This window comes from Corvus cornix, chromosome 1 (genome assembly GCF_000738735.6).
Source record: "Corvus cornix cornix isolate S_Up_H32 chromosome 1, ASM73873v5, whole genome shotgun sequence".
NCBI lineage: Eukaryota > Metazoa > Chordata > Aves > Passeriformes > Corvidae > Corvus > Corvus cornix.
In genome coordinates, this window is record NC_046332.1 from 83,890,146 (window position 1) to 83,951,093 (window position 60,948).

The window sequence follows — 60,948 nt, forward strand, 5'->3', positions numbered from 1 at the left end:
ATGGCAAATATAGATATAAATATATGTATATATATATGTGAGGTACAATTAGATGTATTAACCTTTTATGCCTCAGCTAATAGCAAAAACAAAAATGTGAAGAATGTTAAACACCACTAAAAGATAGATAGCAGAGGAATGATGTGCCTGCAAAGGCTATAGCACTATAGCATCAAATTAAAGGAAAAGAATGATTTTCTCTTAAATGAATTAAAGAAGTTACAAATGTACTTGCTACATGAACTTGCAGATATTTATCATTATTATTCACTAACATCTTACATCTAGCTATTTCAAATACACTGTGTCAAAAAGAACATAATCTCCACACTTTTTAGCAGGTTCTTATTCCAGCAATCTGGGAAAAATGAGGAAGAATCATTGCTTCCCTCCAGCTGTGCTCTGAGCCTCAAGTCTGTGCACAATGGACATACACAGTACAGCTGCTTTATCACCCTAAATCAGGCTGTGGTGATAATATGAATGAACCAAGGAGTTGTTTCATCAGAAACTTCCATTTCAGGGAAGAATTTAAACTTATACTCAAGGTTGAACCAGTGCATAGCTCCAGAAATGCTGCTCTTCTACTCACATGTAGTCATATGCTTAAGCAGTTTGCTGGATTAGGACCAAGGACTCAGATGGAGGTGCCTGAGGAAGAAGCTGGCAGATTTGTTAGTGCTAACACCCTTAACAGCTTTAAAAATTCATGATGCTGATCAAAAATCCAGGATGATCACTTGATCCTCTTCAAAACTCACTGAATTCTGGATCTGAGATGACGTTTCACCTGCATCCAGGCAGAAGATATTTCACAAGAACAAGGGTCTTTTCACCTACTGATGTCCCCAGAAATGTATCACTGATAAGCTCTTCTCTTTTCCCCATGAGGAAGCCCCATCAGAAAAGAGACAAGGATGTTGGGAAAGTCTGAGGGGAGACCGAAATGGAGGGCTGAGCCCTCAATATTTTTTTACAGTGAGCAAAACTACAAAAGCAAGAGAAAAATCTACCCTTCCAGTTCAGCCATCCTGGGGTGCCACAGTGGGACAGAGGACTCCAGAGAGAATGTGACAAGGAGTTGAGGAGCATCATTATTCTTGGCACATCATCTGCATGAATGTCCTCAGCTGCTGCCTGTTGCTTGGAATCGTTAATTAATGAACTGTAATTCAAAGCTCATTGAATTTTACAAAAATTCCAAGATGTTCATTAATAAGCTAGAAAGAAAAAAATGTTTGTCATTATAATTAAATTGATACACAAGCAACTTTTTTTTTAGGTCAAGAAATATGAGTGCTTGGACATGGAAGAAAAGAGGTCTAACCTCTCTTCAAAGTGATGCTCCTGTAAATCCTGAGAAAGATTTTGAATGTGCCCTGGCAATGGAATTGGAGATAAACTGAGAATAGGATGATATAATGCTCTAACATTTTATCTTCTCCTACCTGAAGGCCTGTCTGAACTGGCCAGAAATCTGTTTTAAAATTTGTAAAGTGCTTCATATTCCTAAGGAGAAATCGCTGGGAAAATCATAGGCTTATCTGCAATTTCAAATGTTGGAAAAGATACCAAACTACAAGTACTGAAGGTAGAATAGAGACACTGTAACCATATTCACATGTTTTCATATCTGTATTCTAAATCTGGATTATGTTCCGTTACTGCACATATTCTTAAAAGCTCTACTAAAAATGCTCAATACTTTTGCAAATCCAAATTCTATTTAGAGAGGATCTTCTAACATAAATAGATCTAACCAAAACATTTATTTTTTACAAACAAAATCTAAGGTTTCCCTCAAAAGAGAGAGGGTATTTTGCAGAAGATGTAATTAGAGATGAAACCACGAATTTTCAAAAAGCTCTTCAACCATTGTGGTCAAAGTGGTTATAAATCTCCTAAGGTCTGTACTACAGCTGGCCTTTGTATTAGTACTCAGGGATAAGTGGAACAGGCTAGGGAGAAACGGCTTCCTTCTCTTGGGTAACTTGCTCTCAAAGACTTAACAAAACAAAACAAAAACAAAACAGTAGAAGTGCTATAAAAATAATGGAGTTCGTGGAGAATTTGACAGTGGCCATAATTTTTTTACAATAGCCTTCAGCCAGAAAGCTTCTAAAATAAAACAAACCAAGGCTTAAGACTGGATCAGCTAGAATGCATTAATATAATAGGCAAACCCACATCATTCAAAGTTCTTGAGAAATCTGTCAGGTATTTTAAACTTTAAACTAGATAGGCTTTGTAATTGCAAAGAGTCTTTCTTAGTTAAATTCTTGTAATAATTAGAAACCTTTCTCTAATTTCTCTGCGGACACTTTCTAAACAAATGTTCTGTTTCTTGCTTTGTCCTTCAGCATAAATAACTCTCTTGTCATTACCGTTTGGATATACTTTAGGATAGCTGTCCTATTTTCTCATAGTTTTGCTTTTGCCAAATTCAGTTAGTCTGTTCCTCTTTCTTTGCCTGAAATAAATATTCAAATCACTTAACCTACATCATCTCTCTCCTCTCATATATATCCTGATATAATTTCATATATATATAAATAACTGTCTACACATACATTGGTGGTGAGGGGCTGGACATGAGCCAGCAACACCTACTTGCAGCCCAGAAAGCCAAACATATCCTGGGCTGCATCAAAAGCAGCATGGCCAGCAGGGCAAGGGAGGTGATTCTGCCCCTCTGCTCTGCTCTCACGAGAGCCCACCTGGAGTGCTGTATCCAGTTCTGGCAACCTCAGCAAAGGAAAGACATGGACCTATTGGAGCAAGTCCAGAGGAGGATCACCAAGATGATTAGCAGGATGAAGCACCCCTCCTATGAGGAAAGGCTGAGAGAATTGGAATTATTCAGCCTAGAAAAGTGGAGGCTACTGGGTGACCTAATTGTGGCCCTCCAGTACCCAAAGTGAACCTACAAGAGAGATGGAAAGATACATTTTAGAAGGGAATATAGAGAGAGGACAAAGGAGAATGGCTTCAAACTGAAAGAGAGTAAATTTAGGTTAGATATTAGGAAGAAATAATTCTTTACTGTGAGGATGGTGAGGTACTGGAACAGGTTGCCTGTAGAAGTGGTGATTGCCCCATCACTGGAAGTATTCAAAGCCACACTGGATGCTGTTTTGAGCAACCTGGTCTAGTGGAAGGTCTCCCTGCCCATGGCAGGGGGCTGAAACTAGATGAACATTGGTCTCTTCCAACCCAAGCCATTCTATGATTCTATGATAACTAAAGGCCTTTTTCTTTTCCCTTAACACCTCCTTTTTCTAGTTCTACTCAATCTGATCATTTTTATTTAATCTCTTTTACCACAAATCTCAATTTAATTGAGATGTCTACAGTGTCATTTAATACATATGAACTAGTTATCCTAAACTGATTTTTTATGATGTGGTTCTTCTGACTTCTCCCACACTTTTATGTGAGTAATAGAGATGCATAACTGAAAAAAATGTTTGTTTCTCTCTTACTGTAAAAAGAGTAGAGTGTGACTAACCCAGGAATAAACACACATTGTAGGCATATGTCTTTGGCTAGAAACATCCAACCCAATAACTTCCTGGCCTTTCAGTCACAGCCTTCTTCAGGAATAATGCTTTGGGAGTCTTAAGCTCTCCACTTACTTATTCCCAATGCCTATTGGGGATAGATATTCACCCAATTCTCTTTTCAGCTGTTTCTCACAGTTGTTCTCATTTGGATCTTATTTCCTCAAAGTAAACCTACCTTTTAACATGAAGGAAGAAAATAAGGGTACTTTTCCCCACTTAGCCTAGAATGGGAGCAAGGTATTCACTAAGGTGCTAGTTTCCTCTTCCTGCTTAGAAAAAGTGAGAAGCTTTTCTTAGAAGCCTTTAAATAGATGCTTGTTAGAAGTCCCTAGGTCACAGACCCATGTTACTATTCCCTTGTCAGCATAAAAAATAAGGATGCATATGTAAGAGAATCCACATATATGCACATGTCGGTAGTATCGTGCATTCAGGTATGATTTCCAGGAGAAAGTACTTTTCTGAAATTCTATGCTTTCTTGTACCCAGCTTCTGACAACTGACTAGTGAGAGATGGGGAAGTCAGTTCATATCATAAAGCTGTAGATACAGGTAAACAGGTAAACAACATCCACAGCCTTTCTCTCATCCTCTGTGTGGGTTACTCATGAGCTCCAAATCAGGCAAATCACTCGTGGGACAATTTTATAGAAATGCATGTGTTTCTGAGTGGGCTAAGCAAGATTGTGAAGTGTTACAGTGCGGATACTGCAACACGTGTATCAAACAACGAGGCCCGTGGAAAAGAAATAGATATGGACTGATTCTTGATAGATGTTTCAGAGATGTTTATTTCTCCAGCCACATGGCCGGGATCTGCCGAGGAACTGCTCAATCATGGACCCGAGGGTCCTTCTGCCCGCGCAGGGAAACACAAAACAACCAATGGGAACGAGGCTGACCAGGGGCAGGGAAACCCCGTGTCTGTGCCCTCAGGGCCCCTCTCCCAGGGCCACATGGCAGGGGGAGGGCCCCAACAATGAAGAAAGGCTATCCACATCCAAATCCAAATCCACCAGCTGGAGGCTTCTGAGTGAGACCAGTTTATTCTATCAAAGTGAATAATAAGTGCATGTACATTCCTATTGGTAGGATTGACACCCACTTTTGTGCCACATCTGCTCATCAGTTATTTTACCCACCTGTTTCATCATGTCTTCAGCTCTTGGCCTACTATTATATTGTACACAGGATCTATCACTTCAGAAGTTTAAATTTCTTAGGGCCTCTAGTCAAGCATTGATGTAAAAAATATGTGTTGTGGTTTAACCCCAGCTAGCAGCTAAGCCCCACCCAGCTGCTCACTCACTCCACCCACAGTGAGATGGGGAGAGAATTGGAAAAGCTAGAAAACTCATGAGTTGAGATAAAGACAGTTTAATAAGTAAAGCAAAAGCTGTGCACACAAGCAAAGCAAATGAAGGAATTCCCTCACTGCTTCCCTTGGGCAGGCAGGTGTTCAGCCATTTCCAGGAGACCAGGTCCCCACCTCACACAACAGTGACTTGGGTAGACAAACACCATCACTCCAAACATCCCCCCTTCCTCCAGTTTTACATGCCAAGCATGAGGCCACATTGTCTGGCATATGCCCGTGGCCAGACGGTGTTCATCTGTCCTGGCTGTGTACCCTCCCAACTCCTTGTTCACCCCCAGCCTGCTTACTGCTGGGGTGAGAAGCAGAAACGGACTTGACTCTGTGCAAGCACTGCTCAGCTCCCTGTGCTTTCTCCATCCCTGGAAATGTATAAGGCCAGGTTGGACAGAATTCTGAGCAATCTAGTCTAGTGAAAGGTGTCCCTGCCTATGGCAGGGGGGTTGGAATTAGATAATCTTTAAGGTCTCTTCCAAACCAGGCCATTCTATGAGTCGATGATTCTGATACGATTGACTCTATGGTTCTACCTACACTGTTTCAAGCACAAATGCAAAACACTTCCCCACCAGCTACCATGAAGAAAATTAACTTCACCCTAGTCATAAACACCATAATGAGAAAGATGTTCATTTCTACTGAAGAATCCTAACAAAAATGTGATCAGATTCAATTTCAACTGAGTCTGCAGTTAGCTCTTCTGCTTAATTTTTCTCATATAAAATTACATCACGGCATTCTGTGGTGGAGATAAGGAAGGACAGGTTCAGTGGCCATTTAAAGAAAATTACTTAAAAATATACAGAACTTACATCCACTTCAGGTCTGTGATCTTGCCCTTACTATGGTTGTGGCATACAAGTCACCTTACCTAATCTTCTTGTAAGAATTGTTTCCACTTTCATCATGTGAGGGATTTGTTTGTCTCCTGAGCTCTGTATACAAACTTTATTCTCTATATGAGAACATAGGAAAATAATGGTCCTTTCAAGAAAAGAAAAGGTAAAAAGCCTGGCCAACACAAATAACAATAACTCCAACTGCAAAGGCTAATGAAGATTAACAAAAAGACCTTTCTCTGGGTTTCTTCAATGAGAATTTGAGTGCCTACATTGCTGTTACTTGAAGACACTGTAGGGCGAAGTCCCTTCTCTAATGAAGATACTTAAAGGGAATGCAATCAATCCTAATAGACATTTCATTTCTGTCATGAGAAGGAAGACTGTAGCAGTTAAATTCTCTGAATCACACAAGTTATTCTGGAATAAATCACCCACAGCTCCAGAACATGTTAGCTGTGTAAACCTGTCAGTCATGATCAGCAAATTGTTAAACATTATAATACAGAAGAGGATGGCTTTGATACTCAAGCCCTTGATATAGGTGCTGCAACTTCAACACCAAAGATGTATGTTTCTGCAAGCATGTGAGATGAAATTTTATACCAAAAAGCCTCCACTATTATTCCTTGAAGACTTCTCAGTAAGGATTAGAATATACATATTTCATGCAAAAATCAGACATAAAACCCAAAATGGCTCTTATTTATGAGTAGGGAAATTCAAAACCTAGAGCTGCAACCTTTACTTAATGCCAAGGCCATGAAAATGCAATGATCTACAGAAATTCACACTTTCCTCTCTGGGGGCATTGTTACAGGCTCAAAAAAGTCAAATTGCTGTTACTTGAGCTTGCAAATAATTTATATCTATCATTTGTCTCATAGTCCTAGCGTTTTCCTGCTGCGCTGACCACCCACTCATGGATGTATGTTGTAGCAATCTTGTTCTTGACACAGTTACCAGAAGAGAAGAATGTGTTATTTTAGAGTATTTGAAATGTCTGGGACTAATCTACCAAGCAAAAACTACAAGGTCATACATGGCAAAAAAAGGTATTTTTCCAAAGTATTATATCGTGAGTTATCAAGTAATTTTTTAAAAGGTAACAATTGACTGCGCAAGCCACCAAGGAATCACTGTTCTGAGTGTCACTTATTTAATTCCTCATAGGAGTTAAATATGTATACAAAAATTTTAAGAGAGAATTTGCCAACACCAGTACTCCACATTCAATGTAAACATGAAAGTACACATTTTATAAATATTATCTTTGTTATTGCTATTTTTTATATTTTAATGCTTTAAATATTAATCTTTCACATCCTGTTCAATCATAAATAACAGAATATTATTAGTCAGCAAGAACTGAAATATATTCGCAACCTAGCCTTACCATTATCCCCTATACTGCAAAACATTTTTCTGATGCCCTTTATATAATTTCCCAGCGTTTGTGAGTAGGGAAGATTTAAATTAAATATTTTTATATCAAGCAGTGAAATCTACACTTTTTGGTGCCAATGATTTTCCTTTTCATTGCAGAAAAATTGCTGCAAAATCCATGCTGAAATCCAAACTGGAATTATCTCTGTTAAACAGAGGTTGTGTGTAATCACTCCAGCATTTTCAATCCTTTGGCCAAGGGGACAAATGTGTCAGTATCTTTCTTCTTTAAATTTATTTAATAGACCTTAGACAGAAAAAAAGAAAAACTCATTAGATCATCTAGTTCATCCTGCCAATCTCTGTATCTATCATCTCATCTTGGGAAAGTATATAGACAGCCTCTGGGTGTTCTCTACACATAATATTGGCAGAATGGGGCCCAAAGTTTTTGTTTCCTTACTTCAAGTCACCAAAATAAACAAACAAAAATCCCTCTGAGCTGAAACTAAACAAAAAGAGAACTACAACCAGCTGACCTAAAAAAGATCTGCAGGAGCTGTGTATTAACTGAGTTTTCCACCCTTTCACTATTTATTTCTAACACAAAAGCTGATCTTAGTGAATTTGCAATGATGTCAGTCAGGGAAGTACAGTCCTATTTTTGGAACCACAAGGAAAGAAGCATTAAACTTTCATATAATAAAATAGCAGCATTAGGTTTAGAGAACATAAGAATCAAAGTATTCTAATGTTTCCCTAGGTTCAGTTTAATTCATATCTGTGCCATCAGGAAAATAGTAACAAGATCATAGTGTTGTTGAATTGTTTTTTTCCCACTCCTTCCCTTTCCTTGGCAAATTGAGAAAAGAAAATTGCTTCAAATCAAGAACACTAGTATTTCTTCTTTGTTATTCAAATGGAGACTGGGACTGCTGAAAACAATTTATTTCCACATACATTTCAATCAAGCGGTATCAAATTTTATGAAGAAAAAAAAGAGAGCCAAACCACAGCAAATTTACATTTTTAAAACTTGAGTACTTTTATTTGCCATACGGAATATTGATTTTAATGACTGTCTCAAGTTTTTAAGAGATCATAGGCCCACTTCTTTGTAGCCCCAGTGAACCATAACTGTGGCTTAGACTCCTCAAAATGTTTGGTCTCACAAGGCAAGAAATATACAGACCTTTTATTTGTAAAGAAGACTCATATTAACACCAACGGGGGTGAGATAAAGTTCTTGGACAGGTAAATTCCTTAATTTTTGAATATTAGCTTAGTTAAAAAATGTCTGTATTGTACAAAAACTTCAATCTTTTGCTAAGAGCATCACAAAAATTATGCTTGTATATTCTGTGCAACACACAGACACTTCAGCTGAGCAAAACAAACTCATCAGTTACAAGTTTTTCCACTGGTAAACTCTGGAACTGACAGGGTCTTGCACTGTGATAAAAACTCAGTATGAAATCCAAGAATTACTTCGGCATTTCATCAGAATCATGTGGCTTCTGGACCATCAAGAGGTAGTTTTCACACCTAAAGAGCACCTCCCTCAGCCTATATATTTTTTTGCTTACCACTGAATGAGAAACTCACTCCTTGCTGGCTAAAGCTAAAAAGGTAGTAAGGACCTGCATCCAAATTCTTGTGAATTCAATAGAAAAATTCCCACTGGAATGAAAAAGGCTGAGGAGGATCCAGCCCTGAGCAATTTACAATATGCCTCCTGATTTGTATTTTAAGCCTGGTAGAGATGGAATGCAAAGTATTCATTGTACATGTATTAGATATGTTTAATATAATTCCAATGCATATCTTTGATTAAGGTATTGGAAATATATGAAAGCAAAAGTAATATTATAATATAAAGCATGTACCCATTTATTTTAGTGTATTCATGTGCATTCACTGATAATATTTTCCTGAAGTTTCCAGACAGGCTTTAATAGAAAACAGTGATAAATGCCCTTTACTAGACACTCTCCACTGATCTCATACTAAAAAAATTGCAAAACACCGAAATGCAAATTTACACCTCCAGTTTAACTTTTGCTTAAGACAACCAGATGTTTGAGCTTCAGTACACATAGGTTTCTTTCCCACCAAATGTTTCTGAATGGCAATAGCAAACAAAACTAAAGCAAGTCAGAATGTTTCTGTTTTCAGATGAGATATGTCTGATAAGGAAACGCTGAAGTTACTACCAAAGGGTTTTATTGTAAACATTTTAACTAGTGTTGGTAAATGCCACATTTGCTAAACTAAAAAAAAAAATCTGTACAGAAAGGATGCAATCTTACTTCTATAAACAGGAACAATCAGTGACAGTTTGATAAATGTCACTCCCAAATTATGTTAAACACTGATGTCTGAGTATGAAGTTTCATTGTCCATATCAATGAAAGTCTGGTGTTAATTGGGTTTCACTAAAAATTTTACTTTTCATTCCAACTTTGACACTTTTCTATTAAAAATACATATCTATTCAGGCAGGTAAATCAAAATCTTTGCAAAGACTATACCCTGTTAATACCCACCGTCCATTTTTCTGAAAATAGAACATGCATAATTCTCTTTAAGAGGACATGCGAGGAAAGTCTCATCCTGAGAATTTCACAGAGTTTGCATGTACTTTTACTCTCATAACTAAATATTGTGAAAGAGATACAGTATAGTTGCATGTCTTGAAATCAGACAAAGTAAAATCAATTAAGTGAAATTATTTTTTGGCCACTCAATAAGTATGGCAAAAAATTACAATGTTACATAACATCTTTACACATGGGCAATTTTATTCTATTGATTGATTACCTTCTAGAATGTCTTAGACTTACTCCCTTAATGGGATTTTTTGTGTGGGTGATAGGGTTTGGGTCAATATATCTACACAGTGGCAGATCTGTGCCTGAAGTTCTGAGTCATTGACAGAGCAGCGGGAAGGACCATGACTGCAAGAATAATCAACTCCCAGTTGACCCTGAAATTGGTCCAGGTGGATCCCTAAAAATCTATGGGGCCTAATTCCAAGAATCCTCAAAGAGCTAGCTGACGTCATCGTAAAACCGCTCTCAATGCCTTTTGATCAGTCTTGAAAACCTGGAGAGGTCCCAGCTGACTGGAAGCTGGGAAACATTCTCCTGATTTTCGAAAAGAGCAAGAAGGAGAAGCCCAGAAACTAAAGGCCTGTCAGTCTCACTTCAGTGGCTAGGAAAGTTATGGAGAAGATTATTCTGGGAGACATTGAAAAACACCTGCGAGGCAATGCAATCATTGATCCAGCATGGGGTCATGAGACGAAAGTCCTGCTTATCAAATCTGATTTTCTTTTATGACAAGGTAACCCACCCAGTTGATCAAGGGAAGCCAGCTGATGTAATCTTTTTGGATTTCCATAAAGATTTTGCTACTGTCTCTCACAGTATCCTTCTGGACAGAATGTCCAGCACACAGCCGGATAAACACACCATGGGATGGGTGAGCAACTGGCTCATGAGGTGGGCACAAACAGTGAATGGGGTGACATCAGACCTGTCACTAGTGGGGTTTCACAACAATTTGGTAGTGGAGTCTGCAGAGGAGGCTTCTGTGAGAAGACACCAGAAGCTGCCCCCTGTGTTGGACAGAGCCATTTTCATCCAGCTGCAAGATGGACTCACCACCAGCTAAAGCTGAGTCCAGCAGCAACATAAGTCTCAGAGGATCGTAATTTCTTCTGTGCCATATGTCTTACCGCACCTTTCATGGTAGCTCTCAATGCTTAAAATCATGTAGGACTTGAACTCTTCTCAAATCATGGCTATTTTCAAATAAAATAGGAAGTAAAAGTGGAAAGAAGTATTGGAAATCATTACCATCTATAAATCTCATTAAAATAAAATACTGTTTCTTATGTTGGCACAGCTACGACTTTAAATTAAATGTGTTTTACAAGTGATGACTCTTAAAATTATAACAATACCTAAAGCATATCTAACTGGGGTGGAAGCACTTAAGTAGCTAAAATATGGCATTCCTAAATATTAATAGAATCAAAGCCATAAATAAATAGATGCACATTAGAAACTGACAATGTTAGCCCTGAAGATAATTTTGGGGCAATTGAAAAGCTGCTCCAAAACAAAATCATGGTTTTATGTATGTGCAGTGTAGCCTGAATGTCACAGTATTCTCCACATGCAAGGCTTTCCTCTTCTTTCTCATATTGCTGGGAAGCCATCCAAGGTAAGAGAGTTTATTCCCAAAGAAATTCAAAAAACTCTTTTTGTTTTGCAGTTCTGCAGAGGAAATAGTGTGGTGCTGACCATATTAGCAAAAAAAAAAGAACCAAAAAACCAAAAAACCAAACAAAACAAAAAGAAAAACATCAGGATGGGGAAAAAAAAAGATTAATCCTTGTGATATGTGACGTAAGCCCATGAAACACTGTGAAGGGCAGAGCACGGACTCTGTTCAGACCATAGAGGCCATCTACCAGCAGATGACATGGTCCCTTACCTTAAGCAGAGTTTGTGGGCTTGAGACAGTCTACGTCTTTAAGGTGGACTTTTTTCTCAACAATTTTAGCCATCCAGGCTGAGAGTAATTCTACTGTGAGTAGACATGGTCCAGACTCTCTTTACAACTGGAAGGGAAACTGGGCATTTCTAGGACACATCCCATCAAAGAGAACTGGGATAAATCACCACCTACAGCTGCCTTTTCTACCAGACACCAGACTTTAGACAGCTGAGACAGATGTGTCCTTTCAGGCCAATATTCACATTCTCCTTCTACATGTCAGCCTCAGTCATGAACATTGTCCAGTGCAGGACAAAGTGTTATCACCGCCTGCAGCCCAATTCACTGCCTACGCGACAACAGTTTGTTACCGCGCAGGAAGGTGACCTGTAGCAATACACGTTGACGTAACTAGAAATAGTAATGCAGTACTCTTTCCTGAGATAAAAAGCGGCACCAACCAAGAGGCACCCAAGCACCAACACTTCCTAGCTTATAAGTGGGTTCAGGACTATTGGAACAGGGTATTTAAGACAATTGCTACAAACTAGAGCTGTGCATTTAAGCCATGTCATGAACTCCTGTAAATTTGCCCAGTAATCTCAGCTGTAAATAGTTTTTTCATAATTTGTGCTAAGATGCCAAAGTAAGCCTCATCAATTCTTTGGCTACAGACACTAACTTTCATTAATCTAATGTTTTACATAGCCTATTAGATCCATGAACTTCATAATCCTAATAACAATTTTGATACATCTTTGCATGTGGATATTAATCTCCAAAAAAAAAGTCAGCCCAGTATGAAACTAAATTCTCTGAAGTGTTTTAGAGATCAACATGAAGGAATTTTACTTCAACATGTCTACAGTCATATTAATCATTAATTATTACCTTTTACCTACTGCACATCTCCTTGGGACATGCAAAATTGAGGAGTGTAGGCCCCTTTTTGGTGAGTTCAGACTTTGTAACTATGTGCCATACTGCCATGGGCAAGTTTGTCTGCATAACTCTAACTTCCACTGATCAGTGATGTGACAGGAGGTGTTAGGGCAGCCAAATTCGCTTTTCCAAGGAAAACATTCCTTAAACTTATTACTAAATGTATATTTTGTCTAAATGCATTTTTGTAAGCTAAACAAAAACAGAAAAAGGCATTCACTGCTTTTCGTAGAAAAGATCTGGGGGAGGAGGGAGTTATGTGGGCCATAGTTTCTAGATGTTGATTTACCCTCTTTTTTAAAAGCATCTAAAATTGCTACAGGATGTCTTTTTAGATATATATTCCTATTAATATTTTAGTTAACTGTGTACATAATTAGTTAAATAAATGAGGGGTTTTTTTCATTTTTACCCCCATTTTTTACTTCTTTCCCCAAATTATCACAGGTTCCAGGCCACACATGCCTGTGTTCGAAATCCGGAGACTATAACAAAATGTGGTCTTATGTAACATATCTTGTTCTCTGTATCACCCTGTCATTGCCAACTTCATGCTGACAACCACTGATTAATTCAGCCCCAGCACATCTGAAGTGAAGCCCAATGCAACGTCTGATTCCTCAGCAATATTTCAGAGGGGCCAGTTTCTTGCTTTTAGCTATGATTTAGGTAAGTAAATGTGAAGGTACTGTAAGATTTAAATAATATTCTGTACATTAGAATCCTAGCTGCAGCCTTATCATATTATCCTTTACAATCTTGGCTCAAAATCCAGAGGGACTCTGGATCGCTTAATTAGTTAATTTCTGTTTTGATTGGAAAGACAAAAGTAAACCTTTTGGAAATGAATTCATCAATTCAAACTGCATAACAGGCTTTATTGAAATGCAGTCTGCAATGTTCTTAAGTCAGCCTCACCACTGAATGTTGGGACTTAATTATGGTTGGTTGTAATACTGTACTTATATTAATAATGTTCTTATGTTAAAGAGATTTTTTTGACCTTTTGCAGTGCAGAAATCAATGAGAAGTTGATAAAGCCAAGTTCATTGCTGCCTAAAGTAAAGCAAGCCTGATTTGTTTACTTACCTAAGCCTTCATCTGTCAGACCCATTCTGAAATGATTTATAGACCTCTACCCAATGAAATCATTTAAAGTAGATTAGATTCAAGGAACAATCACCTCTAATATGACAAGCTGATGGAGGCTGACAGGTAACCAAGTTGCTCTGGATGGCAAACAAGTTCCTGAAATTCTGATTAAATTAAAATATTAATGGTACCACTGGGAAAATAAGATTGAATCATGTTAGGCGAATTCAGTATTAGAAACAAAATGCAAATAGAGAATCATTCTGTGTGAAGAAAGCCAGCTGAGGTACCAAGGGAAGTTACCTCCAGTAAACGAGAGAGCAGGAAGCGAATTCAAATGAAAAGCATTGTGTCAAGAGCTCACCTTCACCTTTCTGAGGTCTCTAAAACAACAAGGCCTAACAGGCTCTGGGGTTGGTCTGAACACTTTTGAGAGGTTACATATTTATTTGGACTTGCAGCCTACTACTAATGAACAACTCCTGCTTTCCTAAGGTTATAAGGTTATTCTTTGAAGCCCTGATCCATGATTTTTTTCCCCTTTTTTCATGTTTGTTTAGTTTCTGTTTTCAATCCTGTACATTAAGTGGCTCTGGCTGCACTATAATTGCTATATAACTAAATGTATTGACGCTGCCTGCTTTGGGATCTGTATTAATTTTGACATACAGGGTAATTAAATGTGCTATGTGTCTCGCGTGCATTAAAGGAACAATAGGTGCCTTATCTGCCAGGCACGCTGAAGTGTGCAATTACAACATGTTAAGAGCAGTTGTCTTTTGCTTCACAACACCTTTTATTAAGGTTCTTTTAAATATCTTTAGATGTTATTTAATGGCTGTGAAGTAAAGACTATCCATCACAAGTAACACTGATGGGATTTATCTCGCCTCAATTTAGACAGGGTAGACATCTTCATCTGACCTAATTGCCTAACCCCCCATTTCACTCAGCAGAGGGAAAGAGTTGCTTATAGATTGCCAGTCTCTGGTCTGGTTTTTATAGTTGCATTTGGATTTAATAAACTGCAACCTGAACACACCCCACACACACACAGAATTCTGTATCTTTACAGGAGGAAGAAGCTTGGTGGAGGCAGCAGGAGACACCTAGAGGAAACACTGCACCCACAGTGCCTCTCTCAATAGCAAAGTGACAATCCAGTTTCAGAGTACAGATATCTTTTTTTTTTTTTCCCTAGAAGGCACTATATGATGGCAATGGTCAGTCCAGAGTGATCCACAGCCAGGGGAAGAATGTGAGTAACAGGAAAATAAACCAGCAGCTACACAGCAGCAGCAAGGGAGAGCCTCCTAGATACCCTTATCTACTAGGAAGGTTAGCTTTTATGGATAAAAAAAATTGTTATGCGATATGGAAGCAGCAGAAAGAAGGACAGGACATGCATAAAGAACCGACCATGGTGAGACAAAGATGAGAAACCTAAAGTTTTTATCATCTCGGAGAAGCAGGGGAAGGGGGCACGGTTAAAGCTCAAGAAGAGACCCTTCTCCTGCCAGGAGAATGTCCTAGGCAATGATCAGCTCTCAAAGGTGTTTGATGAGTTTTGTGACTGCAGAAAAATTGAAGTGCTGGAGAGGTACTGGTCTGGGGGCTTGGGCAGAAGAAGAGACTACTTTTGTTTTCTGACCTGAAAGTAGGAGGAGAAGAGGAATGTATTTACCTTTCAATGCCACTAACAATGACTATGTCAACACTCACATACATTACTAGATTAGAAACCTGTTTAATTCTAACTGGACTGTTAGGATTACTGTACTGTGAACATACCAGTGGCAATAATAAATTGAAAACTAGCAGCAATCCAAAGAACCTGAGGCAGGTTGGTCAAGCAAAGAGACTGAGGGCAGATGGAGCCTGGGGGACCACCAAACAAAATGCAGCTCAGGAGGAAGAAAAAGTGTACCATTTATCTTTAGCACATTTAAGTAATGGATACCCAGCTTGACAACTAGTATAGACCTTGGAAAATGGACCTTGGAGAATGCCAGCAAAGACCATGCTCTTGAGGTGAATTTTCCACTCATGTATTCTGGTCTGAAAAATCAGGCTATAAATATATGAGTTTGAAATTATCTGCAGTTTCTCCCAGTTTGTGGGTGCTATGGTAAGGGAGAGGAAGTTTAACCTCAGCAATAAAGGAGTCTTTGTGCTCTCACTACATGTGCTAGATGAAAAATAATAGTGTATAACCTATACTAAGAGCATTGCTAGGTAAAATCCTACCTACTCAGAAGTTTAACTTATGCCATTAGGGAAAAGGATAGTACAGCTCTCACAATGCACATTTTATGTGTGTATCTTCCTCAGTGTCTGAAGCAAATTCTCACACATCTGTGAATCATTATTTCCACAGTTCAACTACTTCTATCTATACAATGTGGCTCTGAGACACAGGAAAATCTCCTGTGGCCAAGTGGGAAAAGTACCATGGGAAACTACTATTTTCTTATGCTCACTGTCCAGCCCATAATGATCTTGTTATTTTGTAGACTGTGATAGGACGCTATGTCCAGGGTTTAAAAAGAATAAGCCCAAGCTTTCATTTCCTAATGATGTTAGAAATTACTTTTCTCTCAGATTTTCAGAATGTTTTAGCAAGCCATGGTTTTATGAGTGCTTTGAAAATTATTCCATGTCCTTAGGTACCAAAACAGAGATCAAGTTCTTTGAAGTATTCATTTTTAAAACGTTTGACCTCTAGGTACATTTCACATTGTAGTAATGGAAGTGTGTCTGTAAGGTATTATTTCTAGTCTTGTTATATCTCTGCCATTCAGGATATTAACTACTTAGTGATTAATTTCAGTCCTATCACTGTCTGACACATTGTCATATAGGACAACTCTAAAAGTTCGGATTTTCTCGAGCTTCAAAACTAAGAGAGTCTAACATTTTGACAGTTAGCTTTGGTATCACTACACAATTAATCCATCATTACATGAAAAGGAACAAAACATCTGTTATGTAAATTTCAAGGCAAACAGAAGTGCAAGCAGGAGCTAGAAAATTTGAGAATTTCTCCAATAGCAGCTCTCAAGAGGATGGAATAAAGTTTCAGAGCAAAAATATCAACATCCTTCATCCAGAAGCGCAGCCAGAAAAGGGAAATACAAATTTGAGAGAACTAAAGTTGGATGTTCATGCAAATTTGTGTTCAAAGTTTTATCTTTCCCCCTGAATTTCCTTTTAAACCCTGAAAATTTTAATGAGACAGAAATATCACTGTCTTGAGCACTCCCCGTGACTGTGGCCATGAACAAATCCTTCCTTCTCCTTTCAAGAAGGTAATATGCTGACTGTACTGTAAAGCATGGACAATTGTCTCCTATATTTATATTCTTCTTATTCATTCTCACACTCTCTCTACACAGATCTATACACTATATATATCTGTACATGCAAACAGCAATGTGTATATCTTTGTGTGTATGCATCTATCTGCAAAAAGCATGGATATACCTTAATAACTACCTATCTTTCTACCTAGAAGTCTGTTTGAACCAAGATGATAATATTCCACTGCTTTTATGCCACAGAAAACTGAAACTGTTATTTGTACCGAAAGCAATATACTCCAGAAGACCTGGTGGTCATGGCTAAATATGTATCTTTCTTTTGCTGTAGATTTGATCGTCGTCTTATATATAAGATTTTTATGTGCAATCATAGAAAAATCAAGGGTGTATAATGGTTTTTTTCTGTCCATTACACAGCACAGATTGCTAGTATATGGTTTGTCACATGGTTCCTATCTTTTATGCACTCACCCCATGCATAGACTGAAAGCATTGAAAACATGTGAGTAGCTGTTGTTGACACTGGGTAAATATGGAATCCATAGATTAAATTTCAACCTCAGCTGTACAGGTCTGAATTTCTTGCAGCTTTGATTCTAATGCCCTGGTGATGTTTATGCTGTCAATATTAGCTTACATAACATTCAGGCTTTGGGTCTGGGTAAGATTAAACTGCTTTCCATTCTAGCTGAAAATTTTTTAGCTTTCTCCAAAACTCCAAATACTACTAGACTACTTCATGGAAATCTAAAGAGGATTTTCATTTATAAAGAAGTTCTGCATTTTGGCTACTTTTGTCAAAAACTCGCTGTCAATGGTGCTTTCCAAACAAATAACAGTCAAGCGTTATTTCAAATGACAGATTTTTTTGTGTATAATCTTGCCATTTGGTGATTTGCATTGTCATTTATTCCTGGAATATCTGTGTTTTTCATATAAAATCAAGAACAGCAGCCTCAAGCTTCTTTCTTCATGGACTTCTGCCCTTGAAACAGGTTCAGCTTAAAGAGCGTTTGTTGACCGAGCAGGCAAGGCTGATGGGAATCAATACTGGAGCTCTCCAGCTGCTTTCTGTGGAAAAAGCTCACTTAAATATGGAAGCTTCACAGCATTTCTTAAGACAAAGGGGCTGTGTATCCATCTGGGCTCCTTTCTTATGACAGTTTAGAATGGGGAACATGCCATCCCTGTCTTCAAATGCTCCGCCCTCAGTTTTGTGAATTACCCCAGGAATTAAGACTTGAATTCTTGTGAAAATAAAAACTGGGATTAGACCCAAGACCTGGCATCTAAAAATGACTGGTAAGTAAAAAAAAATTAAACAGAGGCATCAGGCATGAAGAAATGAGAGAGGCTTCACCAGCTGTAGCTTTTTACTTCATTTTTACATTCAAATCAGTGGTACAACTGTGGGTGTACAAGCAACAGGTGACATGCTCACACACTGCAGCCAAATCATTGTCTGAAAGGAAAGGTCAAAACTCCCTGTGAAAGAAGAGATATAGATGGGGAGATATGTTCTGGGGAATTGGTACATCCTGTTCAAACATAACAAGCGCTCAGCAGGACTTTGAGATTTTGGATGATATTGCCAAGTTAATGGGAGTTGGAAACAGCACCTCAAGCAGTTTCTGTGCTGCCTCAGTACAACTTGGCCACACTCTGACTGATGGCTGCCCTTCACCCCCTGTGCTATCCTCAAAAGCATAACACTTGGGTAACAGAGGGACTTGCTTCTTGCAGAATTTGAGGTTGAATTCAATTTAGTTCAATATTATTAAGGAATATTGATTGCAAAATCTTTGACCGTTCAAAATTTTTAAAAAATACAGTAATGGTACAACTTTGAAAAGAATGATTCTCCTCAATTTAAAAATTTACAAACAAATGTACTATTAATATCTCTGAACATGTGTTTTTCTGCTTTTACATGTGTTATGGTTAGTGGAGGAGATGGAGGTTCCTCAAAGAAGAGGACCCTCTCATTATAGTTTCTCAGTGCCTGCTGCACATGACTGTCCTAGAAAATCATGTGCTTAAGACAGAGCTGTGAGTACATACAATACATACAATACACTAGTATGAATACATACAATAAATTTGTATGAATTCTAGAAAATGTGTTTATATCCTCAATTCTCAATTTTCTCTTATTTCCCTGTTGGGTGCTTTATGAGTGCTTTACCCCAAGCCTTAATTTTTTTGTGTGCTTTCATGAGTCATGCTGATAAGTCTATTTTACCTCAAAACCTCTACTGCAACATTTGGTATTTTCAAATATTTTGTTATATATAGCAATATCCATTGCTATTTCACTGTAAGTATAATTTCTATACAAACAGTTTAACAAGTGCATAATTCAGAGAAACTAACTAGAACAGCTAAGGTTAAGCTTCTGAATGCAAAAACTACAGTTGGATATTTCAGTGATACTCTCTCTAGCAAAATAAAATTAAATTCCTTTTTTGCATTAGTTAGCCAAATTGTAAGTTTAGCTATATTTATCTTTAAAGCAAGCCCTGGTCTGGTTACCATATTAATACAGGTCTGTCAGGGAAAACAACTTCCCCTTTAATTTGTAAACAATATTCTCCTTTATTCCCAGTCTTTGACTTGTAGCAACATCTAGAATGACTGATTCTTATCTAACTGAATTCACTTAATTGTTGTGGTTTCAGACTTCAGCTTGATGATTTGGTTACGTTACAATTGCTAAGGAATATCATGCCACAGTAGTTAGATGTGGTATGAGTCAGATTCTGCTGCTACTATCAATAATGATTGACTGATTAAAAAATGTTTATTTCTGGAGTTATTGATTAGTCTTCATAGAGATTCTTGTCTTCATTAATCAATTTCTTAAGATAAATAGACTTTTTGTTCTCTTTCCTCTCTCCGTGGATCTGGGATATTTTCAGTCATGCAAGTATATCTTGATGATTTCTTTCAAATATTTATTGCCTTTTTATACAGTATTTGCTTCTAACTCTGTCATGAGGGAGGAACTGTTGCTGTCTTCCAGCTGGTATGATCTGTTCCCTAAGAAAGCTGGTTTTCTGATAATATCGACACTGATTTTAATTGTGTGTCATGTAGTCATTTGCTTGTTACTACTCTTTCTAATGATGGGTGTTTTCCAGACACATGCCCAAGAAAGCAGAACTGATCAGACTGATATGCATGGCCAGATACTGCAATTCTGCAGGCAGCCTGGGGCTTTGCTTGGCACCCATCTCACCACCACTCCCAGCTGGTGTTGAACTGTGAGCTCTAAAACTACTTCTTAGGTTAGCTCCTCCTCTGTTGCCCTTATTCACACAATGTCAGTGTGGACCTAGGGATGTGGCATCACTGCAGCGCCCACTGAAGGGACTCTTGCCTGGGCACAGAGCACTGTACTTCAGGAGTGACCAGGCATGAAACAGATGACAGCCCCAGGGAGACAGGCATCATTCTGTGGCAGGGCTGACTGCTCTCCCCCCATGGAAAGGAGGACTGGCATGACTGGTTCAGAACAGCTGACTGAAGTCATTGACAGTGGCCCAGCTTCTGTGTCCAGTTGGTCTGCTGAGGATGGCAGCAGTGAAAGAGCTCTTTGCAGGCATCTTTCAGCCCCGTGTTGGTACCTGACACCCAGCCTGTGCCCACACTAGCACTGCCCCTCAGCACACTGCCCTCCTAGAGTGAAGGAGGCATAACTTCACAGAATAGCTGAGGTTGGAAGGGACCTTCCCCAAAGTCAGTGGAGAAATGCCAGCCTCCATAGGCAAGTCCTGTCCCACAGCTGGTTAATTAAACCAATTGGTTAATTAAGTTGTGTTGCATTTCCTTGCCATGAACACAAACAGCCACCCACTACTGGTCCATCAGTCCCACACTAACAGCTGAATCTCATGCTTCACATCCTGTTGGTGCTGGTAGTGTATTTTCTGTTCTTTAAACTACTGAATGTTGATCATTGTGATCTTGCCACGAATATACAAGTTGGCCCAGGGACTATGAGTCACCCTTTAAATATCCTGTCAAATACACTTTAAATACAGTTGAAGAAATACTCTCAGAGTTAGAAGAACATAATCCATTCCTCTACTCCAAAATAAGATAAATGATATGTAAAACACACTTAATAGATACTTTGCTATTTTTCAGAAGTATTCAGTGGTGGAAGTTGCCTTAGCCTGTGTCCTGGTGAACCACTAACTTTGACCAGCTTCTTTCCCCATCTGCTCTCTGGTTATTCCAGAGGTCTTGGGGCAGAGCTTGTGCTTTCACACTGTGCACTCCATATAAAAGGTTCTTCTAGGTATACCAGAACAGGCATAGCTCTGACACTCCCTAGTTATCACTTTTTCTCAGTTGGGAATAAACCTCTGCCAGCAGTACTAGTTCAGTCAGCAGCTGTGGGATTCTCATATAGGTGACAAACTTGGTAGCCCAGCCCTACTCCATGGTACCAGGAATATCCACTCTTGGCTCTCCTTACCCCTGGCTCACAGGTTTTGGACTCTTTTTTTCTCTTTTCCTTTTTAAATTACATTTTGCATTCAGGAAAACCAGATGCGATTTGAGTGTGTTCAGATAAAAAAGCTGGGTACATCACAGTTATCTTCAAATGCTAGTCTACAGATCTTTTTGCACTTGCCTGGTGTTTATTGCAAGGGCAAAGTGAAATCGTCTCTAGGCTTCATTGCAATATAAACATCAAATTCTATTATCAGCAGTCTCAACATGGTTTTACATTATAAAATATAGACTATAGCTGCAATAATAACTGTAGAAATATAGAATGTATAAGCAATAAACATAAATGAGGAAGCAGCTATTATATCCATCTCTGCAGAATTCAAATCAGTTTCCTACCAACTTTGTCCATTGTTTTCCATGACCCTGTACCTGATCTTCTGGCAATGGCTCCATTTATCATTATGAGTCCAAATGTCCTGGAAATATCTTCTGGTGCAGATGGGGAACATTTGTTAAGTAGCAGGTATATGAAATACATATATTTGTATATTTATGTGTATGCTGAAAGGTAAAATATTCATAACCCACTGAAGAAAGCTCAGGCCTTTCTTAAAATAGGGTAGCTTTAATGAAAATAACTGTGGTATGAACTTTGCTTCCAGCTTCCTTCGGTAGATTAAAGGAAAAGCATAGACATAAATATATTAACATGTTATTAATGTTTATTGTTGAAATATGTATATATGAGATGTGCTCCTTCATACATTATGTAATGTCTAAATTACACAAATGGGGGGGAGTTTAATAAGTAGCCCACATGGTTTCATCTTGTTATGTAATTTTGCTACATTCTAAATTAAACAAGCAAAAGTCACCACTTTTATCCATTTTAAAAATTGCTTTACATGTGAAAGCAGGTGAATAGTAGCACAATGAAAATATTGTAGGTAGCATTGCATTATGATCATTGATTATTTTTCCTTAATAAAGCAGGGTGAGTGGAGAACTGAAGAAAAAATATGATGAAAAATGGTACAAATGTCCAACAGAGGAGAAGTAAATAGGCTGATTAACAGTAAATCTGTGATTAAAATATGCTTCCTGTAGAAGGTAAATTATTTTCTGTCAATATCTTTTTTTTTTAATTCAATTTATCCCAAGCAGTACATTTATTGAGCCATAGTGGTGAGTGCTAGATTGATGACAGAGTTTAGTCAAGCTCTGGGCCAGAGCTGAAGGAGATATCTGGTGTGCTTCAGGATAGAACTGAAAAAACAAATGCTGTCTTGAAGCTGTAGTGGGTTGACTCTGGCCAGATGCCAGGCACCCACCGAAGGTGCTCTCTCACTAACCCCCACACGGGACAAGGGAGAGAAAATATAATGAAGTGTTCATGAGTTAAGGACCAGAAGAGACCACTCACTAAATGCCATCAAAGGCAAAACAGGCTCAACTTAGAGATACAAAGTGAATTTATTACTAACAAAATCAGAGCAGGATAATGAGACGTAAAATAAGCCCTTAAAAACACCTTCCTCCTACCATTCCCTCTTTCCCAGCTCTACCTTCTACCTCAGTGGTGCAAGGAGGCAGGGAATGGGGTTATGGTCAATTTATCATCCATGGCTTCTCCCACTGCTCACTGACAGGAGTCCTTCCCCTGCTGCACTGTGGGGTCCTGCCCACAGGAGAAACTTCTCCATTACCTTCTCCAGCGTGGCTCCATCTCAAGAGCAACAGCTCTCTGTGACCTGCTGCAGCTGAGTCCATCCCACAGGCACACAGTCCTCCCAACACTGCTGCGGCGTGGGTCACTCTTCCATGGGGTGCAGTCCTCCAAGGACAGGCTGCTCCAGCATGGGAGCAGGGCCCTCCTCACCACAGGTCTCCCATGGGCTGACAGCCTTCTCTAAGCATCCACCTGCTCCAGTGTGGGGCTCCTCCACAGGCTGAGGGTGGATCTTTGCATCCCCATGGACCTCCATGGGCTGCAGGGGCACAGCTGCTTCACCATGGTCATCACCACAGCCTGCAGAGGAATCTTGGCTCCAGCACCTGGAGCACCTCCTCCCCTTCCTTCTGCCCTAACCTTGGTGTCTGCATGTTGTTCTCCTCACATGTTCTCACTCTGCTCTTCTCTAGCCACAATTATAACTGCACAACAGCTTTTGTTTTTCTTTCTTAAGATGATATCTTAGAATATGTTACCACCATTTCTAATTGGTCCAGTCTTGGCCAGAGGCACATTCATCTTTGGAGCCACTGGGGACTGGCTCTGCAAGACGTGGAGGAAGTTTCTAGCAGCTTCTCACAGAAGCTGTCCCTGTAGCCCTCCCCCTGCCCACACTGCCCCACTACCAAAAACCAGGCCATGCAAACCCAATACAGATGCTCATGCTACATAGGGTACAATAAAAATTTTCCTTGATGGCCCCTTCAGAGTTTGGAGCACTCTGCAACAACTCTTAGGAATTTTTAAGCATGTCAACAAATATTATTATTTAATTATTGTTTTGGTAGACATCTTTAAAAATAGCTGTAGACCTGGCAAAACATATGCCTCTCACAACACTGGTAGGAATGGGAAAGGGGATATTAGTAATTTTAATACATATGAATATGTGTCCATTCTTTCTTGCTAAATTGGTTTGTAGCTATGACCATTTAGTAACTTCACAGAAGAGCTGTTGCAAATAAAATTGACTCTGTTGTGACAGAGAATTTACATACCAACTGAGGTGGGAACTTGAATCAGACAGTGTTTGGCCATTGGTTTCCGTGAAACTACAAAGGTGCTTTTGTACCTCCCCCTGCGGCCCCAATTCTGGCTTGGGAAAGGGGAGTGGATACCCACAGGAAGCCAAAATGAGATTCAAGGTGTCTCATCTCCATGTTATAAAGACTCTTTTGCTAATCTGAAACCCACACTTTCTAAGAAAAAACTATTTATTTTGGTATCAAAGCTCTAGGAGCAAAACTCAGTCTTTGGATTGACATTGTAGTTCTCTTTTGATTTCAAAGGTAATATGGCTTATGGAAATTGTACAGAATATTCAGAATACACTTCAGGCCAAAAAAATGATTTGGTTAAAACATAAGTTAAAATTTATTGCTTTTAAAATCTATCATGATTTCAGAAATGTGGTCTGTGCTACATGTTCCAAACTTGGCATAATCCCTAGGCTAATGCAAGAACCAGGATTTTTTCCAAGTCATAATGTAGTTTCTTTCCAATTCTTGTATAAGTTGCTGTCCTTAAACCAGCTGACATGAATCAAGTGACAAACTCAAGGCAGTGTCTGAAATAAATGGAAAAGCAATGTTTCCTATAAAAAAATCCCCTCTGATATTAGTGAAGTCACTCAAAGCTTTTAGACAAGATTTCTTCCTTCTTTCTCTTTTTCTTGAATATAATCAGCTAGAGGAGTTATGTCCTCTTCTGTTGGAGTGGTTCTGTGGAATTTTCATGTCCTAGATCAAAGAAAACTGCAGGTGTAGAATTAGCTAATATTTTAAAAATAAATATCAGTAGAAATTTTTAATTATTGGAAGAAGTTGTTTTACTTAGAATTTATTATCAAGTCTTAGACTAGTGATCTTTTCCTTTCTGTGTCACAGTCCCCCACATGTCTATTTATCTCAAGGCTCCAACACTCTTGTTGTTAAGCTCCTGCTAAGGCAATTGGAGGATCAGAGGAGGTTGGTTGGGAATACTGTCAAATGTTTCAGCCATCCTTTTTCTCTATAGTGACATAATAAATTTTGTTCTGCTATGAAACTGCCTAAAGGTTCATCTTGAGGGTGGTGGAGTGGTGGCATATGCATATGTGATGAAACAGTGTCTGTCTGTCACATGAATATAGAGAGGAATCTGAAAAGCTTAAAGGATGGTGAGTGAAGTGGTTTCAGTGGCTGCTGAGGGGTAAAGAAGAGTGTGGAGGGGAAGATCAAGGATGATACACAACCCTTAGCTGTCCAGCAGGACCTTAGGTCTGTTTCATCTGGTTAAAATCACCATGTCACAAGGGTTGAAGAAATTAAAAATGGTGCCTCCATTCCCCTCTGGTTTGTGTGTTTCTTCACAACTCAGGTACTATCTCCCAGGGCAGCTGAGACTAAAGGAGTCTCATCCCAGTTTAGGATTTCTTCAGCAGCTTAGGACAGGGACCATGGCTCTGAGACTCAGTATGTGGCAAAGCAAACAAGCAGGATTAATGTAGGTTTCCTTTTAACTGAACCCAGAGCAAGCAGACATTACTGCAAGGAAGGGTTCCTCAACATGGAAGAATACAAGAGACATTTTAATGATCTTCACTGACCACAAGAGTTTACAAGGCCTACAAAAGAAGAAGGGAAAGAGCAAGAAGTTGCCAGAATAGCTGCAAAAAGGGATTTCAGATGCCACTGAAAAAAAATACCTGCACAATAATTAATTAAGCTTCAAAATGTCCCTCTGAGGTAGGTAAGTATTATTAAACTAGAATATACAGAATTAATTAAGGTTTGAAGTGAAAAGAAAGGGAAGGCAAAGAAAAAAAACCTGAACAAATTAATGCTAGCCGAAGGGGTAAGGAGAATAAGACTCCTACAGACAGAATCAAGGAAGAAACATGTCGTAGGAAGAAAACATACTCATTAATAATGGAGCCATTATTGGAACTGATTGCCAATGCTTTCTTCATTATTGAAACTGATTGCCAATGGCTCCCTAAGGGAGGGCAAAGACGCCAGACTCTTTTCAGGGAGCAGGAGGAGGGAAGGACAATACCTCCTCGCTTAGCTTATCTTTTCCTTTATGCTGTGTCAGGCAATCAGCTCATTTTTAGACTTTCTTTGGGAAGTGTTTTAAGGAAGATTGTAGAGATGCAGGCTCAGGACATCTGCCCAACGTCTCTGGGACTCTCTCCCTTAGTGTCAAGACCCACCCCATAGCACAATATTAAATGCTTTCATGGAGTTTCATGGATGCTGCCAATGTAATTCTATTAGCTATCTCTGCCAAGAGATAAGAGAGTTTCCACACCCACATCTCTTTTCAAAGATAATTTCAAAGATAAGCTATTTCATGAGGTCACAGAAGTCCAAGCATCCCCCTTAAAAATAGAAAAAAAAAACCCCTTAAACCCAAAAATCCTATGTTGGATTTTCTTGGTAAAAGGAGACAGACCTAGTATATCAGTCACTGTCAAATAATATCATGAAAAAGAAAAAACCAAAAAACATCTTAGTATGATAATTCTAAATAAATGTACTGGATCTAGCTGTGATGAGTTATTTTTCTTCATAGCAGCCTGTAGGTGTTGTATTTTAGATTTGTGTCCAGAGCAGTGTTAGTAACATAATATTGACGAGCAGTGCTTGCTTAGTACAGGAGTTTTCTCTTCTTCATACACTGTTTCTCCTAGAAGAAAGCTTGGTATGGGCAAGAGCTATGAAATCTGAGGTCTAAAGAAAATATTGGACAAGTACTTGCTGAAAATGGCTAATAGCCATGAAGAAAAAGCAGAGGTGTTTAAACGCATTTTGTGCATCAGTCTTCAGTAATACTGATAGGCACTGGGCTGCTCAATCCCCTGAGCCAGAGGTCCATGAGTCTAACAGTGATTTTCCATTTGTGAACACTGAAATTGCAAGGAACCAGTTGTATCAGCTGAATGTTGAAGAGTCCATGGGGCCTAATGGGAATCATCCCAGTGCACTGAAGGAGCCAGAAGAGGTTATGGTAGAACCCTTCTTGATAATCCACCAGAGGTCCTGGGGACCTGGGAAAGTCCTTGCTCACTGGCAGCTTGTCAGTGTTATTCCAGTTTACAGAAAGAGCATGAAGAACGACCCAGAGAATCACAGACCTGTTAGTGTAACCTCAGATCCTGGAAAAAATATAGAGAAGATTATACTGGGTGCTATTGAAAAGCATTTAAAGAGCAATATAATCATCAGGCACAGCCAACAGGTGTACACAGTGGGAAAGTCCTGTTTAACCAATTTGATATCCTTCTACGATAAAGTCACCCTCCTCGTGGATGAAGACAAGGTAGTGAATGTAGTTTTTCTGGATTCTAGTAAGGATTTTGATACTGTTGCTCACAGCACGGACAAGCTGTCCATCTGTGGGATGAGCAGGTTCACAGTGCACTGGGTAAAAAACTGGCTGAAGGGCAGAGCCTAAAGTGTTGCAGTGAATGGGGTCACAGGTGACTGGCAACTGGTCCCCAGCTGACTCTGGCTTTGTCCAGTTTGGAGAAAAGGAGGCTGAAGGGAGACCTCAGTTTCTCAGCTTCCTGAGAATCAGAAGTGGAGAGTGAGGTGCTGACCCCTACTCCTAGGGATGCAATAGCAAGACATGTGGGAATGGTTCAAAACTGTACCAGGGGAGGTTAGACTGGATATTAGGAAGCATTTCTTTACTGAGACAGTGGTCAAAAACTGGAACAGCTTCCTAGAGAAGCCCCAAGCCCATCAGTGTTTAAGAGGCATTTGGACAATTCCCTTAATAACTTTTTGTCAGCCCTGAAATAGTCAGGCAGTTGGACTGGGTGTTTATTGTACGTCCCTTCCCAGAGATATATTCTAGTCTACTCTATTCTAGTCTAGTCTAGTCTATTTTTTTTTCCTTAAAAATTGTCCTAAAGCTTAAATATTCTTACAAATATGTCTGCAGCTCTGAGTTGTTTGACACACTTGTGCAAACAACTTGCAGCTCATTTTTTTTGCAAGCGGTTTGCTGCAAAAGCTCATTTAGGGAATTCATGACTCGCAAATCATATTTTGATGTTTGTAATCATTCGCCTACTTACGCACTCAGATGCCATAATGATAATTAGGAAGATATTGTTTCTTTTCCCCAACTGGATGACCTAACATGAATAGACAGAAGTGGTGCCTCAGCAAATCACTGGGGCTCATTATTCTCTCAGGGAACATGTGGATAAATAGCGAAAGATTAAGGTAGTCTGAGTGAAGTAGATTGCAGGTTTGTTGGGTTTTCATATTCGTCTGCATTCTCAAATAAATTAAAATTTAAAAGTTGTAAAATTTCAAGAAATATGTGTTGTTTAGATTATTTTCAACTGTGCAGTATGTTTTTCTATTACAGTCTAATTATAATCATGGAAAGTATCATCCAGAGTTTGGCTGTGTAAGTACAGCTTTCCAAAAGATCCAGGCAACTCTAACACTTCTTTGACTGCCTGAAATCTCATTACGGAACAAAAAAGCATGACATGCATTCTGTATTTTTTCCTTTTAAAACATTAATACCCTAGGAAATAAGAAAAATTTGTGAAGAGAAATCTTGATTATTGATATCAGAATAGTTGTACTGGAGCTTTTATAGCTTGAACTGTCAGATCTTAACAAATCTGAAGAATCCTAAAAAACAAATAACTGGGCATTTGTATAGGATACATACGATGAAGAGGACAGAGTAATAGCATATGCTTATGTTCAGTTTTTGGTCTAAGGGAGTGAAAAAGTTGATTCCATGTTCTAACAAATTAGTTTTGTTAACTAAAGAAAATATGGATGTTACCCAAAAGATCACTTAAACCCCAAGGAAGATGGCACTCTTAACCACAAAACAGACATAGAGTCTAAAAAGCTACTTTGAACATCTGTATTCTTCTTTGGATTTCTATTTTATTTTAGAAAATGTATCTATGAGTCGGGCCTTGTTGATGCTGACTTTTCACAGCATTAGTTAGGAATTGCAAATTGTAAATATCCTTCATAGAGTTTACTGTAGAACAGGGAACCACACACTTGAGACACAGACAAGGAAAAAGACTTTATTCTCAAAGAATAAGGGCCCCCATACAAGAAATCCACGTGGTGTAATTTATGATTTTTTATTTCAGGGAAGGAACTTCATAAGATATTCCTGGTTTACTGACATCTGATTTTGAAAGAAGGAAAAGAGGTCTCTTTAGAAGTGAAGGGGTAGGCATGGATGTGTTGTCAGAGCCATAAGCCATGTCATAAAAGCTGATTTTCTTCCATTCGTTCCTCAGAAAACCCCCAGTTTCAGCGTTTATAAAGTTATTACTGGAAAATACTTTTTGCATTCATATACTAAAGATTTCAAAGTAAAAGCAAACACTGGAAAATATTCTACAGAAGATGTTGGGTTACTTTGGTCTAGCTGATGTTTCCAGGAAAGAATGCAAATTGTGGCTGTATCTTAAGAACTGGATATTAGCAGCTTCTCTTTGAAAATTCTAGCAAATCTTTGTGCAATTTTGACAGTGTTTGCCTAACACCCTTATAATTTCAGTAACGGTGTGTCTTCGGTGCAGCACATAAGGTCCTGTAGAGTGTTGCAGCTGATTCTTAAAAAGTCTTTTAAGAAAAAGAGGTTCATAATAACTATAGAAATATTCATATTAGTGTAGAAATATTTATGCAGCCATTACATGTCTTATTATAGTCTTATTACATGCAGGAACATAAAATTACTTTAAGAAATTCTGTTAAGAAAAAGAAATCTTCAGTGACTTTTCACTTCCTACAGTGACTCTTTGAGATTAATTAAGCCGAAAATAATTTTTTAAAACTTGCTGGCTCATATAGAACAAATCTGTTTAGACGTTTAAACCAGAATTCCAATTCTTATTAAACTCTGAAACTAAAATGATGTAACAGGAAACAGTCTGGTTGTAACAGCTAATAGAAAGGGGTAAAACTATCTTCAAGAATATTTCTGAGGTTTTCCGTCTCCTTGAAAAAGGCAGTTGGAGTAGACTGTGTGTGCTCTTGACATTCTGTGTATTCAGAATACTTGAGACAAACCCAGGAAAGCAGTGAGCCAGAGGAAGCAGAAGGAAGAACATATCCCTGTCAGATCCAGACAAGCCTGAAGGAACTACATGTTCCTCTTTCTATGAATTCATAAAGACTAACTGAAGGAAACCCTCTTAATTACACAAGCAATGATTTCTGGGACTCTCTACAGCAGCACTCCATCTATTTATTTTTCTGATTTAGACAGAAAAAGGTGAACAGTAGGAGGATTAACTGTTATCTCAGCAGTGCTTTTGCAATATGATGATGGCACTGAAAAGCTTTCAGGAAAATTAAGTTATGAATTTTAATAGAAATGTATGTATTTTTGACATCTTTAACAGACCACAGTGATACTGAAATTTAAAATCCTTACAGTGTTTGCTTATACAGCGTGTCCAACAGGACAGAGTACAGAATAAAGGTTGGTAATAGGAACAGAGAGAGATTTCATTTGATTTTAGTCTGTTACATATATGTGAATACCAATCTCAAGATAGCTCTGAACAGATCTGAGTGCCTGATGTAAACAGTCCCTTTTCTTTCTGTCCCAAAGGAAATGTATGTAGGTATCTTTCCACTCTTAAGAATCTTAGAAGAGAAGAAACCAATGTGGTCACGTTGGAAGAAGTCCACAAGTTGTCTTTCACAGTATTTCCACCCTGCTCCTCTTCTACAAATAAAAGTATGCTAATTTCTTTGTCTCTTTATCAGTTTAATTTACTTTCCTTTTGTTTGTAGCCTTGATTATATGTCACAATTCCTACCTATGCTTCTAAAATGAGTTTTCTGAAGTATTTTGTGAACTATATGCTGACATCTCACAGACACAGTTGTGCGCCACAGATTTGAAAATAAAACTAAACAACGTCCAGGTTTCCAAGTGAGCTTTATATAAAGTTTACCCTTATATCACAGGGACCGCTGCTGTCCACTGCCCAAGCTAGCTCCAGCGGTGTGCGGCAGGAGTGGGGAGCAGCTGGAGGCATGGAGCTTTAAGGCTGCTCCTCTGAAGCCTCTGCTCTGTAGTGTGGAGCACCAGCTCCAGACACTGTAAGCAGTCAGCAGCCCTTGACGAAGGGAACGAGAAAGAGTAGCAGCCACAGGAAGTGATCCACCTTCACAGAAGATGATCCGTGATGAACAAGCAACAGTTGCAGTACTGCTACACCTTATAAAGGTGGGTTGAACAGGAGGAGTAACCCAACTAGGGACCAATAGGCGGATCAGGAGGGAGGGATGCTGGATGGAAGACTCACATCTGGTCCAATGGTCTTGGTGGGTGGAGGGAGAGGGGTCACATGCCCCAATGGGGCATCTAGGTTTAGGGGATTTCCAAGAGGGGAGGTATGCGAGGGGGCAGGGTCTCGGGGGATTGACGGGGACCATATAAGGGTATCTGGGGAGGGCTTGGGTGACAGGAACAGAATAGTCCAGAACTCTGGGAGGGGTTTGGGCGATTGACAGGGAAGGTGCCAGAACAAGGGGGGGCGGGGGGGGGAATAACCATATTTGGGAGCACCGGGTGAGCCGCTTGGATCTGGGGCAGACCAACTGGGAGTAGGAGGGGGGAAGGTAGGGACGAACCATTAGGGTACAAAGAACATACAAAAATGCAATAGAAACATTGCATCACCACACGCTTACATAAAAGTATAGTCTGTAGAGAAAAGGAAAAAAAGCCAAAAACTATGCAAAAATTAGTGAGCAGTGTTATACTACACAAACTGGCTCAGTCATCAATTACATTAGTTTTTGCCCAGTTATAATTGCTTTAGCTATCTCTAATAAAAAAAAACTTCTCCACAGAGATGCTCAGAGACTGCTGTATGATCACAGTTACCATAATTTTTGCATGTGTAAATTTATTTTATTTGAGTAGGTTACATATTGTGTCCCTATCTTCCTTTCTTACCTCTCTAATATCAATATAAAGGGGTGTAAATTCAGGCAGATTCCTGGTTATCATGGATGGAATGCAGTAAAATAAACACAAGTGAGAAAAAAATAAAACAAAGGCCCAGATGATGCTACTACAAACAAGAGACACAGGACAGATCCATAACTTCTCAAGAAATATAATTTAGAAAGTAAATGGAAAATAATATCTCTTGGATTTTCCCATGCCAAGGACATATAAGTATAGTCAACTCAAAATTAAAGTTACTGTAATTAGGAAGAAAAAATGAGTGGACTGAGGCTGAGCAGAAATGAAAAGACAAGAATCTCTGAGAAAAACAGAAAAATTTCCCTTGCCTTGCCCTTGGAAGATGGGCCAGAAAGGCCATGAGCAAGACATAAGTTTTCCCATATGTAGTCTTGTATTCTTTTGCTACTCCATTTAATTTAACCTGCCAATAAATCAATGTATCCTGGATGAGTGAAATGGTCCAGGGTGTTGCTTTTAATTACTGCTCATCCACCTGCACCCGCTTGTGTAACACCAGGAAAGAGAACCAAAGTTCAGCTCTAAGCAGAGCACAGTGCTTGATGACCGGATAACTCTAGACACTAAAGGAAGGAGAGAACTAGAGCCAGTCAACAGAAAACACTAAGGGGGGAAGTATTTGTATTTCCACCCTTCTTCAGAGCTACTCTTCTAAAACAGAAATTGAAGAAAACCCTTCTCGACTAAAATCCCAACCCCATGATCCTTTGCAAGAATAAGTACCTGCCATTATTCTATGAGAGCAGAGACCACTTGTCTTTCTTTTCTGAAGTAAGCTAGGAGCTGCTTTTGTGGGAGACAGCTTTAACTGCCTTCTCAGCTAAGCAGTTTCAGGCATTCACGACTTCCATTCATTCATTCATTCATGTTTTTACTCCTAAAATAACACCCTACCTAGACAAAAGATTCTGAGGTATTCCCCCAAAAGCTCACACCTATCTGCTCGTAGGAATGGGTGACTAGCAGTTGGGTCAAAATCACATGGCAGAGGGCTAGTAGAAATGCCTGAAATGTGTACCCCACTTCCAATTGCTTAACAGGAGACCCACCATCTCAAAACCTGGCTTGGTCTGTGACAGGCTTGTCTTCTTTCAGAATCTAATCCGCATCCAATTCACACCTCCAAGTCTCTGGTTATTTTCAGGCTCTGCAGAGGGATCTGGACGGGCTGGATTGATGAGTTGCAGCCAATGGCATGAGGTTCAATAAGGCGCAATGCCAAGTCCTGTACTTGGATAACAACCCCACGCATCACTAAAGGCTGGGGGAAGAGTAGCTGGAAAGTAGCACAGCAGAAAAGGATATGGAAATGCTGGTCAACAGCTGGCTCAACATGAGCCACCGTGTGTCCAGGTGGTCAAGAAGGCCAGTGGCATCCTGGCCTGCATCAGCAGTGGTGTGGCCAGCAGGATCAGGGCAGTGACCATCCTGCTGTACTCATCGCTGGTGAGGCTGCACCTCAAGTGCTGTATCAAGTCCTGGGCTCCTCACTACAAGAAAGACATTGAGGTGCTGGAGCAAGTCCAGAGAAGTGCAACAAAGCTGAAGGGTCTAGAGAGTGAGTCCTATGAGGAGTGGCTGAGGGAGCTGAGGTTGTTAAGCCTGGTGAAAAGGAGGCTCAGGGGTGACCTTATCACTCTCTAGAACCACCTGAGAGGAGGCTGTAGCCAGGGGGCAGTTGGCCTCTTCTCCCAGGCAGCCAGTGACAGGAAAAGAGGAAATGGCCTCAAGCTGCCGTGGGGGAGGTTTAGATTAAATATCAGGAAGAATTTCTTCACTGAAATGCTTGTTAAACTTTGGAATGGAATGGAGTCACCATCCCTGGAAGTGTTCAAGAAATTAATGAACTTGGCATTTATTGCTATGGTTTACTTGTTCTGGTGGTATTTGGCCAAAGGTTGAACTCGATGATCTTAGAGTTCTTTTCCAACCTTAATGAATCAATCTTATTCCAAAACACCAGCCTGGTAAGGACTGTCCCTTCCAGAGCATCTGGTGAGCAGATATATATATAATGTATAATATATTTATTATAATACTGCATGGAAGTGAGGAGTAGTCAGGACTTGTGAGCTGAGCAGGGATATCTCTGTTCACATGAAAGTCATTCAAACAAATAACTGCTGCTGTTCTATTATTCACAAGCATTGAGTTAAACTGGTGTCTGGCCAATAGTGTGAAAATAGTTGTAGTCTTCAGTGTGCTGTCTCATATACAAAAAATGTACATATACCAAGTGAATTTATTTAAATGCATTGGTCTCCATTTTTAGTCATTGCTATCACTATTTCGTGACAGCCATTTGTCACAAATAATTTAGCAGATGTGTATGTGTTCTCTCAGCCCTAACTGTAAAGGACACATTAAGATCTTGGTAATAGCCTATGTGCCACAATTTTTGGGAACAAATCCATGCCTATGCCATATTATATTAAACAGTGTTCCATTAATAATGTTATATAATTAGTCACACCAACTCTCATAATAAGTTACTACAATTGTAACAGCAGAAATGGAGATAGAAAGGAGCCTTTCCTGACTTAAAAACATATTTTGGTTGCAGACAAAATGGTTAACTCCTAACTTGGACACCAGAATCATATATTTGTTCTTATAAACTGTCACATCTGGGAACAGTAAGCAAAGATGAACTGTTTCCTTAAAATACTGCCCTAATTTAGAAAATTTGAAATTGGGAAAATGAAATTTTTAGAAAAAAGTCCTACAAGAACTCTGTAAACTACCCATCCAGGGAAACTTTCAAAGATTTCAAAAATATTCATTTTCCACAAGTGGACAGAAAACAGAAACATTTTAAAACCTCTACCCAAACAAATAAAGAAATGAAATGGAGAATTGTCAATAAAAGTTACCAAGATTCTCATTCAGAGACATTCAAACTTGCTTCTTGCATGTGGGAGGTAAAATCCCTTAAAAGTTATTGTGAGGAAGTGCCTAACTTTCTTGAGTTTCTGAAGGTGAGGAACATTTCCTGACAGAAGTTCACCTGAAATAGTTATACATTCATTCAAAAAATTGACCACGCTGCTCAGCAATTCCTAAACAAAAAAAGGCCTTGTTCAAGCTGAGCCTGAGTCCCTGAGTACAGTAGAAAAGCACTATTTACTGCTGAGATGCAAAAAAAGCATGTAAAATCTCAGTGACGTATCCTGATGAAGATGACAGTATTAACAAAGAAGAACACATTATATTATACACCATTGCCACCTTATTCTTCATAAAGTCCTAAAAAGATGTTAAAAAGTTACTAAGACTAGTTGGAAAAGGGAATCTGCAATAGTTAATAAGGATATTTGGGTCTATTTTCACTAATATTTATCTCCTTCCAGTGTTTTGCTTGCAGGAGAGTAAGGCATTAATGTAAACAAGTTAACCCTTCTATTCTACAGCAGCATTGATAGACCCAGAAAAATGCAGATTTATGTTGGAGAGTGACAGCATATAGAGGCTAGCAATGTTCTCAAAGAATTGGTGAGCCAAATGAGAGAGAATGAGAAATGGATGGCAGCAAATTCCAGACTTGTATAATGTGTTTGTGCCACACGGCTCACCAGTTATCCTTTCATTTCAAATCCAATACTGGTCTCCTCTAAATTTTCCCTGAAAATTTTTAGGCATAATGTACTGGGATTTATTAATACATTTATATGTTCTGTGTAACTAAAAAATATTAATTCAGGAAATGTACAGAAATTTTTCAGAATTGTTATGTTTCCTATACTTGCTACAATGGAAGGACAGTATCCAGAGGGAGAGGTTAATCCTGAGATACCGGTGTATATCACCTGTTCAGCTAAACCAATATATTATATAAAACTAAAAGTGAATAATTTTTTCTGTGAATAATTTTTCTTTTGATTTTTTAAAGATTGCTCATAGGCAATTTGGCAACTCTTACTTGATTTCAGCAATATTTAACCATAGCAAGGCTACTCTGAAAGAGGAATTGGGGCAAAAGTAGTGGGATGTAAACCTCTATCCAATTTAGTTTTGGGACTACTTCTGTTTAAAGAAAACTAGTTCGTATTATTTGTTTCTTCTTCTCGGTCTTCTGGAAAAAGAAAAAAGTCTGAAGAAGCCCCAATAACATTAAATTGCACTAGAAGGAGTCTGAACTGCCAGATAAGATACTGCATCATGGTGGTTGCCTCTTTAGTAAATAAAATAATGGTATTCATGTAGATTCATTTTCTGAAATGCATGCACTGTGGCACTATGAAGAAAAGGAGAAGCCCAGCTGACAACTAGAGGTTCATGATATCTCTCTACTCTCTCAGATGTTCTTTCTCTAATGCCCGCCCTAAGAAAGGATGTTCTTTTATTCCTGTCTTCACTTGTAGATGTTCAATATTTAGTGACAATATAATGAACATCATACATTACTGACTAGTAGCCACGTATGGTGCTGGAGAGCTAGGCTGAGGTTTGTCCCCTGAGGACTTTGAGTGACCACTCTGCTAGCACTAACAAATGGTGGCATATTTTTGTGATTGGGATTTCAGTCCTTGTGGGGCTGATCTAAGAACAGCAAACTCATTTTTAACAAGGGACGCAAGTTACATTGTAATTCAGTCCTCCAGAAAACTAAATACCAGAACATTAAATTGCACCAGATTTTAGTCTATAAGGTGGGTTCTCGGTGACTGACTTGTGATCAAAATCTAATTAGTCTGTTTAGTGAGCCTAGCATGTTCCATTGTGTTTGCTGAATTATGAAATTATATCTCAGAAATTCTGCACTCCTGTAGTATGCCTTATGAACACAGTGCTGCTGTAGTTTGGGTAACCGTTCTCGCTAGACTTTGCTTAATAGACCTTATATTTTATGTTTTGAATGAACAACTCATACAGGGTTGAGCCAAGGGCTTAATCACTCTTAATACAATAAAGCAGCACTTTAAAATATTATTAACCTCATCTGTCTAGATTTGGAACTAATAGACCATTGTGTGTGTATTGTCTTTATCCCTGCCAGTTATGTACATATTTATTAATCCACTCTTCCAGAGGAAAAATTTCTAAAGGAAAACCAACAGTAACCTTCAAGTGAGCGGGCACAGGTTAGAAGGGCACTAATTAAATGTCAGACTTGACAGATTAAAATTATGAAATTTAAAATCACCGTGGAGCTCTTTGTCATTGTCAAATTAGGAGTCAGTGTGATGAGGAGCATGGAAGTGAATGGTTTAATGGATTGAATGGGAATGTGGCTTAGCAGCAGCCTTTTCTTGAATTCAGATCAGCCTGTAGTTCAGATCAAAGGCTGCTAGTTCAATTTCACATTCAAAAAGAGTTGTAGCTTACCTGCATCAGTAATAGATGTGTATATATGTATGTAGGCTTAAAGAAAAAATGGAAAAAAGACCGAAGACGAATATGTTTCATGAAAAAAATATTTTGGAGATGATTTATGTGTTTAGATTAGGATAGCAACATCCTTGTCTCTATTATTTGGTTATGAGGTGTTTAATGAGATTTTAAAGTCAAAGTCTTCATGAACTGCTCATTATTTTCTTTAGAAAGGATCTTATCTTCTTAGAAAAGTGAAAGATAGGGAGTGCTTGGTGCTGGATAGGTTATGTTAAAGGAAAGAAGACTAAACTCAAGCGAGCAGGCCACATCCGGATAATACCTGTTCTAAAATACATTGGGGAAAATGCTGCTGACTTCAACAGCGTTTACATCAGTACACATGAATTATATTGAATAAAATGGAAAAGGAAATAAATAAAATGTCATGGATCAAAACTCTGTTTAGACGTAAGTCTGCTTTATGGAGAAATGCACTTAAATGGTTGATATTGTTAGAAGTTTCATTTGCACACATGTATATATGCACAGATATACTGTGCTTAAATATTTATATATTTAAAAGTGTATGCAATGTCTTTAAGACATCAGTCGTAGAAAATCTAATGATCTGACTCCTGTAAATTAAATCAATAATGTATGAAATTAAAATATTTCCCTATCTTAGGTCATTGTTTCTATGTTCATAAAATTTGCAACACCCCTTGACTCCTTTCTTAAACAAATCAGAAAACTATTACATTGCCATTCTGAAAAAACTTCCAATACAGGAACTCTTCATTCAAACATAGTTTTGAATTATATAGGAGATACTGCACAACAGCAACCAAAATCAATGGAATTGGTTTTTAAATAGGATTTGGTAGTTATTTAAACTAGTGGGAAGTCTTTTAAACCATTGGGAATATTTCTATTGAATTCAAAAGATGTTGGATCAAAGCTGAGTTCTTTAATCAATATATCTAAATTTACATTACAAAAGGCATCAATAAAAATGTCAAGCCATTAATCACATTCATAATGTTTGGGTTTTTTCTTGAGACAAGTGATATAATATGACAAAATTATGCCAGGTAACTCTTGTCCCATGTTCCAGCTTCATGCAGGCACTGTTTAAGACATCTGACAGAACTGGCATCTTCAATTCAAAATCTGATTCTTAGGAAGATGTCTTTATCATACTGCAAACCCCACAATCAAGGCATCTACCTTCTATATCAGTGTGCACATGCATTGAACAGGGAGACAAGACTGAATGTGAGTCTACAAAAAACATTTCTGGGGAATTGGGCCTGGTACCTTCATGTGAGATGATTCAAATGCAATCCTAGTAGATCTCAGATAAATCACTAATCTGCCATGATCACTGACACCCCAGGCAGACACAGCAGTTCTTCAGCCATCACTCAGGCAAAATTTCCTTATTTAGCAAGCTTTATCCAGGTTTCTAGTCTTTCCTGATCATATTCAAAGAGATGAAAACAGCCACATCAAAAAAATTCAGTATTCTTAACAAAAAGAGGACTGTGAAACAGTTACACAGGATAAAAAAATTATTTCTGGAAAAAAAAAATAGAGACATCTACTAGTGCCATCAACAACAAAATGAGATGCCCTACATATTTCACCTACTGGAGTGATATTACTCCAAAGAAGATGTTTTGGAAATAATAGCATAATACCTCACCAAGCATTAAAGGACTAAAATTACTGTAGAAAAAAACCTGCATGTATTATTTCTTCCCAATCCTGAATTTATAGAATGTTTGGAGGAGGAAAAAGTCACTTAGGCATAGGCACTCAAGAGAACCTTTTCAAAGCAAGAGATAAACAACTTCTATAAAACCATATTCAAGTGATTTATCTCAGGAACAAGAAACTCCATGAGGATTTTATGTAAGTATTCCAGTCTCTTTAACTATCTGAGTTAACAGTTGAGTTAACATGTTAACAGTTTTTGCTAGAGATATCAAAGTTTGAATTTTTCTATAAAACATTAGTCACCATTGTCACTTTTTGGCATGGGAATGAGTATGGCATGAATGCAAGAACAAAGAAAGCATACAACTGAGAAGTCACTTAGTCCTGTCATGGGTTCTATTAACTGCTCAGTAAATTAGCAAGTACTTGTGTTTCCACATGAGCAAATAATCATTGTCAATATTGGCCATTAATTTTCCAGTAGCCACTGAATATCTTCCCTTTAAACTTCAATGAGAATTTCTTCTCTTGTAAGAAGTGGTTTCAAGTTTTGCAAAGAAAGCAGATACTTCCACATTTAAGTACATTTATATCCACATGAAGTTCATAAAAATACCAGTCATTCTAAAGAGGTTATGATGCCAAATAAGTGACATTTATTAAAGGCCTTTTCCTCATTTTTCTCTTTTATGAGCACTTCCTAAATTATTTAAAAAATGCCAGTGATTCCTCTCGAGTTCAAAACTTTCATTTGCCAGAGTCATACATTATTTATCCATTCCAAAATATCACAGTGACATACATTTCCAGTACATTATCTTATCAAGGGGTGCAAGCCACTTAGAAGACAAAACCTTTAGTGCTGCTGTGTGTTGGCCTTATTTTAAAGGGGGCTGATGAATCCCTCCTTGAGAAAAGCCCTCTGAATGGTGCAGCTACAGGTGAGCAGCCCCAACAGCAGTAGATCTGAGCAGGAAGCTCAGAGAAAATGCAGGTGGGCTCATTCAGCACAGGAGATATCCAGACAGTGACTGCTCATGTGGGACAGCCCAGTGAATTGTCTCTTTTTCTGGAGCTCCCGCAGGAGGGACCCAGCCTTTAGATGGTCCTTTACTCGGACCCACAGCCAAGGAGGTGCAAGTTTTCACTTGGGGTCTGTGTCAGCACAAGTCAGGCTGCTGGGCTGGTCTGTGCAGCTCCACCCAGGTAGATCAGCCTAAAGCCACTCACCCTGTGTGCCATGTTCTGCAGCTGTTTCAAAAATATCGGCAATTCTCTGTAGCTTTAACCTCCTTTATTTTTCAGGATTTTGTCCTGACTCTCCATATTCCCACATTGGAATCCATTTTCTTTGTTACCAGTTTTTGAGTTTAGGGGTCAAAGGATGAACACTGGTCTTGGTTTCTGGGTTTGTTTGGCCACTTGAGTAGCATGGACCAATCTCCCTGTATGCCCCTCATCTGTAATACTAGTTGATTTTACCCTGTTGGGCCAGGGAAGAAGCACATACCTGTGAAATTACTCCAGGTGGCTGAAGACATGGTTTTAACCCAACCAATGTCTTTTTGGTTATTAGAAGGAGAAAAGCACTACAGAAAGAAGCCCCCAGTGTGCAAAAAAAAAAAAAAATACACCAAATAAAGGTGGGGTTTTTCTTAGAGAAAATAGGTTGCAAAAGTACATATGGTCATCATTTGTGACTTACACGTAAGTTTCTTGTGGTGGATGGATAATGCAGAAAGATATAATTTAGTGACCAACACAGCTAACAGAGTCAGGATTCCTGCAGATTTGTGAAACAACTGATCAAGTAGTTGGCTATGAAGGGCAAAGGCTGACTGGAGCATTTCCTACATCTGGGATATTCACTTGCACAGAGTCTGGTGTCTAAGAAGAACTGAGTTTTTCTCTCAGTGGACTCTCTGGAAAGGTCTTTCTCCTGTATATAGCTATTTTATTCAAACTTTGAGGAAATTAGTATCTCTCAGATCTTCAGCTATCACTAAAATTGGCTAGAGCTTCCAAAGTTATTATGCAGACACACATATAAAGAAAGAGGGGCACACAGAGTAATTGCCTAATTGTTGCATGACAGAGACCAAACACCATAATCATGGCCCAGAATGGATAGAAGGTTTTCTTGCTAGTGGATAGAGGGTAAGATTCAAGGAATATGTTTGTCATGCAAAATTACCTTTTCCAGACATACTCGTGTGAGGCGCAGAACCAGCTGGGCTCCATGCCTTCAGCAGCCATATCAATAGAGCATAGCAGGGCACTTAGTCCTTTTGGCATGCAGCAAGTGCATGCTGCCAATTACATTTGGCAGCTGCCACTGGATTCAACCTTGATAAAGAATTACAGACAACCTGACTCAGGGAATTGCTGCTGGGACATAGTGACTTCTGCCTTTAGGTGATCTGAACAAAGCAGGTACACAGTTTTCTTTCATGTTGGCTCACAAAGTGGGGGACAAAGTTGCACTTGTGCAACATGCAGATCATGAGCTATTCAAGTACAATTCTCAGTTCTGGGTAATATTACACAGCCAGCAGCAGGGTTGTGCTGGCACTGAGGCTGCTAGGTACACTGACATTCAAGCTGTGAAAACAGGTGTGCCAGTGGGAGCAGTACAGCAAATTTACTTTGCACTGCAATAGAGCACTGGAAACCTGCAGGGAGAGTCTTTCTACCAGCGTCAGAGCTATCAGGGAGATCAGGAGGTAACTAGTAGCTGATCTAGTTTCTCTCAAGCTTGTGGAACTTTTTGAAGGAAAACTATAGGATCCTTTAAACGATACTGTCACAGGTGGTAGTAGTCCCACAAAAGTCAGTGGCAGTAATTACATGAATGGGAGTCAATTATTTTAATTGAAAAGCTTAAAAAGTAGTGTTCACTCAAACACTACTCAAAAAGTGGTGGTCACTCATTTCAACCATCCTGAATATGGTTAGCCCTTCCAGCAAGTTGCTTGCTCTCCCTCACTCACTGTAGGCAAGGTCATTGAGACTAGCTTATAAATGCTACAACCGTCTATTGAAGCAAACACAACCTGCAGCAAAATGTGGATTGCCACATGAATTCTTCCTCGGCAGAAGCCAGACACTGTTCTACAGAAAAGCAGTGGCAAGAGCTATACAAAGAGTAACATCCAGCATTGCTGGACCCAAAAGAGGATGCTTGCCCAAATGAAAACATAAGGCCAGAAGGAAACACCTGGGTCACCGAGTGTCCCTTGAGATCTCTGACAGTGCACTGTATATATGCATATATGCACAATCTCTTGCATATATGTATTGAGTTCCCCCTACTTCCAGCAGAGACTTTTCCTGAAATTGAATGTTTCACAATAATGCGTGCAAGTGCTGAACAATCAGATACTAAAAATGTTCATTTAAGAGTCTATATTAAAGTATGATGAAGAAGAGATCAAGTAAGATTTGTTATCATGATTTTTAAACTGTCATTCAGATGGTTTCTAATTTAGGACAAAAGTGATCAAATAGGAAATCATCCATAAATTTAAAATAATTACTCTCACTATGTTGCAAAAATCTAGCAGCAGATTGTTGTAAACCCTTAAAGATCAAAGAGGTAGAGATAAAACTACAAAAACAATCTGTAAATTTGTAATCATATATTCGTAAGGAGCCATTTATCACTGCAGAAGAATAGACATTACTCACTAAAACAGGCAAATTAATCAGACAGCATTAATTCCAGTACTGTATCTGTTAATGCAGATTAATCTGTATAGCCACACTTCTGGTTATGGGGTACAGTATTTTTCCCTTTTTTAGAGGCCAAGTTGCTAGTTTCAATAAAGACTACATATTCAACCATAAACAGATACCACGCAAGTGTCAGTGAAGTGTGATAAATTTTCTTACATCAGAAAGGAAGTGGAGCTAGCTGAAATGTTTTCCAAAGTTTAAAAATACAAGATAGCATTTTCCAAGATGTACCAAATAAACTTGAAGCTTAGAACCTGATGAAAGTTAACTGGAATTCATGTGTCTGTCTCTTTTTGGCAGAAGGGAAAGTAAAACTGCAGAAATTAGTACCTTACCAGCATTTACATCAGAAACTTGAATATTTTTTAAATGCCATACCATTGTGAATGATTCAATATTTTGAAAATCAAGAAAAAAATAAAAATAAATAAATCAATAATGCATGACATGTTTGTACAGTCCATTCGCTGTGTCTGATATCATACACCAAACACGAGAACCATTTTTTTTCAGCTATCATTCTCATAAGATATGAAATGATATGTCGTCTGCAAAATGAATTACAATTTCAGTCTGGATCCCAAGGCCCAAATGTGACAAAAAAAGCAAGTAACCAGACTTACTAGCAGACTTACTACAGCCTGGTGAATCATGCTATTTAAGTGGTGGTTGTAAGAAGTCATACATTACTTTTATCCATCCATTCATCTGTTCTGTGTATAAATAAAGCATGTAGTCTCTTTAAATAGATCTTTTTAGTCAACTGCTTTACAGAGGCCCTAAAAACAGTGATGAAAAAAAGGTATGTATGAAAACAAGACCATCTTTACTTATGTGGTCCCCTAACAACATTATAAAACACTGTAAAAATCCAGAAAGCAGTGTGAAATAATTTATTCTGGCTTTTTTAAGAGTGATGTGATGTTTGGACACTATTTTCAGTGACAGCAAGCCAGGACATTTTGTTATAGTGAGTCTGATCCCTGTAATTAATTACTGGGGTGTTTTCTAACTCCCTTGATCTAACTGTACAACTTTAAGGAGATAGAAATTCTGTGGCTTCATTAATAAGATACAGAGACATACATGCCGTGGGATGCATCTCATCTGAGTTCCATCAATCTAGAAATCTACAACTTAGATGAATAGTACAAACTAGTCATCCAGGTTCCACTCTAATGAATGGAAAAAGCAGATCTTCTGAAGATGATGATTGTCACCTCTTTCAGAGAGGATGAATTTTTCCTGCCTCCAGCTACCACTTTTAGCTCTCATATCCTAATGCAGCAATGCATGCAGGTAAGGAGAATGTTACCTCCTTGGGAAGCCATGATGGGCTGGTACAAGGTGACTTACCTTGGGCACAAGCAGCAGATGAGTGAGAAAGGAATGAGGGAGCATGAGCCCCAACCAGGTACTGCTCAGGGGAGCAAACTGGTCACCACACAGCAGAGAAGCATATTGGACACATGAAGAGGCATATGTCCATGCTCCAGGTGTTCCCAGGGTGCTCCTGGGGTAGATGTGAGCTTTACCTAAGTGAGGAGATGATCTGAAAACAGTAGTTGTACAGTTTCAAACTACAGATACTTAAATTTAGGTGTCCACTCACAGGTCACTGTATGTGAGCTCACTTTACAGCACAAAGGGATCTCTAGGCCTAGATTTAGTTGGCTGCACATAGGTAGGTAATTACTGTTGGCTGAACTCTCCTGGGCTGTCAAGACAGATGTAATAGATATAAGACAGGAATGTGTGATCCTTATCCACTTCTGGAAGAGCAGGTAGCGGTCAGCTGGGGTAAACTAGGACATCCCAGCTGCCACTAGATGCTTGTTTGTGGACATCTGAACCAAACGCTAAAGCTTCATTAGTTAAAATACGCACTTAGGAATATGTTTCCCATGTAGACACCAATGTGTGAAGACACATCTTCAGCTGAGCTCTGAATCTCATTCTAAGGGCCCTGTGCAGATATCTCATACACCCTCAGGCACCTCAAGTACCCTGGGCATCCATGGGTGGGAAACTGAACAGAGCTTTCTGTGTCTGGTTGCAGAGGATTTTATCCCAGGCATATCGGCGAGATGTGAGGCACACCTCTGGAAAAGGTTATAAACAGCAGAGACTGCACTGGCATAGCAGTTCTGCTCGAGAAACTTGTGTCACCAGCACTTTGCAAAATGTAATTACATCATATCCATATGCTTTAGCAGAGAATCGGGGGACCACTACTGTGCTGTGAAGGACAGTCTTACATCTTCAATCGTTCTGAGATGTAGGCGTTGAGTGACCTGTCTTCTAATCAAGGATGCAGTGATACTGCATTTCACACATAAAACCTGAGTGCACAAATTCATTCAACTGGCTTTAATTTGAAATATGGACATTAGCAGTTGTACAGTTTGTGACAGACTGATCATTTTTATGATGTGTCTGTTGGTATGGCAAATACTTTATTGCTTCATCACCTACACTTAAATCTTCCTTGCCTTTGGATGCTGTGCATGTGCAATGTGTAATAAAGAAACTGAATTACCTCTCACCCCTGGAGAAGGTGATCCCTGCGAATCAGCACAGTGGCTATTGGCAGGCAGTACACATCATTTGCATTGTGGCTGCCTGCACCCTGCTTGACCTACATATGAATACTGCAATTCACCTAATCCCTATTGCTTCCCCAAACAACTCCAATATAAAAAAGTATGATAATTGCTGCTTCTACCTGTCACAGGCATAGCATCATACCATAGTACTCATGAGAGCTTGTGCAAAATGGTGATCAACTTGCAAGAAAATTAAAGAGTTAATAAAATCAGACCCATGATTTTTCACTAGCTGAACATGTAAGAAATAAAGGAGAGATTTTCTTTTGGCAATAAATCAGCTCCCACCCTCCTTTTGTTTGTTATTACAGTCATGGTTCAAAGAGCTCTACAAAAACAAGGTCCCACTTTATTATAGGACAGTCAGGTTCAGAGCACAGCTTGCAATAAAGAAATTAGCAAACCAGAAGCTGCAATTCTGTAGAAACACTCAAAAACGAAGAGGATTTAAAGTGACAAGATCCAATTAAATTTAATTACCCAAGCTGTATTTTCATTTTAACTGACACTTTTTATTAAGGAGCCACATGCACTAAAGCTAGAAACCTGGGCCAAATTGCATCCCAGTAATACAGTTATCTTATGCAAAATTCTTAGTATCTAATTTTCTAAAATGAAATTAGAGACATGGGGTTTGTAAAAGGTTCTCTTTGTCTGATACTATAAGATGCTGTTTGCAATGTACCTACACTACTGTATATCTATGCTACAGTAACACCTGATGTACCTAATAAAACTTGTTATTGGGAAAGAGGTTTTGTACACCTTTATTATTTTTTAATATGGAATTATTCAGTATAAGTCAGGGATTTAACCATGTCAGTATAAATCGGGGATTAAATAGCAAGGTTAACTTCAAGTACAAAACTCTTGTAAACTGAAGCATAAAGTCTATGACTGACGAGAGAAAATTATTTATTATTTTTTTTAATTTTAGGCTTAAACAGACATATTAACCTGGACCAAATGATTATTTTACTGTCATCTTTTTTGTCCCCATGGCAGAAAAGAGCAAAGAAGGGCTGCAGAGAACAAACCACTGCAAGACACTTAGTTCTTTCCATGCTTCTGATTTTAAAAAATACATAGCAAAAATTTTGGAAAAAAATTGAAAAGAAGCTGATGAATCATTAAACTAAAAAGAAAACAAGAGAAGGATCTATCTGAGAAGGTCAAGCCAGTGGGAACAGTCTACCTTGAGGCCTTTAGCATGAGGCTTTAAGAAACACATGAGATTGCACAGTGATCTTTCCCTCGCAAGGGTTGAGAAGGATGTGCCAACCCTTTTGGTGGCTGTGAGTGGAAATATCACTGGTGTCAGCACCTCAGTGCTGGCACCATGCCCACTGGCAGCCCTTGCAGAGAGTAGCATTAACAGTCCCCCAGGAGCAGGAGGAAAAGTAGGAGCACACTGTCTCCGCTTCTTTGGCTGGCTCATCATTCCCCCATAGCATGGTTGCTCAGCCCCACAGGAGACTGGCACTGCTGTGTTCCCTCCAGACATCCCACACAGCCACTCAGGCTGGTGGGGACACGCAGGGATGGCTTGAGTTCCTCTCATGCCAGCAGCAACCAGGGGCTGAAGGGCTGTTCAAAGGGGTCCATCACCAGGATCAACCCACAGAGGAGAGGAGAGGAGAGGAGAGGAGAGGAGAGGAGAGGAGAGGAGAGGAGAGGAGAGGAGAGGAGAGGAGAGGAGAGGAGAGGAGAGGAGAGGAGAGGAGAGGAGAGGAGAGGAGAGGAGAGGAGAGGAGAGGAGAGGAGAGGAGAGGAGAGGAGAGGAGAGGAGAGGAGAGGAGAGGAGAGGAGAGGAGAGGAGAGGAGAGGAGAGGAGAGGAGAGGAGAGGAGAGGAGAGGAGAGGAGAGGAGAGGAGAGGAGAGGAGAGGAGAGGAGAGGAGAGGAGAGGAGAGGAGAGGAGAGGAGAGGAGAGGAGAGGAGAGGAGAGGAGAGGAGAGGAGAGGAGCTGGACTGCCAGGTTTCAGAGGAAAAGTGCTTCCCCACATGAGGTGTCTCCCTTACAGGTATGCACATGGCATTACCAAGAACATTACCACAAACTGCATTTGAGAAAGTGAAGCTGGCTTCCTTTTCTGTCAACTACTGCTGCTAAAAATCTCAGGTTTCTAAGCAGAAGAGGGCTGTGGCTCTGTTTTGGTATGGGAGAAGGGAGAAGAAGAGACTGGGATAAAGTCCCAGACTCTTATTTTTAAAGTGTGAAACTAAAGGATGCAATTACCTCATGGGAGTGAATTCAGAGCCAAAAAAATGATCTGTAAACTATTTTGAGAATGGAAAGAGGTATAGCCACAGTTGCATGGTCCTCCAAGCAAAGTTTCAGTATCATTCCCCTTTGTAGTTTTTCAGCTTAATTTCCTGTGAAAACAGTAAAGAACGTGGGTATTAACGCCTACCAGACCAAACAAGGTGGCAGACCTCTTGGAGGGGGTCCAGGAGTGTCTCAAAGATGATCAGATGGCTGGAACACCTCTGATGTGAAGACAGGCTGAGAGGGTTGGAGTTCTTCAGACTGGAGAAGAGAAGGCTCTGGGGAGATCTTATAGCAGCTTTCTAGTACCCAAAGGGGGCTTACATAAAAGCTGGAGAGGGACTTTTTACAAGAGCATGTATCGATACAAGGGAACTGGCTTCAAACTGAAAGACAGTAACTTTAGATTAGATATAAGGGAAAAATTCTTTGCTGTGAGGGTGTTGAGGTATTGGAAAAGGTTGCCCACAGTATCTGCAGATGAAACACAACTGCAAGTGTTCAAGGCCAGATTGGATGGGGCTTTGAGCAACCTGGTCTAGTGGAAGGCATGATTCTATGATGCTATTAATACCTTAGCACTCTCTCCTACCCACATTAGGCCAGAAGAGTAGAGCTACCACAAGAATTGGATCATCTGTTTTAACAACTTTCTATTTAATAACATATTTGAAAAAAATCATAGCCACACATATCTTCCCCCCAAAAGTGAATACCTTCCTTGAGGTAGTGTCATATGAGTACATTATGGGGATTAGAATGAAAATGTTTCATATTATCACTTTCATCTTGCCCCTGTGCACAATAGCCAGAAAGCCTAGTGGTGGATTGCCTCCTTTTTGAGAAGGACTCATAATCTGTTACATGAAATTTTATCCAGTAAAGGAAACTAGGCCAAAGGGCAAAATGGTGCCATGAAGTAAATAAATCCTGATTTCATGAGATACTCTGGCTGTATTCCTATACTTGAATTTTAAATGTTAGGTCTAAGACTGGTGTCCCTTGGAGAAAAAAGAAATCTATGTGCTCATATATTCCAAACTTAACAGTATTCACAGCTAATTTAATAAATATCTTTCCCCAGTAATAGAAATATGGTGATGGTCAGAAAAAAATCACCGAAGAGCCGCAGAGCTCACACAGGTAAATTGGGCCAGTTACTGCAGCTGATGACACCAAGGGGACCATAGAGTTAGCACCTGTGCTGTCTGCCTCTTACCTCCTATCCTGAATAGCTGTTACACACTCCCAAGGGCTGCCTAGAGTCCAGAGAAAGTTTCAAACTGTCCTTCAGATCCCCATCATGACTCCTTGATGGATCCACCAGCAAACCCCCAAACCACCACACATACGCATCAAAGGTCCTTTGTCAAACACATTCTTTTCATTCCTCCTTTCACATCAAAAATAATGAGGGAAGAAGCAGTTTCAAGTACAGTGCAAACAGATCACTATAAAACAATTTCTTTTAAAGGTTAAGTTGACTGTCCATCATGGCTAAGCCCGGTTCATATATGTTTATGAACTGTATGTGGACTCACTTGTGCCTCATGCCTGCATTTGTATGACCCCAGCTTCTCTGAAATACAACTTCACAGTGCACCATAGGACAACTGGGTAATGGGGCTGAGGTCATCACCTTCCTGGAGTAAATTCACTTTCCTTCAGCTCTTGAATCCTGGAAACACAGAGCAAAATGTGGTTTGCCAGGTGCTGACTTTTCCTTTTGTTTTGCCTTTCTCTGTCCAAGCAACACAGAAAATCAAACACAGTGTACACCAATTCAGTTGTTGACTATAAAAAGACTACAAACACAAGTAATTTTGACACGATTCCTTCTAAAGATATAATGTTATAGTCTGCCCTCAGTAGCCCTTGGTGTAATCCAGACAGACTAGTTCAGATCCTTTGAAGCCCCATCCTGAAAAGGACAGAGGGAAGCTCAGGGTGGTATCAGTGGGTGTCTGGGGTGTCAGCTTCACACACAGAAGGCAATAAGGACAAGTAGAATCTGATTAACATTCTGGATGACTAACTGAAAAATACCTTCTGCTTTACTACCAGTCTTTTCCAAAAAATAATGCATAAACAAACAAAAAATTGTTTCCCTTGCATACAGCATTAATTTCTCTAAACTTTTATAATTTTCTTATTATTTCTGTCACTTTTGATATGTTTCCACCTTCAAACCATCATTATATATGAATATTATAGGACATACAGAATAACCAAAGAGCTTCTTGTTCTTCCAGTTGAGGGATATTTAGTGATGTGATAAATCAGTTTAACCAAGATATCAAACATCATGCAGACTGTCAGAAAAAAAGACAGACTATTATACAAGTCATATACATATTAATTTTGTGACTTCCAATTACCTGCTCAAAGACAGCTTCTTCTTTTATTACCATTCAAAATCCATTAATTAAAAGTCACCCACTTAAGAACAATGCCTCAAGAAAAGAAATCCGAATTTATCCCACAGCCACATATTTGTTTAGAAGGCTGAATGCCTGCAGGGGAAAAGCCCACCCAGCATCCAGTCACACACATACCATGAATGGCTCTAAAGCGCCTTTCGGGTGAGCAAACAAATCGTGTAATTCTATCGTGTGCTGATTCAAAAGTAAATGCTGAGCAGACTCAGTGGACTCCGTCTGGCTGTGGAGGGTGTCTCGTTTCTAGCACCAGGGAGAATTAACAGGTTTGTAGTCACTTCCATGCTAGTCTGTAGAAACAACCATAGAAGTCTATGGAAGGTATTCATTAAGATTGAAAATGGGGGAAACAGCTTCTCTTGGACGGATGAAAATGTGTCGTTTAGCTGGTTGGTGAGCCTTGCTCATAAGTTCTGAGTTAAATCAGTCTTCAGATTTGACATCAGGAGAATATCCCCCCCAAGTTCCAGGACTGACTGTGCTTGCTGGGAGGCTCTTCATTCTCCATGGCATAATCTAGGAGGTTTTTTAACATGTCCCAAGCCATCACAGGATGCTGGGATTTGATGAGGGTCTTGGTCTCTCCTCCTCTTTAACTGAGACACTTTTTTGTGAAGCTTGATCATTTCCTAAAGGGCTAGGTCTGCACTGAGATGCTGAAAGTGGCAACAGAATCAAAGCATCCATTCATGTCTCAGGCTGGATCTCATGTTTCAAACATGGAAGATGACAATTTAGTTTTACTGTTGTTTTTTACTTCACTAGTCTCCATGACAGACTTCAGTCTCCATGCTGGTCACCTCGTAGTCTACAAATTTTATTGCATATGTATATTTCATGCATACATATAAAATCAGTCAAAATGAAAAACATATACACAGTTAATGTACTAAAGAATGCTGCAAGAAGGTCTAAACAAATGCCAACACTTCCTCAAGCAAAGCAGGACTGGGAGAAAATCCAGGGACACCATTTGTTTGCCTGGTTAAGCTGTACTGTTATGCTCTGTCCTCCTTTAGTACACCCCCACCTTTTGTACTAATCTTCCCTACATCTGCTGCCAGCTAGGCCAAGCTCAAACAGCAGTGTCAATTCCAGGGTCAGAGAGGTCAACGGTGACACCCGATTTAAGTGTTATTCACTCTGATGCTGTGACAAGACAGATACAGCGTGGCCTGACTAAAGTGATGTATGTTAAATTTGTTGCAAATTACTGGCATGATGGATCTATTGATGACCCATTCCAGCTGTCAGGATGTCTCTATCAGTCTCTCAGTTACGCTTTCTCCTGCTGCTCAGCCCCATCCCCCTCTGACTGCTCCCATCAAGCAAAGGGTTGTTTCATAGTCCCTGAGAAATTCAGGGTGCAAAGCACAGTGAAACAAAGCATCAGCATCTGCTGTGAACCTGAGGAGCATTGAAAGTCATCTCATGAGGGATGAAAGTTTGGTGCTTTATAGACTTGGGTCATTGTGCAAGTCTGCATTATCTTAACACCTATAGAAAAATATTTGTTACTAGTAGGTTTTCAAGTTAATTCCTCTTTTCATCCAAAATGTTGAAAACACAATTATTTGAGCTCTTTCTGGAAGTTTCTCATTCATCTGAGAAATTCTCTGAAGGGGAACAAGTCCTCTTTTTAGCTTTTGCTCTCAAGTAGAGCAGAGAGATAACTGACCCACATTCTCTACAGCAGAAAGTGGAAGAGCAGGGAAAGGCAGAGAGAGACTACTCAGAATCTTCCCTTCCTAATGCTCCCTTCCCTTCACGGAGGAGCAATATCCAGCTTCTCTGGCAAAAGTCACTACAGCTAGAGGAGGGAAGGACAGGAGCCACTTTAGAGCAGGTTCCTTGAAGAATCACAGCTTTCCTGCTGCCCATGGTAGCTGAAACTCTCCAGTTCATGCCTTGTGGGAAACAAGATGTATGTGAGAAGCCAGGTCTGACTTTTGTCTTTGCAATGCTGGAGCCTGACACAGGCATGGAAGTCTGATCTAGTGAAATGGAGTAAAACTGATGGAAACCATATCATCTCAAGTATAATGGATCGTTTCTACTTCAAAACCAATGTCCATCCTAGAAGTGCTTGCTCCTGGGCAGGTGCAGTAATTACAGAAGTACAGCCCTTCCATACGTTTTAGCACAGATAGGTAAAGTCCCTAGTCATGATGATAAACAATGTCCCATTTCATAATTACATTTAAAGAGTATCTTAGGCAAATTTCTTCAGTTAAAAGTATTTGATTTTTTCTTTGCATTGGCTCCACTGTAGCTCTGAGGCATGTTAAGTTAGTTTTGTTCTTTTTTCTAATTAACATTGCTTCCTAGTGCTTCTGCAACTTTTGTTCTTTCATTCTGACCCACAGATTGTCATTCTTTAGTTTACTGTTGCAGAGTAATTTTTAATAACAGGTAATTTCTTCACATGTAAAGGAAGAGCACAACTCAGTTGCAGTCCCTGAATTCTGAACAATTTGCATTGGCAAGGGATGGCCCGAGTGGTTCTGCTCTCCTATTTTCTCTCGGATAACATTAAAAGTCACCCAACAACAGGGACATTCAGGGATGTTGAAATGCAGTGCCCAGACTGGAGAAAATCAGGATAGTTAGTGCATAAGAGAGCATTTGCAAACCTGAAGATGTTTTTAGAACACACAACTTATGAAGGACCATTATTGAACAGGGGGAGTGGAGACATCTGCCTTAGCGCTTTCTGTTGAACTTGTCCTTGGAAGAACAATATGGCTATTAGATTTCCAGTTCCACCAGCATCTTCCACATCTTTCAGTATGACACATATCTGATCGCTTTCATTTTAATTTCAGTAGCCAAAACCCTAAAGAAAGGAGGAATAGCAAAGACACATGAGCCACTTTATTCTAGAATTGGGATCATGTCAGCCAAGGTTGTGGTTCCTTAGTTCATTTTAATCCCTTGTAGCTGTTCATTCATAGCAGAGGTCAAACACTGACAATTAGGAAAGATTCTTGAAAAAATTGTGGGCCCTTCAGCAATTCAACTATGTTGATAGAAGTAAAAAGAATTTTGCCTATCTACATGTGGATTGAATTCAACCCCAAAATAGTACAGAATCTGTACTTAAATGTTACGCTAGAAGCTTGGGGTGAGCTTTAAAACATCCTACAGGATTATAAATCATTAGGTATGGTATCTAGATCTACCTTTCCTTCATCACAAATAGTCACAAAACGGTCAACTGGATAGTCCAGAGCCTGAACAAGAGAGTTCATCCTATCTCATACTTTAGACGCCATTGGGTGATGCTGAGAAAATAGAGACAAGAAAGCTGCAAACACAGTTAAGAATCAGGCTTTCAAATCAGAGTACTCATATTAATTTATCTGAACTGCACCTCGTGTGGAAAACGGACAACATGAGGGCCATGGCCCTTCTCAACTAGACCACAGCAAAATGCTGTAACAGCACACTATTTAAGAAACACTGGCTGAGAAAGAATCATAGAATCATAGAAAAGCTTGGATTATAAGAGACCTTAAAGATGATCTAAGTCAAACACCCCTGCCATGAGCAGGGAAGCCATTCACTAGATCAGGTTGCTCCGGATCCCATCCAGCCTGGCCTTAAAAACTTCCAGGCATGTGGCATCCTCAGCTTCTCTGGGCAACCTGTTCCTGTGCCTCACTTACCTCTAAGCAAAGAATTTTTTTCTTGTATCTAATCTAAATCCCTCCACCTTTATCTTAAAACCTTCCCCCCTTGTCCACATCTTATCAGCAAGACTGTCAGCATTAGCTATTATGTCCCTGTGCTCTGCTTCTTCCAAGAGGCTTAATTAAATTATCTCTTATATTAAAGATTTTCTCCTTATTTCTAAGTCTCTTGGTGGCACTGGCCAAGATTAAAATATAGCTTTAAGTTGTCAGATAAGGGGGCTATCTGCACCACTCACTACCACATTTTAGCACATTCTTAGCAGCCTTCCCAACTCGGAGGAATAATAGGAGATCTAATCACCCTAGCAAAGATCATCACCTTCCACTCCAAGGGCAAATTTTTATGGCATCATCTTTAGTAACATAAGCAGAACACTTTTATGCATACACTTTTTAAAGTCTTTGAACATACCTCCCAAAGGCAAGTCTTCTTTAGGGAAGATTTCGACACAGAATAGATGATTGCCACGTTGACTCATGCTACATTTCAAATATTAAAATTCTATAGTGAAGCTGGATAAATACATGTAAACTACTTAATTGCTGTAAAAATTGGAAACCTTATTTGGAGAACTAATGAATTTGGTATAGAAAACAAAAATACTTCACAAAGTGAACCCTTTCCTCCTTACCCATGGATCCATTTTCAGTCTAGGTGATAGAAACGCTCGGGTTTGCTCTCTCTTGGCTAGAAAATGCATTCAATATGTTTAAGTACACATGCACAGAACATCCAGTATGCATTCTTGTGATAAGGTGAGTGATTTGGAATTTAATTTCTTCAGGCAAAGGCAAAAATTGGACGAAATCCTACTTTCTGGGAAGGTTCTGGCCACTAAGCAATTGCTTTGAAAGGCTGTATTTCAAAATTATGAACTATCATCACGTTTTAAGAGTAAATCTTGTGTCCAATTTCTCAAGGGATTTAAATGTTCCTTTCCTTTGCTTTGCGTTGGTGATGCTTCGAACCAAAATGCTCTCTGGCATCCACACACAGATTTATAAGTGTCAAGGCACAGGGAAGTCCATGACTGAAGACCACAGTGTGTCTGATACAGAAGCACTTGCAGTCTTAGAGCAAAAACAGAGTGAAGGTGTTGAGGATAGCCATTTTGAAAGTAAACACACTCAATTAGTTTGAATCCCTCTGTATGTAACCATCATTTTCTGAAAACTAGTAATATGAAAGCCTAAGGTGATATGACTTCAGACACTGAGTACATTTTTAACTCCAGGTAAAACCACAGTCATCCCCATAGGTTTGGCATCTTCTGTCTTCTTTCTTTTTTCATACTTGTTTTCTTCCAGTCATTCACTCTTTCAATCTTCCATACTTTAGCTCTTTCTCTTCCTTATTTTTTTTCTTTCTTCCTCTTTTTGCCTTTCCTTTTCTTTTCTCTTCTCTTCAGAAAGAAAGAAAGAAAGGAAGAAAGAAAGAAAGAAAAAGAAAGAAAAGTGACTACAGCTTTTCAGCCCTGAACCAGAAAGATACAAACATCTGTGGAACTATGACCTAATAATAAAAATTCTCTAATTTGTTTTGGAATGGACAGACCTTTAAGTGAGTACTTTTACAGGCAGTGAAAAAAAAAATTCTGGAGTAAAAAAAAATTAATTTCATGAAGATATAAAAACACAGACAACTATGACATCATACCTTACTGCTTGTTATTCAGAGAGGAAGACAAGGCTATTTTTTTTTCTAGATGCTATAACTTGACTTATAAATCATGTATGGATATTTTATTGTATTACTAAGTTTTTGATTATGTTAATATGTTTTTCATTGTATTGGACAAATCTGTGTCTCTAATATAGTCCAGAAGACATCCAAATATGAAAGAAAATCCTGGCTAAAATGATCCAAATTCCTTTAAGCTTATTATAATAGTGATATTTCTGTCATGTTAACACCCTTTAATATTACATTAGTGAAAACCCATGAAAATGTGATAACAAAATTACATATGCAGTGTGCACATTGTTCATAAGATTTGTCAAATTGCTATTTTCAGAAGCAATTTTTCCAGCTATAAAATGAGTAAAATTCACAAGGTAGCTTCTGACAGTTTGACTTCTTGCAGTAGTGGTATTCATCATCTCCTGCAAAAGACTACCTGCGGATGAACTCCTGAGACCAAATAACACAGCTACAGGAGACTGAATACTGAAGAGATGTAAAGTGCTGACAACAATCGTCATGTGCCATCACTAATTTCAGGGCATTTGTCATCTGTCATTGCTATGCTTTCAGCATAGCATTTTTCCAAGTTGTATGGCCACATCTCCAGAGGTCCAGGTTAGAGCTATTGACCACATCTACGTATCTCTGACCATTAAGTACCATCTCTTGATGCCTGTGCACTGAGGAATGTCCTCAATGTTCAGAGAATCAAGTATGTACCCACGACTACAGAACAGGGTTGCATAAATAACATCTTTAAACTATTGTGATTAAACCTTTCAAAAGTCTTTCCAAACAGCAACGTAATGATGATCAGATTAAAATCTGTCATGTCATAATAATAGGTAGTGGATAATATATCTTGATTACAGATCATCTCAGGCCAATTATCAGCAAAATAGATATGAACAAAGCAAGCCAGATGGTCTGGTAAAGAATGCCCATAAATATCCCTGCCACGCACCCTCTGGCATAAAGTGCCAAGATCTGCTTCCACTATTCTCAGCAGGGGCCACCTTTCTCCAAAAATAATCTCTCTAAGCAGTTTGTTGAAACCAAAGTCCTTATTTGAAGGATAAAGTACAGCATAAAAGGGGGTTGTAGGAAATAAAGTTGGAATAATATAAAAATGTAAATGTAGGTAAGTCATGTGTTAGAGCATCTCTCAGATATGAAGAGTCTGTACTGTTTCCCCTCGTTGTGACTCTGATGCTAAGCCTCCAAGATAAAATAAACTTCCCACAAAATGGCTCAGTAACAAACAAAAAATGATTGTGTATGAAACCACTCAAGCTATAACAAGACTAATCCAATGTGCAGTGCTTTAAATTGCTGAGAAGTTTGGAATCTTTTTTCTTTGTCTTTCCTTGGGGCTTCTCCGTGTGCTGTAACTTCTCTATGCACAGAGAGTATAGTTAGTATTTTCATTTGCTGCCTAAGTAGCAAATTACCCTGTAAACAGCCCACAAGAGCTGGTCTGTAATTGAATTGTAACTGTTGACTTTAGACATTTGGTATATTTGCTGCAAGAAGTAAATTTTCAAAACTTCATCTTGATGCAGTCAGACAAAATGAAAGGTAATATTCTTTATCTGCCACAGATTGCTGCAGATGAACTGCTTTCATATGAGCTTAAATAAGATTTAGTGTATTCCATCCTTCAGCTGGCCACAATTGAAAGTGATCAGGATCAATATAGCTGCCCCTGAATGTGGCCCAGTATTGTGCATTACAATAGAGGAAATGGCTGTATTCAAAATTTTCCTGTGTCAAATTAATTTCCATGTTATCTCCAAATTCAATTAGATGGGAACTCCGTGTAACTAAAAAAGTGTCCGACATCCCTTAGTGACAAATTACGGTGCTTAGTGTGCATATCAAGGTGAAGTGTTGAGCCTTGCTAATCTTCTCACTAATTCTCAATTACCGTAAAATGAAGCCATAAATCACACAGACAGGGGATCGATGGAAATGTTGTTTTCAGGGTGATTGGCAGCCTCCCCAAAGGTTTTCTGTAAGTTGGTTTAAGGTTACCATTCTCTAAGGGGAGGGATGAGGTAGTCTTGCTCAATCTCTATGATATAGGCCCACAGGCCTTTTGGGGATAGTGGGGAGGGACAGCACCAATTTCAGCCCATCAGACATCCAATTTTTCTCCTTTTCATACCTGCTGTAGTAAATGAGAAACAAATTAAATTTCACTCCACTATCTCCACAGAAACCATTTAAATTTTTCATGGAAACTAAATTGTCCCTAGACAAATAGCCCCCTGATTCTATGAAAATATACTGGAGCGCTGGGGACAGAAATAAATTTGTGTCACTCTGGATATGCCATTCTCTGTAATGTCATTCACTGCCGGCCAATAAATGAGTCCCTCCCGGAACACAATGGTAAAGCCTTGCGCTCTGGTGGATTTGCATTGTTCCCCCACTCTGGAGCAGTCTAATATTCTTCCTGTTATTAATTTGCAGCCTAGGTTTTACATTCATGAGGCCAAGATTGAAATGTAAATGAGGCACAAAATAAGTAGTCAGCAGTAGCCCTGGCCGAGCAGCCTGTGTCATAGACTCATGGACTTACATGAAAATAGTTATCACTCAGAGAGATTAGCAGCTCAGAACATCAATCACTGCTGCAAGGAAACAATGAATAAAATTGCCCCGACATGAGGAAGGAAATTACCAGAGCTTTTAAAGTGGAAAGGGAATATGTAATACTGCTACCTGTTGTCGAAGCACTAAGATGGCTGTAATAAAAGAAGCTGGGCTCCTTCTCTCACTCTCTATCCTCTCCCCCTCCCCTGTTCCTGTTGATAGCTGATATTTAAATTGTGCCATTTTTCTCATCTCAATTTATCTATTAAATGAGCTGCAGTTCCTTGGCCAGAGGTATACGATACTTCACATCGCACTCAAATGAAACCCACAGTTTTGAGTCTGAACCCGCTTTAAAATGATGACGCCCTATATATCATCCAATCTCTTGGCAAACAAATAGATATATAAGGCCTGAGTCCTCAGGTTTCAGGGAGGCTCAGAGGATGCCAGACTTCAAACTAGCAGACAAAGGTGGCTTTAGTTCACTGTTGTGCATTCCTAATTCTCAGATGGTGCAAAAGCAGTGCAGGACACAATGCAATAAGGGCAGTCTCAGGCCAGCTCTTCCTCAACAACCTCTGAACAACTCTAAGAAGCTCTCCCAGGACCTATCAATAACCAGAACCTGTAAAAGATCCAGCTAATTCGCCTTTACTTCAGCAGCTTTGGTCACCCTCATCAGAAGAAGAAGAGTCCCATTACCTGTTGGACTTTTTTCCTTGAGTGTTCTCTGTATTCAGTAAATGCAAAACAATATTCCATCTACCACAATTAATCTTGCCTTCCTCTGAGGAAATGTGCCTGATTATCACAGCTGAACAGCAAGAACATTTTCTTATAGTGTTTGTTCTTTAGACAACAGAACTATAGCCACATTTTTCTAAAAACCTGACAATTTCTGGTCCAAATTTTCATTCCCCAAAATTTAGATTTTCAACCACAAAAATAGCTTTAAAAATGTGTCCTAGGAAGATGACTTCAAAGCAAATGTCAAAATAAACTCTAGTCCTTCCTGTTCTGAGGTAGCTTGTAAACGTGGTTGGTCACAAGACTGCAGCGGGCAGGAGCATATCTGACCTGCTTTCCCAAGGATACTGGAATCTGTTTGTGGGGAGAATTATTAAACAGGAAGTGGTTCAGTCTGGGTATGCTTTTTTTTGTCTTACAACTCTTTAGACTGTTTAAAAATATATCAAATTTGAAACAGTTAAAAATATAATGTCCCCCCTCTTAAAGCAACTTGATTTGGGATTAAAGAAAAATTATTTAAAACTTATTGCCTTAGATATTCCATGTAACACCTTTCATTTAAGATGTAAATGTTTTTCATGCAAAAATACCAGAAGACTCTGAAAAGCTTTCTATTTTGATACCAGTTTTAAAAAAGCCAAAAGCAGTCTTAGGAAATTGGTGTAAGAAACTGGCAACGATGGTAAGATTGGAAACTAAATCTCCATTTTCTCCATCTTGGTGCCTTCAGAAACCAGCTTTCTCTTCCATTGCATATCAGGAGGAAGAAAAAATTAATGTATGTAAGATATTGAAATAACCTAGTAAAAAATTCTATGTGAGGTGAACGATATCATGAATATTTCTTATTATAAGGACAATGGACATTTTGGTCAAATAATCCCTGGAGAGTCAGAACTGAACTGAACAAAGTACTAGCATATCAGAGCTATTGCATATCAGAGAAAGCAACACTTACTTGAAGAGCTACTTTTTTCACAATAGAGATGCTGCTATTTTCATTGAATGTTCATTTTTAAAAGCTCAATACAGCCATATTATACAGAGCAAGTTTTGAACAATAATGTGTGGTAATGTGTTCAGTAACCTTTATTCTGTTTCTTTCTGCAGAAGTTCACAAAGGATAATGCAAACAGCTAAGAAAAGGAATTTGAAATTTAAGAGAAGCAAAAAGACAACATAAAATCAGATGTTCAGCTGTGTATTAAAACATTCTTTTGAGAGGTCAAGAAATTGATCATGGGTGAGATGGCAGACGATATTGAACCTTAAACTGCTTTGTTCTTTTTTTCCCTTACTGAATAAGACAAAGTCAGGCCCAACTTGTTACTGGAGCTTTTGAGCCCAGCAGCAGTGTGCAATTTGTGGCTAAGGAGCAGGAGCAACACATCTCATATGGTTCCCATACCAGGCAGCAGCTTCTGCTCTCAAACCCCTCCTCTTTTCCTCATGTTGTCATTGTCTTCACTCTTAGTGTCTCAGAATATCTTTTTAATTGCTTATCAAATGGATAGTTATTGTATCATAAAATCTTCAAAGCCATTTTCCAGTCCCATTCAGTTGCAGAGCTGAACTTTTATACAATGATATATCACAATGGATTATGCTAATAAGCTTGTTAATAGCTCCAGCAGTGTTAACTGAGCGCATTAAAACAAACTGGTCCTTGCAATAGATTGGGAAATGTTTTATAAGGGGCATGTGATCTAAGAGCAGTCATGACAAGGCTAGTAAATAATAGCAGAAACTGGCATGACCAAAGAAATGCTCACCTAAATTATTTATATGTTAATCAAAACTACAGTTGTTAAGCAATATCATTAGTTCATTACTAATTGGTTTATGGATTTGTGATGAATTAGTTATTTGCATGCAAAGTAAACCCTCAGCCTTTTGTTCATCATTTCTAACCTTCGAATATTTGCAG

The 60,948-nt window shown here is 39.1% G+C and overlaps 1 long non-coding RNA gene across 1 annotated transcript; it reads right to left on the reverse strand.

Moving 5' to 3' along the window:
- Positions 1–49,215: 49,215 nt before the first annotated feature.
- Positions 49,216–58,980, reverse strand: LOC120411734. The gene is made up of 2 exons (XR_005604236.1): positions 54,619–58,980; positions 49,216–53,127 (listed from the first exon to the last, which is right to left on the reverse strand). It is a non-coding gene; the product is annotated as an uncharacterized LOC120411734 (long non-coding RNA).
- Positions 58,981–60,948: the final 1,968 nt, after the last annotated feature.